The following is a 72,089-nucleotide window of genomic DNA, read 5'->3' on the forward strand; positions in this document are numbered from 1 at the left end:
TAAAAGCCTCATATTCACTAGTCAGCATGTCTATCCTACTATCTTTTACATCCCTAGTGCCTTTATATGTGACTTCTAATTTATCCTAAATTTCTTTGGCAGTAGCACATGCCATTACTCTATTAAACTCATTTACATCAAGACCACAATACAAATTATTCATAGCAGTGGCATTCAAACTAACAGCTTTCATATCATCATTATTATATTCTTCCTCGGTTTTAGGAGCTCTAGTTCTACCCTCAGTTTTCATAGGAACATAATTTCTCTTAGAGACAATCCTCTACACCTTCTAATATATATTTTGAAGGTAGATGTTTGACTCACTCGAAAAATGAGCAGCTCGAAAGCTATCCCAAGTATAGGAGTTCTGTCGTGTAATATTAAGCCCAAGGACTAGATCGTCTCCTCAGGGAATGCGTTTAATCTCAGATTTTACGTTCTTCCAATTGAAATTAAAAAGGTACTGAACTCAGTTCAGATTCGGGTTTTTCAAGAGTTGTTCAATTTTACGTTTGCCAAATTAAATGACACGTAATTTAAAAACCCTAAAACTAACATGCACTAAATAAAAGGTACTTAAGGAAACATTGGGACACGCACTAATTAAAAATAGAAACTACAAATAAGGAATTAAAACACACTAAAATATAAACTCTAATCTACCTAAGGAAACATTAAAGCACGTGTCAATTAAAGAAGGAAACTTTGAATATAAATTTAAAACACGCAAAGGAAACTTAACTAGATATGAATACACACAAAAAAAAAATGAACCTTTAACAAGAAGAACCTTGAATTAAAACTAAATTATTAATGAATTAAACGAAAACAAGACACGATAAAAACACAGACTTTAATAAAAACCGACCCTAAACTAAATCAAGTTTCGAAAAATAAAAATTAAATCTTGAAAAGATGACTATTCTAGTTTCGTTAAAAACAAAACACTTCCTTTTTTTTCTTTTCGTATTTTTTTTTTATTTTTTTATTTTTTAAGAAACAAAATCAAAATCTAAAGTAAGCGAAGATAAATAAAACAGGACTAATTTAAATGCCTTAGATCTAATACTAACTTTAATTAAGAACAATAAGAGTAAACAAAAAATTACACTTCACTAAAAAAATTAAGTCCCTTAACAAATACTCAAATCCCAAGTCTCAAATAAACTTAAACAAATAAAAAAAACACATCATTCATTGCAACTTAAAAAAAAACAGCAAAGAAAAGAAAAGATGAGAGTGAGAGAGAGATAGCTCTGAGGATGGAGAACTCTGCTGTGCCGTGGACTGGTGGAGAATGCTGCAGAGCTGGTGTTGGCTCCTGTAGGGACCTTGAGGGCTGCTGTGCGGTGGAGTTGCTGGCTGTGCAGAGGGCTGAGGAGGAGGCTTGCTGTGTGGGTGTGTCATGGGTTGCAGCAGAGGGGCTGCTGGTGTGCTGGCCGAAGGGAGTTGCAAAGGGAAGATGGAGAATAGAAAATACAGAGAGCTGTAAGAGAGAAAGAAAAAACAGGGGAAGAGAATGAGAGTTTGAGGGAGAGAAAGTAAAGGGAAGAGAAGAGAGCAAGATGAAAAAAAAAACAAAGCCAACTAAAGAAGAAGAAGAAGAAGAAGAAGAAGAAGAAGAGGAAGATTAGAGGAGAGCTTGGTGCTCAGGGCACAGCTGGGAAAGAGGAGAAGAGAAGAATAAATAGAGATTGGGGAAAAAGGCCCTAGACCCGGATAGGAGACCCGACCCATTTAGAGGACCCGAATTATTATATTTTTTTGTTCTCTGTTCATTGCAAATTCTGCTCTTCTGGAGCCTGTATCTCACAAAACTAAAAACACAAAAGTTGTAGATAATCCTTTCCTCTTTTTCCAAAAATTTGAATCGTCTCGATCAGAGCTCAGACGGAAAAGTTATGTACAAAATACGAACAGGTGTCGGTTTTGATTCCTGGGAATTTTCCTGCGACAAAAAATTACCAAAACTTCATAAATAGTGCAATAAAGTTCAAGAATGATGATTTTGGCATTTTATTAAAATATTGGACAATTTTAGATATTTAATTAAAAATATAAACCGTAAAGCTCGGGTTAAATGTCCAATTACGCAGTTTCGGCGCGTAATCAATGTTCATACTCTATTTCTAGAAAGTGTAATTAACACCACTGAAAATCGGAGATCGTGTGGAACAGGGTCCCTCAGGGAAAGGGGTCACGGTGCTATGAGTCATCCTATATCTTTTGTAAAATAATTATTAAGTCTATGTTACGTGGCTCTAATACCAATAGTTAACTTTACCATAATCCCAAGAGGGGGGGTGAATTGATATTTTTAAATTTTATCCCCTGAGTCAATCCACTAACAGTTGTATTACGCAAGCCAAAGATCAATCTAGTGCAAATAAAATAAATCAATATAACTATATAGCAGAAATTAAACTGCACAATTAATTTATCTAAGCATGCACAATAAAACAGTAAATAAAGATGACACCTAGAAATGTTATCGAGGTTTGGAAAACTGCCTACGTCCCTGCCTTAGCTAACATGCACAAGGATTACCACTATAAGCTCACTTAACGGGTGGAGCGGCACCTAAACAATTAGGTCAATTAGCACAGGGTTGACCTCAACCTTTACATACAATCCTAATCGGGCTGGATTACCGCCCCCTCAAGCCATGCCTGGAATATTTGCATACAACCAATATGCTTCTCAACTAAGTAGATTATGTACCAATGTAATCAATGCACTACCAAATGATATGATAAGATAAGCTCAATGTAGTCTTAGTGTCTACTCTCAAAGATTTATGCAAATATTGTAATCAATACGTGAGAGTGTAAGTAATAGGATCTTTGTGTCAAAATACAACACAAGAGATATTCAAAAATGGTTTGTAAAAAATTATTTAATCTTTGTGTCAAGATGATGATATCAATCAAAAGGTATAGCAACAAGTATCTTCAGCACTCGAGCAAATATCTCAAAATGTATTTCTCAAAAATAAGCATACGAGATATTTTGAAAATGATTTGTAGAATATTTTTTGCAACCAAAACACAATGTGAACTCCTTGAGTATTGCAGTGACATTGCAAAACCCAAAAGCTCAATGAAGTATTTCTAAGGAAGACTTATTAACAAAGTCTCCTAGAAGCACTTGAAGTTTTGCTCTCTAATAAAATAAATAACAATAAGAGATAGCTTAAGCCTAATGAGAAGAACACTTAAGCACACTTACAAAGTGATTTTAGCAATAAAAGTGTGTAAGAATGAGTGTAGGATGCTTGAAAATGAGAGTAGGAATTTTTGAGTTTTTGAGGATTTTTGCTAACTAAGCTTGCTAATCATTGACTAATTTTTGCAAATGAAGGAGTATATACAGAAATCCCCAAGATTATAACCGTTCAGGACATATTGGTCATTTTAGAAAATTTTTAAGTGAGGTTAATAAAATTTAGCCATGTTTTAACCTCGATAATTTTTGCCAACCCAAGAGCACCGATCGACCGTACTTAAGGTTCGGTTGATCGAGTGTCTAGGTTCGGTTGACTGGGAGTATTTTGAATTAGAAAGATGGTCGACCGTACTTGAGGGGTTCAAAGGCATTTTCCAAATCCACACGGTTCAGTCGACTGGATAGTTGGAAATTCCCACATGGGGGTTCAGTCGACCAGGGCGATGCCTATATGTTTCTGGTCGGTTGACCAAGCAGTCAACTTGTTGACCCAGGGAAGTTTGGTCAACTAGGGCTTGCCTATATGTTTCTGGTCGATCAACCAAGTAGTCAACTTGTTGATCCGATGGGGGTTCGGTCAACCGAAGATCTCAGTGTAACTGAGCTTGGTCGACCAAATATGCCATCCATGGGCATTTCGGTCCTTTTCTATTTAAAATGATGTCCCTATTCATATAATGATTAACTTAATTTTAATAGGGCACTCTTTTATGCATGCATGGGTGACCTAAGGTTAGTCTAGGTCTTTTTGAGTTTATCTATCGAATCATGCATGTAATGCGTTGATTATTACAGACCATTTCCTATTTACTATTATAGACCCAAATAAAAAATGAATTGAAATACAACATAATATAGTTTTAAGGGTCTTCAAGCTCTACTTCATGTGCCATCAATTTGATTTGCTAATTATATACCTGTATATAAACTAGATAGCCATCAAATACTTGAGTATTTGTCATTATCAAAATCGGGTGTGACCTATGAGGTCAACATCAATGATATACTTGTGCAACAAGGAATGGCTAAGGCTCTACTTGATGTTAAACCAGAAGGAATAGATGAGGCAACATGGGGAGAATTGAAAGCAAAGGCCACTTCTACAATACGCTTGTGTTTGGCCAAGGAAGTTCTTTATCGTGCAATGGAGGATTGTCCAGCGGCTGTATGGTGAAAGTTAGAAAGCTGGTACATGTCCAAATCACTCAACAATAAAATTTTTCTTATGCAACGTCTTTATTGGCTTAAGATATTTGAAGGATCAAACTTAGATCAACATATCAATGCTTTTAATCAAATCATAAGTGATTTGATGAGAGTTGATATTAAGTTTCATGACGATGATAAGGCATTGATGTTGCTAAACTCTTTACCATCGACTCGTACCTATGAAAATCTAGTTATCACCCTTACGTGGGGGGTGGGGGGGAAGAGACTCTTGATCTAGAAGAGGTTGTTGACCTTATTGGTCACACCCAATTTTGATAATGACAAATACTTAGATATTTGATGGTTTTCAAGTGTATATGCAGGCTCAAATGAATATCCCAAAAAATGACACTTGAAGCAACTAGAAGACCTTGAAGACCTTTTAATTTGTAATTGTAAATTCAATATTTGTAATATGGGTCTGTAATAGTAACTTAGGATGTGGTATGTATTTATCTTACCTACACATCATGCATATTGGCTATATGGTAAGCTCAAAATGACCATAGGGGTTGAATGACCTTAGGGCACCCTTCGGTCAACCGACGCTGGATTTTTGGGACTATCTCAAAACGACCCTTAAAAAGACCCTAGTAAGACCTTAGGTCCCAACACTCACACACACATAATATAATATAAAGGAGTGTTAAATATGTGCTTAAATTGAAAAATATTAGGGATTTTGAGAGAGCTCGGGCGACCGAACCCTTGGAGTACAAAACTCCTCGGGCGCTTGAATGTTGAGAAGTCAACATGTTGACCAAGCTCTCGGGTGACCAAACTATAATACACATATCTTCCTCGGGCACCCGAACCCTTTGAAAGGGACATTCCACCAACTTGGGTGACCAAGCCATTTAGTTCAAAAATTGCCCCGAGCGACCGAACGCATGGTTTTGGGCCACCGAACAATAGACCGAGCACCCGAACCTACGAAGAAATGCTACTGACTTTGATTCGGGCTGCCAAACCAAGACACGGGTGACCAAACTCATTTAAATTACTTTTATTACTATGTCTGTTCGGGCAATCGAACCTCGGTTCAGCCACCCGAACCTTGGCGAGTTAAAATTGGTTTAATCGTAGCTAAACAGGGTTATTTCGAGCTAATTGCATTTTAATCATTTGAGATTTTTTTAATTATTCCCATCATATCCCAAACGGTTATAATTTTACCCCTGTCTATAAATATGACTTCATTTGCATGATTAAGGTAAGATTAGCAATAGATTCGCCAAAATATCCTCTCTTTTGAAAATACATCTTTTGGCCAAATACTCTCAAATATCCATTCCTTTGATATATTCTAAGATTGTGAGAGTTCTTTTTGTGTGATTGTGATTACTAAATCTTGCTAAATACTCCCACTTTTTTGTGTGATAGAGATATTCTTTTTGGGGAGTTTAGCTTAGGTTTATCCCACGGATTTTCATATTATAAATCTTGTGTGGGGATAAACTAAGGAAGCTTAGGGTATTTGCATCTTTGTTGCAAGTATCCAATAGCTTTATTTTTTGTGTGCAAAAATTATTTCAAATAAGAAAATATTTTCAAACTAGTTTTGTGCATATTACATTGAAGAAAACTTTCTTAAACTAATTTGATTATCTGATTTGTATACTTGGAATATTGATGTGCTATTGAAACACCTTGTTTAGATTACAAGATATTGCTTGTGTTGAACACCGTTGAGCATTTTACTGATTATATTGTGATCGGGTATTGATTGCACAAAACTAACATCACTGAGCTTACACTATATCCATGTTATTGATGTGTATGTGAACATGCATATTTGGGTACATATATGCTTTACGTGAAAGCACTATTTTTGTACCATTTATTTGAGCGAATACTATTGTATTTCCAGGCGTGGCCTGAGGGGGGTGGTAATCCAACCTGGTAAGGATTGTGTAGGTTGAGGTCAACCCTGTGTTAATTGACCTGGTTGTAAAGGTTGAGGTCAGCCCTGTGCTAATTGACCTGGTTTGTGTAGGTGTCGTTCTACCCATTTAAGTAAGCAAGTATAGTGGTAATCCTTGTGCTTGTTAGCCAAGACGGGGACATAGGCAATTGGCCGAACCTCTATAACATTTCTGCATGTCACCTTTACTTTACTGTTCTCTAGTGCATATATGTTTGATTAAATTGCTTTATTTACTTTCCAGTATACATTTTCATTACTTGCACTAGATTAACCATAGGGTTGTGAATATACTGGTATTAGAATATTTACCTATATATTAAATTTTAAAAATACCAATTCACCCCCCCCCTTGGGATGACGACTAAGCTAACAGAGGTAATAAGTGATTTACTGAATTTTCTTCAAAGGTTAAAAATTTGTGATGAATGAGAAAGACTTATGGGGAAAGGTAACAATGATCGTGGCAAAGGAAAGTTCAATAGTGGGTCAAGTTAGAAATCCTACACTCAATCCAACAAGAAAAAGAAATCCGATGTTATAAATGCTGTAAAAAAGGGCATGTGAAATCGGAGTGTCTGAATTTGAAGAAGGGAAATGCTGAAATGCATAAGGGGATTTCGAAATTAGGGAATGTGGTTCAAGAAGGAGGTTTAGTTTGTAGCGATGGTGATGTTATTTCAGTTTCATCGGGGTCGGATAACTTACGGACTCTTGGATACTTGACTCGGCTTGTTCTTACTATATGACTCAAAACAAGGAGTGATTCAGCACTTACAAGTAAGGGAATTCAAGTTCAGTTCTTATGGGTAATGATGTTTCTTATAAGATCATTGAGGTAAGAAGTGTTATGATAAAATGTTTGATGGTGTTGTGAGAACCTTGAGCAATGTAAGATATATACCGGAATTGAGGAAGAGTTTGATATCACTTGGCACTTTAGATTGTAATGGTTTCAATTACAAGTCTAAAGGTGGAGTTATGAAAGTTTGGAAAGGAAATCTGATGGTGATGAAAGGAAGAAAGTTAGATGGGAATATCTACATATTGCAGGGAACTACTATTATCGGTGGAGCTATAGTCGTAGATGCTGAATCCGATGAGACCATCTTCTGGCATATGCATCTTGGGTTGTTGACTTTGGTGTATTCCCAAGAAGGGGGTGAATTGGGTATTTAAAAGTTTATCTCCTAGGTTAAACCAGATTAGCAGTATTATGCAACCAAGGGTTTGTCTATTCAATTATAAACCCAATCATTCACAATAAAACATATACGTGCAGTGAATAAATTGTGAAAATGTAAAGTACACGCATGATATGTTATCGGGTTCGGCAAACTATGCCTACATCCCCACCTCTAGCTCGCAAGCCTGAGGATTCCATTAATGCTCACTTAACGGGTGGAGCGGCACCGTTTACAACCAAGTCAATTAATGGGGTTGACCTCAACCTACAACCGCACCTTACCAGGATGGTGCACCTAACTTTCCTAACCGGGTTGAAGCCAATTCGGGATTATTCCATAGGGCTAGTCACCCTCTTCAGGCCCACGCCTGGAATATAACAAATGTATGAAAATTTATGTACACAGAAATGCTTCTTACACAAGAGAATATGTACCACTAAGCAAAATCACAAATTAATGCACACCAAACATGTAAGAACAATAAGCTCAGTGGTGTATATGTGCAATCTACACTCAATACAATGATAATCTCAAGTATGCACAAGAGTGTTCAAACAAGCTAATCTTTGAAAGCAAAGTATATCAAATCTCAATATCATATTAGTGTTTCAAAAAATGCTAGCAATAATATTCAAACGAACTCAAAAATATTTTCTCAAATTGTATCAAGCACAAGAGTTGTTTGAAATCAAACTTTGTAAAATATTTTACACACAAAAGTTATTACTTAACGAATCTTGCAATGACAATGTTAAGATCCTCAAGCAAATGAGTTTTCCCAACACTAGATTTATCAAGTTAAATCTGTGGGAAGAACCCTAGGCAAACTCTCAATAAAAAAATCAAACAATACATATTTCAATGAGTATAGGGCTATTTAGAATGAAGCATTAATAATCTAAATACTCTCTCTAAGCTTGGATGATCAAAGAAAATGAAGTAGGAGAGTATTTGAGAGTATTTGAGATATATAGGCTTTGGAAATTTTCAGAGGATTTTTCATTAATCACTTTGTTAATTTCTCACTAATCCTAGCAAATGAATCCTTATATATAGAAATGGTAAAAATTATAACCGTTGGGGACATGTAAGGAATTATTAAATTTTTTCTAAAATGGTTTAGTAAAAATAACCCTTTTTAGCTGTCTTAAATGTGGTAAAAATATAAAACAACCCAAGTGTTTCGGGGGGTTGAACCACGGCTTGATCGCCTGAATAGAGACGATGAAAAAAGTCAGTTTTGGATGTTCGATCGCCTGAGCATGGGTTCAATTTGCCGAACCAAGACGATTCCAACACTATCTGAGACTCAGGTGCCCGGTCCAGAGTTCGATTTACCAAACTCATGTGTTCGGTCATTCGAGGCTATTTTGAACGTATAAGTTCGGGCTGCTGAGTTGTTAGGAAAGGTCAGATCAGCGGTTCGGTCGACGGTGGATGATATGTGAATTTTATTTTGATTTGTCAAACTCAAATCAACATGTTGACTGGTCCACGGTTCGAGTGTTCGAGGTGTTTTGAACACCAAGAGTTCGGTCGCCCGAATCCTCACAACTTTTGCCTATAAGTCCAGTTTTTCTCCAATTAAATCCCCTGATAATATAAGTGATTATGGGGATTATTTTATATGTATGTGCAAGGACCTAAGGGCTTTCTAAGGTCTTTGATCTTATTAAGACTTACATGCATGCAATGCGGATTATTACAAACCTTTGCCCTATGTTACTATTACAGACCCGAATAAGGTAATAATATAAAGTACAATAAAGAGAAAGCTTCTGGGTCTTTAGACTTTGAATCTTTGTGTGCCATCAGTTGATATGCCAATTATATACCCGTACACAAACTCGAAAACCATCAAATACCAAGAGTGTTTGTCATTATCAAAACTGGGTATGACCTATAAGGTTAACATTGGCATATGGGGGAATATGGTATGAAGGAATTACACAATAGGAAACTTTTGAAAGGTTTGAAATCATGTCAGCTTGATTTTTGCAAAATTTGTGTACTTGGAAAACAAAACAAGGCAAAATTCAAGTCAGTTGTTCACAAGACGAAACGTATTCTTAATTATGTGCATTCTAATGTTTGGGGCCCAGTTAGAGTTGCATCAAAGGTTGGACATGTGTATTATATATGTTTTATTGATGATTACTCACGGAAAGTTTGGGTATAATTCATGCGACACAAGTCTAATATGTTTGCCAGGTTTAAGATTTGGAAGGTTGAAGTGGAAAACTAGACAAAGAGGAGAATCAAATATTTAAGGTCAGATAATGGGACCAAGTACGTTGATTCTCAAGTTTATGGAGTTTTGTGCACAACAGAGTATTAAAAGACACTTTACCGTTCGTCGAACACCTCAACAAAATGGTATGGCTGAAAGGATGAATCGGACTCTAGCTGAAAGAGCTTAGTGTCTCAGGCTTAATGCATGGCTACCGAAAAACTTCTGGGCTAAGACAATTAGTATGACTTGCTATTTGATAAACCAATCACCAAGGGTGTCACTATAGGGTAAAGTGGTAGAAGAGGTATGGACGAGAAATGCAGTAGCCTACTCCAAATTGAAAGTATTTGGGTGTCCAACCTATGTTCACATGTCTAGTGAGAAGAGGTTTAATATTGACCCGAAATCACGTCGTTGCATCTTTTTGGGATATCCAGAGTGTGTGAAGGGGTACAAGCTGTGGGACCCATTGGCAAACAAGGTGGTGATTAGTAGGGATGTAGTCTTTGATGAGAAGGCTATGGCAAAGCGTACTCAAGATTGTGATGAATAGAAATAGGAGCCAGAAAGTTAAGGACAGTAAGGAACATGTTGTGCAGGTGGAGTTGGATGCTCATGGCAATGACAATGATCATGGTCCTATGGTTATAGGGAGGTTTAGCTAGGGAAAGCAGCAAGTCGATCATCTTCCAATAGGGAGATCCAGACATACTATCAAACCTCCACCAACGTATGGATTTGAAGAGTTAGTGTCTTATGATTTTCTTACTAGATGCAACCATCCAACTACATTTCAAGAGGCAGTGCCTGACGAGGAGAAAGGTAGGTAGATGGGTGCAATGATGGAAAAGACGGAATCGCTACACAAGAATCAAACTTGGGATTTGGTGGTGCTTCTAGATGGGAAGAGACCAATAGGTTGCAAATGGGGTATATAAGAAGAATGAGGCAATTTCAGAAAATGAATGAGAGAAATTCAAGGCACAGTTGGTGGAAAATGATAGTCATAGAAGAATGGAATAGATTATGATGAAATCTTTTCACCTGTGGTCCAACATACTTCTATTAGGATTGTGTTGGGGTTGGTAGCCCACTATGATGTTCATTTTGAACAAATGGATGTGAAGACAGTGTTTTTTCATGGTGACTTAAAGGAAAAGATCTATATGGTACAATCGGAAGGATTCAGTGAACCAGGGAAAGAAAATTTAGTTTGCAAGTTGAAGAAATCTCTTTATGGGCTGAAACAGTCTCCAAGGCAATGGTATAAAAAATTTGATTCCTACATGATCAAGATTGGTTACAAAAGGTGTGAGTATTACTGTTGCATATATGTGAACAAACTTGATGATGGTTCTCTTATTTTTTTATTATTGTACGATGATGAGATGTTGATAGCTGCAAAAGATTTAACTAAGGTAAATCAGTTAAAGGAACTATTGCATGAGGAGTTTGACATGAAGGATTTTGGTTTAGCCAAGAAAATACTTGGGATGGAGATTTCCCGAGACAGAACTATAGGGAGGTTATGGCTGTTTCAAGGCAGTTATGTATAGAAGCTGTTAGAGAGGTTTAACATGGAAAATGTGATACCAGTGTGTACACCTATAGCGATTCATTTTAAGTTGTCAACTGAAAATTGCCCTAGTATGGATGAGGATATCTGCGATATGTCAAAGGTCCCCTATGCTAGCACTGTGGGGAGTTTAATGTTTGTCATGGTGTGTATTAGGTCATATTTGGCACATGCTATGAGTGTCGTAAGTAAGTTTCTCTTAATCTTAGAAGACGGCATTGGGAAGCTGTCAAATGGATATTCAGATACTTACGGGGTACATCAGTATATGGCATCATGTTCGGCAACCAAAATGGTTGTCCTTTAGTTATACGATATGTTAATGCTTACTATGCAAGAGATATGGATAATAGAAGGTCTACAACGGGTTATATTTTCACCCTTGTAGGAGGACCTATATGTTGGAGATCCATGGTTCAATCTCTGGTAGCATTGTTCATGACTGAGGTGGAATATATGGTAGTTGTCAAAGCTGCAAAGGAAGCCTTATGGCTTACCAGTTTAGTTAAAGAGCTGGGATTACAGCAAGATGGAGTGGTGCTGCATTTTGATAATCAGAGTGTTATTTACTTGGTGAAGAATCAGGTGTACTATGCTAGAACTAAACATATTAATGTGAGGTTCCATAGGGTTCAAGAGGTGATTACTTCAGGTGAACTCATATTAGAGATGGTTCACAATTTTGAAAATGCAGCGGATATGTTGACGAAATCGATTACTTATGAAAAGTTCAAGCATTGTTTGGACTTATTTCATGTCTCAAATTGATAGAAGGGAGACAAACCCAACCGAGCGTTTTCAAATTCAAGGTGAAGTAGTTAAACATGTTTTTCAGGATTCTCCTAATGGGGCGTATAATTGTCAATGTGGAGATTGTTGTTTAAGGTATGACTCTTATACTTGGAGTTTTATAAACAAAGGAAGGAAGGGGGACACAACATGGACTCATCGACGAGTGACATGTGCTTGTCGACGAGTAGATCCCGAAAGCAAGGAAAACTCGGAGTTTTCTAGATACCGAGAGCAAATTTAAACGATCGTCAACAAATGACTAGACTAGTCGTCGAGTGTCCTTCTTTTTCTCGTAGACGAATCCCTTGTTCTCGTCAATGAGTGTTTCTGGGCTACAATCAGATTTTGAATTTTGAATTTTGAATTTGAACGTTGGGTTGGTTAGGTAATTGGAGGGAAACCTCCGAGAGACTATTATATATGTCATTCTGGATGTGTATTGAAGCGTGTGTGATCATTTGTGAAGTGTATTATGTACTTTGATATTTCCTTAGTGAAATTCTTGTGTCATTGCTTCCGTAGATGTAGGCCTTGCTAAACTAGTAAATCTTGTTGTTGTGCTTGTTATTTCTTATTTACTAGTTGAGATTGATTTGCTTGATGCGTTTTTATTCCACTATGCATCATATATCCAATCATTATTGCAACACCCTTGCTAAGGGAGGAAACCATTCTAGCTGATAGGTGCCTTCAACTTTTAAAATTCAAATGTAATCTTCGAGATGCTCTCGCCCATCTTATAGTTGATTATGGTAGTCCTAACTAGGGAGAAGAAAGAGGAAATGTGGGTTTAGGCATGCTTCTTGAAGGTGATGTTGGTGTGGTGCGAAGTAATAGCATAGTGGCATTGTGAGTTAGAGAGAGAGAGAGAGAGAGAGAGAGAGAGAGAGAGAGAGAGAGAGAGTAGGAATGAGCTTACATTAGCTCGTGAGTTCCAAGATTACAAAGTCCGCATACCTGTATTTTAGATATCAAATATGTGACAAATTGATCTTTGTTCGAGATATAAAAAAAATGAAATTCATTTTCAATGTGTTTAGAGGCATGAAAAGGGAATTTATTTTTAACATGTTTAAAGTTTTATAAAAAAAAAAATACACATAGAGATATGGAGAAGATTCCCTCCATAATTTCCCACTAATTTGTCTATTTGGAGAAACATTGCAATGAGAAAACTGGTCCGCCACATAATTTTTGCTGGTGTAGACTTCCTTACTCCATCAAAAGCTGGTTAGTAAATATGATTATGTCCTTATTTTTTCAAATTATGCAGTAGACCCGACCTTTTTCTCCTACAATTTCTACTCGTCTCTTTCATTCATTCTTTTTCATCTATTCGTCTGTTCCTGGAAAGATTTCTCTCTTCAAACTACAATAGAGGGGAAGAACTGTAACTCTGATTTTGTTCATCTTCCAAAACCAAGGACGCATAGAGTAGGGAGTTCCAGGTATCCGGCAATCCGGGGAGACACCAGTGGCTGCAATCCGCATACGACTCCGGCTGCATTTGCTGCCGCTTTGTCAACAGCTTCCCCTGTTTCGTCGTGTACACCTTCGGGTGCGCGTCTCGCCGATATTTAGACAGCCTCGTCACGTTCAAGTATCTCACCCGCGTACTCGTCGCCTCAATCGCCCTCTCCACGATTTTCGTGGTCACCGACCCCGGAACCGACGGCACCCGGGACTCGTCAGTGATGGGTTGGGTCTCTCTGAAACACCAATCCTTCCCCATGTGCTCCGGCGAGAAGCTCCTGAAGAACACAGTGGTTTTGTTGGGATCCACATTGTGATTAATCCAATTGGACCAGGTGTTCATGGCCGTCTCGAAAGCCGATTCCATCTCCATCTCTGCCACCGCTCCCCTGAGCTCAAAAAAGTCCCACCTGCAAAATTTTCAATCCTCCCTCGGTCAACTTTCTTTTTCCCTTTCCGGGTGTAAATTTCTTTAGTAAAATTTCATGTACTCACGCTTTGGACTTGCCGGTGTGCGTCCACCAGTGGCCGCTGTTGAACACCATAACGGAGGCACCTCGCCACCGACGGGCGGAGGCTGGAAGCTTGTCGAGCCTCAGAGCTCTGTTCCCATGTGCTTGGGAATCGTCTAACTGCACCAGAAACGGGCTCCAATGGAACTCCACAGAACAGTCATAGTCCTATTAATTAATTAACTACAAAAAATTAACCTTCTTTCTATGGCGTTAATGGCTCGATAACTGCCTTTCTGCTGTGGAAATTACGAATGGCGTTAATCCTCCTACCTTAGCTTTGAAGACCTTGTAATCGCCACTTTGCAGATCGACGAAAGCTCGAGAGGGAGGAATGGCAGAATAAAGGAGGCAAGCCAGAGACTCCCACTGGTTTCTGTTGAGGGAGTCCCCAACCAGTACCACTCTCTTCCCTCTCAGTCTCTCCAACATGTCCGTGCCATTAAACCTTCGCAACAAACAATTAGCCTTGTCAATTTTTTTCCAAGGCTGAAAAGCAGTCATATATGTATATATGAGAGCAGAGCATTAGTTACCTTGGAATTTCACACTCTCTGGCTACCCAACCCCATTTCTCATAGTCAGAGTCAGGGCGCCCATTCCTCTGGAAGCTCACTTGATCACTGAGAAATGGACACTGGAAGCCATGGTACAGAGGATTGGCCTCTGGGTCATGCACCCATTTCCCATCGAAGATGTTACATTGCTTCTTCTCATCTTTCTGGCTTCTGGTTTCGCCAGTTTCAGAAAAGTTTTCCTCTTCTCCCTGGCTTCTGGGTTTGCCATTTTCCGAAAAGTTCAATGATTTGGATGCGAACTCTGCGGAGATGGTTACGTTCTCCTCCTCTGTGATTTGGGTTGTGGGTCTGCCATTTTCGGTGAGCTTTAATTGCGGGGAAGGCTGGTCATCTGAGGAAGCAGCGAATATGGTTAAGTTCTGGAAAGAGGAGAGGGTTATGCCGTCATGGCTCTGCATCTGCTTGAGACCCGCCAGCATAATGAGGCAACCCATGAAGCTTGCAATTGCACAGAGATTCCATCTCTCGTTGATGGTGGAGCTGGTCTCCATGTCTGTATGGGTTTCTTGCGTGATGCTGTGGTGTAGTTGTGTCTTTGTTAAAGAGGAGAAAAAGAAGGTTGGGGGTCGTGAAGAAGTTGGTTTGCAAAGCTTGAATTTTGATGATTTTACAGAAAAGGAGGGTTGCAGTGAAGTATGGAGATGAAGAAGAAAAATGTAGAAGCCATTGAGAGGTGCAGAAAAGTTGCGTGAATTATCCTTCTCCTTTCTTATTATTCTCATTGTACTCGGCAGAGTATATATACACGAAACTGAACATCAGAAAAACTAAACAACAGAAAAAAAAACTAATTACAAATAATAAGTTAAATGGAGCACGTGAAGAACAATGCAGCAACTAACAACTGCAGTAGCTAATTAATAACAAACAGAATATATTTTGACACGCCACCTCAAGATGGAGTATAGATATTATGAATACCCATCTTGGATAAAAAGTTGCTGAAAGGTTGAGAGCCTAGTGCCTTTGTAAAAATATCAGTCAATTGGCAAGTTGTCTTGACATGATTGGTTTTGATAACACCTCGCTGAATAAGTTGTCGGATAAAATGGCAATCCACTTCGATGTGTTTGGTTCTCTCATGATATACTGGATTAGCAGTGATGTGGATGGCTGCTTTGTTGTCACAAAACAAAGAAACAACTTGTGAATGAGGAATGTCAAGTTCACGAAAGAGTTGTAGCATCCAAACAATTTCAGAACATACAGTACCCATAGCTTTATATTCTGACTCTGCAGAAGAACAAGATACTACTGTCTGTTTCTTAGATTTCCAAGTCACAAGGGAATCACCTATTAAAACACAAATCCCTATTACTGATCGTCTAGTGTCAACACAACCGGCCCAATCAGAATATGAAAAAACTTGTAGATTTGGTGAAGAAGAGCTGGAGTAGAACAACCCTTGTGATGGTGCACCTTTAATATACCTTAAAACCCATAAGGCAACATCAAGATGAGGTTTCCTTGGTTCAGTCAAAAATTGACTGAGAACTTGTACTGAATAGGAAATATCAGGTCTTGTAACAGTGAGGTAAAGTAATCTACCAATTAATCTTCTATAATGAGTAATATCAATCAATAAATCACCTTCATATCGAGAGAGTTTTAAATGAGGACCCATTGGAAAATTTGTTGGTTTAGCTGCCAACATACCAGCATCTTCTAGCAAATCTAATGCATATTTTCGTTGACACAATGAAATTCTTTGTTTTGCTCGAGAAATTTCTAGGCCAAGGAAATATTTGAGAGAACCTAAATCCTTCAATCTGAATTGAGCATTTAAAAATGATGCGAATTCTGGAATATTTGATGCAGCATTAGCAGCAAGCATAATATCATCCATATAAACCAATAGAGCGATGAAAAAAGAGCTGGTTTTCTTGATGAACAGAGATTGGTCTGCTTCAGATTGAATAAAACCATCAGAAATCAGAGTAGTAGAAAGTTTGGAGAACCATTGCCTTAATGCTTGTTTTAGACCATAAAGAGATTTATTTAAACTCAAAACTTGTGACTTTAAGGAAGTATGATAGCCTGGAGGAAGAGTCATGTATACTTCTTCAAGGTCCCCATGTAAAAAAGCATTATTTACATATAGCTGATGCAAATACCAATTATTAATTGCTGCAAGAGCTTACAGTGCTCATCTTGACAACAGGTGAAAAAGTTTCATGATAGTCAATTCCTTTACATTGCGTATAACCCTTTGCAACCAAATGAGTTTTATAACGCTCAATGCTACCATCAGCTCTATGTTTTACTTTATAAACCCACTTACATCCAATGGATGTCTTACCTGCTGGTAGATTAGTGAGAGCCCATGTCTTATTTTCCTCAAGAGCCTTAATTTCAACATCCATAGCATCACACCAATGTGCAAACTTAGAAGCTTCTTGAAAACTATGAGGTTCATGGTGTATGGATAATGCTAGTGTGAAACATTTATGAGATGAAGATAGACGATGATAAGATATTACTGATGACAAGGGATACAATGTACCTGATGAACAAGAGTCATTCTTGGAGTGGTCTACAGCATAACAATGAAAATCTTTTAAATAACTTGCTTGTGTTCTATTTCTAGTAGATCTTCTTGCTCACAAGGTCCTATATATAACAATGTGAAGAAGTAAAATACAACTGTAAATTTGAGTTGGAAGTTAACTTGCTGACTAAAAGAAGATTGAAATTAAATGCAGGGACACACAACACATCAGTTAAGCATAAATCATTTGAAAGCTTAACTGTACCAATATGGGTGGATTCAACTTTTTGTCCATTTGGCAATTGAACTTTAGATGTAATACGAGAACAAGAATGAAATATTGATGCCGAATGTATGATATGATCAGTAGCACCCATATCAATGATCCAAGGATTGGTTTTAGTAGATTGAAACACAGAAAAAATACTAGGAAAAGATCTACTTGACATGGAAAGAGTTGTGCTGTTGTTTACAGCAAAGGCAGATGATAAAGATGTTGAATTAGAATTCTTGAGGAGACTCAAAAGCTGCTCACATTGTTCTGGAGTAAAAGGGCAAGAATTTGTTACGCTTACTGAATCTTTATCTGCAACAACTTGATTAGAAGACGTGGTGTAACCAAGAGGATTACTGAATCTTGATGCTGACTTATTTTTGGTAAATTTGTAGCCAAGAGGATAACCATGTAGTTTATAACATTTTTCTGCTGTGTGATTCTCATAACCACAATGATAACATGGCCCTTTTTGCTTGTTATATTTGTAATGTCTTTGCTGATGTGCATTTGGGGAATAATTTTTACTCATCATTGTTGCAGATTCAATAGAAGGCACATGCTCTATAGCTGCTCTTTGTCGTTCTTCCTGAACAATCAGTGCATATACTTTGCTGATTGAAGGCAAAGGATCACTCAACAATATTTGTCCACGAATTTGTGAATATGTGTCATTTAACCCCATAAGAAATTGTAGCACATAATCCTCATGAGATGACTTTCCCTAGGCACATCCTCGACCACAAACACATTTATTAGTGGCTATGTAATTGGACAATTCATCCCTCAAACCTTTGAGCCTAGTAAAATATGCTGTTACAGTTAAGTTTTCTTGCATCAGATTGGAGATGTCCTTCTTTAATTGATAGAGACGTGATCCATTTGATTGTTGAAAATGAACAGCAAGATCATCCCAAAAATCTTTCGCAGATTCATGATACAAAACACTTGATGCTATGTCTCTAGAAACAGCATTTAAGAGCCAAGAAAGGATCATTGTATTGCATTTTGACTAGGCTGCAAACAGACAATCTTCATCCTTTGGCTTTGCTATTGTGTCATTTATGAAACTAGATTTGTTTTTCGCTGATAAAGCTAAAATTATGGCATGCCTCCAACTTAGATAATCATCAAGTCCAGTCAATTGCTGAGATACTAGAAGTGAACTAGGACATTCACCATGATGGATGAAATATGGATTAGATGGATCAATTTCATAGGATGAAACAGGAGAAGTCATGATGAAAAAAAAAAACAAGAAGAAAATGAAATGTTGAATGTATCTTTCTTCAAAGAAAAAATAGTGTGCAATCAAGATTGGCTTTGATACCATTTTACAGAAAACAGAGGGTTGCAGTGAAGTATGGAGATGAAGAAGAAAAAAGTAGAAGCCATTGAGAGGTCTAGAAAAGCTGCGTGAATTATCGTTATCCTTTCTTATTATTCTCATTGTACTCAGCAAAGTATATATACATGAAATTGAACCATCAGAAAAACTAAACAACAGAAAAAAAAAACTAAATACAAACAATAAGCCGTTAAATGCAACACGTGAAGAACAACTGCAGCAACTAATTAATAACAAACAGAATATATTTTGATAGCTTCTTTAAATTCGTTCACTCCACCTCACACACGCTGGCTCTACTGTTTTTTTATCTTCCGTCTTAAAAATAACTAGAGATCCTTCGGATTTATGAAGTTAGTGACAAAAATTTTGTTGGCCATTGACTTAATGAAGTTAATCTAATTAATATATATATATATACACACACACATGCATTATTAAAATATAGGATAAAAGACGCTCACATCCTTCAAGGTTTGGAAAACAGACACATGTCACGAGATTTGGAAAAAAAAAACGCAAACCCCTCCTCAAAAGACTTTTTTTTTTTTTTTAACAAAACATAAGGAGAGATGTGTATCTTTCTAAAAAACCTCATGGGAGGTTCCCTAAATTTTTGAAATTTCAGGAGAGGTCTCCAAGATTTTTGAAACATCAAGGAAAATCCCCTTCATTTTGCTTACGGAAAAAGATATTAATCTCTTCTTAGGTTTGACAAAAAGAGGACCACCCATCAAGTTTCAAAAATACACAAACCTCTTCCAAGGTTTTAAAAATGCCACAAACTTCTCCCAAGGTTTATAAAAAAGACATATACTTCATTTAAAAGAACTTTTCTTTTCACAAAATATTAAGAGATGTTTATGTCCTTTTAAAAAACCTTAAAGGAGGTCTTTGAAATTTTTGAAACCTCAAGGAAGGTGTTGTTTATTGTATGACTCTTATACTTTATGGGTTTATAAATAAAGGGAGGAAAAGCATATGGACGTGTTCTTGGTGCAGAGCAGCAAAAGGAACTCGTCAACGAGTGCCCTGTCCTCGTCGACGAGTAGATCCTAAGAGTAAGAAAAAACTCAGAGTTTCTGAGATACCAAGAGCAGATTTAAAGGATCATCGACAAGTGACTAGACTAGTCGACAAGTGTCCTTTTTCATCTCGTTGACGAATCCCCTTTTCTTGTTGACGATTGTTTCTGAGCTGCGAGCAATTTTTTGAATTTTGAATTTGAACGTTGGGGTGGTTGGGTAATTAGAGGGAAATCTTTGAAGGACTCTTATGTATGTCATTCTGGGCATGTATTGACAATGTGTGTGATTATTTGTGAAGTGTATTGTGTACTTTTTTATTTCCTTATTGAATTCTTGTGTCATTACTTCCATGGATGTAGGCTTTGCCGAACTACATAAATCTTGTTGTTGTGCTTGTTGTTTCTTATTTTCCTGGTTGAGTTTAATTTGCTTCTTGCATTTTTATTTCGCTGTGTATCCTATATACGATCCTTATTTTCAACAAATTCTTCTGCAAGATTTTACATTATCAAATTTGACGGAACTGGAAATTTTGGTTTATGGTAGAGGAGAGTCAAGGATATTCTTGTGCAACAAGGAATGGCTCAGGCTTTACTTGACGTTCAACCAGAAGAAATGGATGAGGCAACATGGGGAGATTTGAAAACAAAGGCCACTTTTACAATACGCTTGTGTTTGGCCGATGAAGTTCTCTATCATGTGATGGAGGAGGATTCTCCAGCGGCTATATGGTGAAAGTTAGAAAGTCGGTACATGTCCAAATCACTCAATAATAAACTTTTTCTTAAGCAGCGTCTTTATTGGCTTAAAATGATTGAAGGATCAAACTTAGATCAACATATTAATGCCTTTAATCAAATCATAAGTGATTTGAGGAGAGTTGATGTTAAGTTTGATGAAGATGATAAGGCGTTGATGTTACTAAACTCCTTGCCATCGACTCATACCTATGAACATCTAGTTACCACCCTTACGTGGGGGGAAAAGAGACTCTTGATCTAAAAGAGATAACAAGTTCTTTAGTGAATTTTCATCAAAGGCAAAAATTATGTGATGAAGGAGAAGGACTTGTGGTGAAATGTAACATTGAGCGTGGCAAAGGAAACTTCAACAGTGGGTAAAGTTAGATATCTCACACTCAATCTAAGAAGAAAAAGGAAATCCAGTGTTATAAATGCGGTAAAAAGGGGCATGTGAAACCAAAGTGTCAAAATTGAAAGAAGAGAAATGATACAAAGCATGAGGGGATTTGGAAATTATTGAATGTGGTTCAATAAAGAGGTTTAGTTTGCAGTGATGGTGATGTTCTTTCAGTTTCATCGTGGTCGGATAATCTTACGGACTCTTGGATACTTGACTCGACTTGTTCTTACCATATGACTCAAAACAAGGAGTGATTTAACACTAACAAGTAAGGGAATTGAGGTTCAGTTCTAATGGCTAATGATGTTTCTTATAAGATCATTGACATAAAAAGTGTTATGATAAAAATGTTTGATGGTGTTGTGAGAACCTTGAGCAATGTAAGACATATACCGGAATTGACGAAGAGTTTGATATCACTTGGCACTTTAGATTGTAATGGTTTCAATTACAAGTCCGAAGGTGGAGTTATGAAAGTTTGGAAAGGAAATCTGATGGTGATGAAAGGATGAAAGTTAGATGGGAATATTTACACATTGCGGGGAACTACTATTATCGGTGGAGCTGTAGTCGTAGATGCTGAATCCAATGAGACCATCTTCTGGCATATGCATCTTGGGTTGTTGACTTTGGTGTATTCCCAAGAAGGAGGTGAATTGGGTATTTAAAAGTTTATCTCCTAGGTTAAACCAGATTAGCAGTATTATGCAACATAGGGTTTGTCTATTCAATTATAAACCCAATCATTCACAATAAAATATATACGTGCAGTAAATAAATTGTGAAAATGTAAAGTACACGTACGATACGTTATCGGGGTTTGGCCAACTATGCCTACTTCCCCACCTCTAGCTCGCAAGCCTGAGGATTCCATTAATGCTCACTTAACGGGTGGAGCAGCACCGTTTACAATGAAGTCAATTAATGGGGTTGACCTCAACCTACAACCGCACCTTACCAAGATGGTGCACCTAACTTTCCTAACCGGGCTGAAGCCAATTCGAGACTATTTCACAGGGCTAGTCTCCCTCTTCAGGCCCACGCCTCGAATATAACAAATGTATGAAAATTTATGTACACAGAAATGCTTCTTACACAAGAGAATATGTACCACTAAGCAAAATCACAAATTAATGCACACCAAAAATGTAAGAATGATAAGTTCAGTGGTGTATATGTGCAATCTACACTCAATACAATGATAATTTCAAGTATGCACAAGAGTGCTCAAACAAGCTAATCTTCGAAAGCAAAGTATATCAAATCTCAATATCATATTAGTATTTCAAAGATGCTAACAATAATATTCAAATGAACTCAAAAAAATTGTCTCAAATTGTATCAAGCACAAGAGTTGTTTGAAATCAAACTTTGTAAAATATTTTACACACAAAAGTTATTACTTAACGAATCTTGCAATGACAATATAAAGATCCTCAAGGAAATGAGTTTTCCCAATGCTAGATTTATCAAGTTAAATTTGTGGGAAGAACCCTAGGCAAACTCTTAATACAAAAATCAAACAATACAAATTTCAAGTAGGAGAGTGTTTGGGAGTATTTGAGATATATAGGCTTTGAAAATTTTTAGAGGATTTTTCACTAATCACTTTGTTAATTTCTCACTAATCCTTGCAAATGAACCCTTATATATAGAAATGGTAAAAATTATAACCGTTGGGGACATGTAAGGAATTATTAAATTTGTTTTAAAACAGTTTAGTAAAAATAACCCTTTTTAACTGTCTTAAATGTAGCAAAAATATAAAACAACCCGAGAGTTTCGGGGGGTTGAACCACGGTTCGATCGCCCGAACAAAGACGATGAAAAAAGTCAGTTTTGGACGTTCGATCGCCTGAGCAAGGGTTCAGTTTTCTGAACCAAGGCGATTCCCACACTGTCCGAGATTCAGGTGCCCAGTCTAGAGTTCAATTTACCAAACTCATGTGTTCGGTCGCCCAAGGCTATTTTGAACGTATAAGTTCGAGCTGCCAAGTTATTGGGAAAGGTCAGATTAGCGGTTCGGTCGACTGTGGACAATACATGTATTTTATTTTGATTTGTCGAACTCAGGTCAACATGTTGACCGGTCCACGGTTCGGGCATCCAAGGTGTTTTGAACACCAAGGGTTCGGTCGCTTGAATTCTCACAACTTTTGCCTTTAAGTCATGTTTTTCTCCAATTAAATCCCCTGATAATATAAGTGATTATGGGGATTATTTTATATGTATGTGCAAGGACCTAAGGGCTTTCTAAGGTCTTTGATCTTATTAAGACTTACATGCATGCAATGCGGATTATTACAAACCTTTGCCCTATGTTACTATTACAGACCCGAATAAGGCAATAATATAAAGTACATAAAGAGAAAGCTTCTGGGTCTTTAGACTTTGAATCTTCATGTGCCATAAGTTGATCTACTAATTATATACCTACACACAAACTCGAAAGCCATCAAATACTAAGAGTATTTGTCATTATCAAAACTAGGTATGACCTATAAGGTCAGCATGGGCCTATGGGGGAATATGGTATGAAGGAATTACACAAGAGGAAACTTTTGAAAGGTTTGAAATCAAGTCAGCTTGATTTTTGCAAAATTTGTGTACTTGGAAAACAAAAAAGGGAAAAATTCAAGTCAGCTGTTCACAAGACGAAACGTAATCTTAATTATGTGCATTCCAATGTTTGGGGTCCAGTTAGAGTTGCATCAAAGGTTGGACATGTGTATTATATGAGTTTTATTTATGATTACTCACGGAAAGTTTGGGTATAATTCATGCGACACAAGTCTAATATGTTTGCCAGGTTTAAGATTTGGAAGGTTGAAGTGGAAAACTAGACAAAGAGGAGAATCAAATATTTAAGGTCAGATAATAGGACCAAGTACGTTGATTCTCGAGTTTATGGAGTTTTGTCCGCAGAAGAGTATTAAAAGTCACTTTACCGTTTGTCGAACACCTCAACAAAATGGTGTGGCTAAAAGGATGAATCAGACTCTGGCTGAAAGAGCTCAGTGTCTTAGGCTTAATACAGGGCTACCGAAAAACTTCTTGCCTAAGATAGTTAGTATGATTTGCTATTCGATAAACCAATCACCAAGGGTGTCACTATAGGGTAAAGTGGCAGAAGAGGTATGGACGAGAAATGTAGCAGCCTACTCCGAATTGAAAGTATTTGGGTGTCCAGCCTATGTTCACATATCTAGTGAGAAGAGGTCTAATATTGACCCAAAATCACGTCGTTGCATCTTTTTGGGATATCCAGAGGGTGTGAAGGGGTACAAGTTGTGGGACCCATTGGCAAACAAGGTGGTGATTACTAGGGATGTAGTCTTTGATGAGAAGGCTATGGCAAAGCGTACTCAAGATTGTGATGAATAGAAATAGAGCTAGAAAGTTAGGGGCAGTAAGGAACATGTAGTGTAAGTGGAGTTGGAAGCTCAAGGCAACGACAACGATCATGGTCTTATGGTTACGGGGAGGTTTAGCTCGTGAAAGCAGCAAGTCGATCATCTTCCAATAGGGAGATCCAGACGTACTATCAAACCTCCACCAAGGTATGGATTTGAAGAATCAGTATCTTATGATTTTCTTACAAGATGCAACGATCCAACTATATTTGAAGAGGCAGTGCCTAACTAGGAGAAAGGTATGTGGATGGGTGCAATGATTGAAGAAACGAAATCGCTACACAAGAATCAAACTTGGGATTTGGTGGTGCTTCTAGATGGGAAGAGACCAATAGGTTGCAAATGGGGTATATAAGAAGAATGAGGAAATTCCAGAAAATGAATGAGAGAAATTCAAGGCACGGTTGGAGGAAAAGGATACTCATAGAAGAATGGAATAGATTATGATGAAATCTTTTCACCTGTGGTTCGACATACTTCTATTAGGATTGTTTTGGGGTTGGTAGCCCATTATGATGTTCATTTTGAACAAATGGATGTGAAGACAGCGTTTCTTCATGGTGACTTAGAGGAAAAGATCTATATGGTACAGTCGGAAGGATTCAGTAAACCAAGGAAAGAAAACTTAGTTTGCAAGTTGAAGAAAACTCTTTATGGGCTGAAACGGTCTCCAAGGCAATGGTATAAAAGATTTGATTCCTACATGATCAAGATTGGTTACAAAAGGTGTGAGTATTACTGTTGCGTATATGTGAACAAACTTGATGATGGTTCTCTTATTTTCTTATTATTGTATGATGATGAGATGTTGATAGCTGCAAAAGATTTAACTAAGGTAAATCAGTTAAAGGAACTATTGCATAAAAAGTTTAACATGAAGTATCTTGCTTTAGCCAAGAAAATACTTGGGATGGAGATTTGCTGAGACAGAACTATAGGGAGGTTATGGTTATTTCAAGGTGGTTATGTACAGAAGGTGTTGGAGAGGTTTAGCATGGAAAATGTGATATCGGTGTGTACACCTATAGCGATTCATTTCAAGATGTCAACTGCAGATTGCCCAAGTACGGATGAGGATATCTGGGATATGTCAAAGGTCCCCTATGCTAGCACTGTGGGGAGTTTAATGTTTGTCATGGTGTGTATGAGGCCATATTTGGCACATGCTATGAGCGTCGTTAGAAAGTTTCCCTCTAATCTTAGAAGACGGCATTGGGAAGCTGTCAAATGGATATTCAGATACTTACAGTGTACATCAGTATATGGCATCATGTTCGGAAACCAAAATGGCTGTCCTTTAGTTATAGGGTATGTTAATGCTTACTATGCAAGAGGTATGGATAACAGAAGGTCTATAACGGGTTATATTTTTACCCTTGTAGGAGGACCTATATGTTGGAGATCCATGGTTCAATCTCTGGTAGCGTTATTCACGGCTGAGGCGAAATATATGGCAGTTGTCGAAACTGCAAAGGAAGCCTTATGGCTTACCAGTTTGGTCAAAGAGCTGGGATCACAGCAAGATGGAGTGGTGCTGCATTGTGATAATCAGAGTGTCATTTATTTGATGAAGAATCAGGTGTACTATGCTAGAACTAAACATATTAATGTGAGGTTCCACAGGGTTCGAGAGTTGATTACTTCAGGTGAACTCGTATTAAAGAAGGTTCACAATTCTAAAAATGCAACGGATATGTTGACGAAATCGATTACTTATGAAAAGTTCAAGCATTGTTTGGACTTACTTCATGTCTCAATTGATAGAAGGGAGACAAACCCAACCGTGCGTTTTCAAATTCAAGGTGAAGTAGTTAAACATGTTTTTCAGGATTCTCCTAATGGGGCGTATAATTGTCAATGTGGAGATTGTTGTTTAAGGTATGACTCTTATACTTGGAGTTTTATAAACAAAGGAAGGAAGGGGGACACAGCATGGACTCATCGACGAGTGACATGTGCTTGTCGACGAGTAGATCCCGAAAGCAAGGAAAACTCGGAGTTTTCTAGATACCGAGAGCAAATTTAAACGATCGTCAACAAATGACTAGACTAGTCGTCGAGTGTCCTTCTTTTTCTCGTAGACGAATCCCTTGTTCTCGTCAATGAGTGTTTCTGGGCTACAATCAGATTTTGAATTTTGAATTTTGAATTTGAACGTTGGGTTGGTTAGGTAATTGGAGGGAAACCTCCGAGAGACTATTATATATGTCATTCTGGATGTGTATTGAAGCGTGTGTGATCATTTGTGAAGTGTATTATGTACTTTGATATTTCCTTAGTGAAATTCTTGTGTCATTGCTTCCGTAGATGTAGGCCTTGCTAAACTAGTAAATCTTGTTGTTGTGCTTGTTATTTCTTATTTACTGGTTGGGATTGATTTGCTTGATGCGTTTTTATTCCACTATGCATCATATATCCAATCATTATTGCAACACCCTTGCTAAGGGAGGAAACCATTCTAGCCGATAGGTGCCTTCAACTTTTAAAATTCAAATGTACTCTTCGAGATGCTCTGGTCCATCTTATAGTTGATGATGGTAGTCCTAACTAAGGAGAAGAAAGAGAAAATGTGGGTTTAGGCATGCTTCTTGAAGGTGATGTTGCGAAGTAATAGCATAGTGGCATTGCGAGTTAGAGAGAGAGAGAGAGAGAGAGAGAGAGAGAGAGAGAGAGAGAGAGAGTAGGAATGAGCTTACATTAGCTTGTGAGTCCCAAGATTACAAAGTGGGAAACCTCTTCTTCCATATGTCCGCATACCTGTATTTTAGATATCAAATATGTGACAAATTGATCTTTTTTAGAGATATAAAAAAAATGAAATTCATTTTCAATGTGTTTAGAGGCATGAAAAGAGAATTCATTTTTAACATGTTTAAAATTTAAAAAAAAAAAATACACATAGAGATATGGAGAAGATTCCCTCCATAATTTCCCACTAATTTGTCTATTTGGAGAAACATTGAAATGAGAAAACTGGTCCGCCACATAATCTTTGCTGGTGTAGACTTCCTTACTCCATCAAAAGCTGGTTAGTAAATATTATTATGTCCTTATTTTTTGAAATTATGCAGTAGACCCGACCTATTTCTCCTACAATTTCTACTCGTCTCTTTCATTCATTCTTTTTCATCTATTCATCTGTTCCTGGAAAGATTTCTCTCTTCAAAGTACAATAGAGGGGAAGAACTGGAACTCTGATTTTGTTCATCTTCCAAAACCAAGGACGCATAGAGTAGGGAGTTCCAGGTATCCGGCAATCCGGGGAGACACCAGTGGCTGCAATCCGCATACGACTCCGGTTGCATTTGCTGCTGCTTTATCAACAGCTTCCCCTGTTTCGTCGTGTACACCTTCGGGTGCGCGTCTCGCCGATATTTAGACAGCCTCGTCACGTTCAAGTACCTCACCCGCGTCCTCGTCGCCTCAATCGCCCTCTCCACGATTTTCGTGATCACCGACCCCGGAACCGACGGCACCCGGGACTCGTCGGTGATGGGTTGGGTCTCTCTGAAACACCAATCCTTCCCCTTGTGCTCCGGCGAGAAGCTCCTGAAGAACACAGTGGTTTTGTTGGGATCCACATTGTGATTAATCCAATTGGACCAGGTGTTCATGGCCGTCTCGAAAGCCGATTCCATCTCCATCTCTGCCACCGCTCCCCTGAGCTCAAAAAAGTCCCACCTGCAAAATTTTCAATCCTCCCTCGGTCAACTTTCTTTTTCCCTTTCCGGGTGTAAATTTCTTTAGTAAAATTTCATGAACTCACGCTTTGAGCTTGCCGGTGTGCGTCCACCAGTGGCCGCTGTTGAACACCATAACGGAGGCACCTCGCCACCGACGGGCGGAGGCTGGAAGCTTGTCGAGCCTCAGAGCTCTGTTCCCATGTGCTTGGGAATCGTCTAACTGCACCAGAAACGGGCTCCAATGGAACTCCACAGAACAGTCATAGTCCTATTAATTAATTAACTACAAAAAATTAACCTTCTTTCTATGGCGTTAATGGCTCGATAACTGCCTTTCTGCTGTGGAAATTACGAATGGCGTTAATCCTCCTACCTTAGCTTTGAAGACCTTGTAATCGCCACTTTGCAGATCGACGAAAGCTCGAGAGGGAGGAATGGCAGAATAAAGGAGGCAAGCCAGAGACTCCCACTGGTTTCTGTTGAGGGAGTCCCCAACCAGTACCACCCTCTTCCCTCTCAGTCTCTCCAACATGTCCGTGCCATTAAACCTTCGCAACAAACAATTAGCCTTGTCAATTTTTTTCCAAGGCTGAAAAGCAGTCATATATGTATATATGAGAGCAGAGCATTAGTTACCTTGGAATTTCACACTCTCTGGCTACCCAACCCCATTTCTCATAGTCAGAGTCAGGGCGCCCATTCCTCTGGCAGCTCACTTGATCACTGAGAAATGGACACTGGAAGCCATGGTACAGAGGATTGGCCTCTGGGTCATGCACCCATTTCCCATCGAAGATGTTACATTGCTTCTTCTCATCTTTCTGGCTTCTGGTTTCGCCAGTTTCAGAAAAGTTTTCCTCTTCTCCCTGGCTTCTGGGTTTGCCATTTTCCGAAAAGTTCAATGATTTGGATGCGAACTCTGCGGAGATGGTTACGTTCTCCTCCTCTGTGATTTGGGTTGTGGGTCTGCCATTTTCGGTGAGCTTTAATTGCGGGGTAGGCTGGTCGTCTGAGGAAGCAGAGAATATGGTTAAGTTCTGGAAAGAGGAGAGGGTTATGCCGTCATGGCTCTGCATCTGCTTAAGACCCGCCAGCGTAATGAGACAGCCCATGAAACTTGCAATTGCACAGAGCTTCCATCTCTCGTTGATGGTGGAGCTGGTCTCCATGTCTGTATGGGTTTCTTGCGTGATGCTGTGGTGTTGTTGTGTCTTTGTTAAAGAGGAGAAAAAGAAGGTTGGGGGTCGTGAAGAAGTTGGTTTGCAAAGCTTGAATTTTGATGGCTTCTTTAAATTCGTTCACTCCACCTCACGCACGCTGGCTCTACTGTTTTTTTATCTTCCGTCTTAAAAATAACTAGAGATCCTTCGGATTTATGAAGTTAATGACAAAAATTCTGTTGGCCGTTGACTTAATAAAGTTAATCTAATTAATATATATATATATATATATATATATATATATACACACACATACATTATTAAAATATAAGATAAAAGACGCTCATATCATTTGAAAAACAGACACATGTAATGAGATTTGAAAAAAAAAATGCAAACATCTCCTCAAAAGTCTTTTTTTTTTTTTTAAACAAAATATAAGGAGAGATTTGTATCTTTTTAACAAACCTCATGGAAGGTTCCTTAAATTTTTGAAATTTAAGGAAAGGTCTCTGAGATTTTTGAAACATCAAAGAAAATTCCCTTCAATCGCTTACGGAAAAAGATATTAACTTCTTTTTGGGTTTGACAAAAAGACAAGGACCACCCATCAAGTTTCAAAAATACCACAAACCTCTTCTGAGGTTTTAAAAATGCCCCAAACTTCTCCCAAGGTTTATAAAAAAGACACATACTTCATTTAAAAGAACTTTTCTTTTCACAAAATATTAAAAGATGTTTATGTTCTTTTGACAAATCTCAAAGGAGGTCTTTGAAATTTTTGAAACCTCAATGAAGGTATTGTTTATGGTATGACTCTTATACTTTATGGCTTTATAAATAAAGGGAGGAAAAACATATGGATGTGTTCTTGGTATAGAGCAGCAGAAGAAACTCGTCGACGAGTGCCCTGTCCTCGTCAACGAGTAGATCCTGAGAGCAAGAAAAAACTCAGAGTTTCTGAGATACCGAGGGCAAATTTAAAGGATCGTCAATGAGTGACCAGACTAGTCGACAAGTGTCCTTCTTCGTCTCGTCGATGTATCCCCTTTTCTTGTTGATAACTGTTTCTGAGTTACGAGCAATTTTTTGAATTTTGAGTTTGAACGTTGGGGTGGTTGGGTAATTAGAGGGAAACCTTTGAAGGATATATGTCATTCTGGGCATGTATTGACAATGTGTGTGATCATTTGTGAAGTGTATTGTGTACTTTTTTATTTCCTTATTGAATTCTTGTGTCATTACTTTCGTGGATGTACGCTTTGCCGAACTACATAAATCTTGTTGTTGTGCTTGTTGTTTCTTATTTTCCTGGTTGAGTTTAATTTGCTTGTTGCGTTTTTATTTCGCTGTGTATCCTATATACGATCCTTATTTTCAACAAATTCTTCTGCAAGATTTTACATTATCAAATTCGATGGAACTGGAAATTTTGGTTTGTAGTAGAGGAGAGTCAAGGATATTCTTGTGCAACAAGGAATGGCTCCGGCTTTACTTGACGTTCAACCAGAAGGAATGGATGAGGCAACATGGGGAGATTTGAAAGCAAATGCCGCTTTTACAAGACGCTTGTGTTTGGCTGACGAAATTCTCTATTGTGTGATGGAGGAGGATTCTCCAGCGGCTATATGGTGAAAGTTAGAAAGTCGGTACATGTGCAAATCACTCAATAATAAACTTTTTCTTAAGCAGCGTCTTTATTGGCTTAAGATGATTGAAGGATCAAACTTAGTTCAACATATTAATGCCTTTAATCAAATCATAAGTGATTTGATGAGAGTTGATGTTAAGTTTGATGAAGATGATAAGGCGTTGATGTTGCTAAACTCCTTGCCATCAACTCATACCTATGAAAATCTAGTTACCACCCTTACGTGGGGGAAAAGAGACTCTTGATCTAGAAGAGGTTACAAGTGCTTTACTGAATTTTCATCAAAGGCTAAAAATATATGATGAAGGAGAAGGACTTGTGGTGAAAGGTAATAATGAGCGTGGCAAAGGAAACTTCAAAAGTGGGTAAAGTTAGATATCTCGCACTCAATCCAAGAAGAAAAACGAAATCTAGTGTTATAAATGCGGTAAAAAGGGGCATGTGAAACCAGAGTGTCCGAATTGAAAGAAGAGAAATGTTGAAAAGCATGAGGGGATTTCGAAATCGGTGAATGTGGTTCAAGAAGGAGGTTTAGTTTGCAGTGATGGTGATGTTCTTTCAGTTTCATCAGGGTCAGACAATCTTACAGACTCTTGGATACTTGACTTGGCTTGTTCTTACCATATGACTCAAAAAAAGGAGTGGTTCAACACTTACAGGTTAGGGAATTCAAGTTCAGTTCTTATGGGTAATGATATTTCTTGTAAGATCATTGGCATAAGAAGTGTTAAGATAAAAATGTTTGATAGTGCTCTGAGAACCTTGGGCAATGTAAGATATATATTGGAGTTGAGGAAGAGTTTGATATCACTTGACACTTTGGATTGTAATGGTTTCAATTACAAGTCTAAAGGTGGAGTTAAGAAAGCTTGGAAAGGAAATATGACGGTGATGAAAGGGTAAAAGCTAGATGGGAATATCTACACATTGTGGGGAATTACTATTGTAGGTGGAGCTGCAACCGTAGATGTTGAAACTGTTGAGACCGTCTTGTGGCATATGTGTCTTGGGCATATAGGGGAACATGGTATGAAAGAATTACACAAGAGGAAACTCTTGAAAGGTCTAAAATCATTTCAGGTAGAACTTTTCAATATTTGTGTGCTTGGAAAACAAAATAGGGCAAAATTTAAATTAGCTATACACAAGATGAAAGATATTCTTGATTATGTGCATTCGATGTTTGAGGCACGGTTAGAGTTGCATTAAGGGATGGACTTGTGTATTATGTGATTTTTATTGATGATTACTCACGGAAAGTCTGGGTATACTTCATGTGGCATAAGTCTGATATGTTTGCAAGGTTCAAGATTTGGATGGCTAAAGTTGAAAATCAGATGAGGAGGAGAATTAAATGCTTGAGGTCGGATAATGGGACCAAGTACACTGATTCTTGGTTTATGGAGTTTTGTGAACAGTAGGGCTTTAAGAGACTTTAAATTATGTTTCTAAAAGGTTGAACTGGAATCTAGTTAAAAGAGCTCAGTGTCTCAAGATTAATGCAGGGCTATCGAAGAACTTCTGGGCCGAGGTAGTTAGTATGACTTGTTTTCTGATAAACCAATCACCAAGGGCATCACTAGAGGGTAAAGTGGCATAAGAGGTATGGACAAGAAGTGTAGTAGACTACTCCAAATTGAAAGTATTCGGGTGTCCAGTCTATATTCACATCTCTAGTAAGGAGAGGTCTAAGCTTGACCCAAAGTCTCATCATTGCATTCTTTTGGGATATCCGAAAGGTGTAAAGGGGTACAAGCTATGAGACCCAGTGGAAAACAAGGTGGTGATTAGCAAAGATGTAGTCTTTGATGAGAAAACTATGGTGAAGCGTACTTATAATAGTGATGAATAGAAACAAGAGCCAGAAAACTGGGGCAATGATAAACATTTTATGCAGGTGGAATTGGAAGCTCAGGGCAATGGAAATGACCATGGTCCTATGGTTGTAGGGAGCCTTAGCTCAGGAAACTAGTAAGTTGATGATCTTCCTATATGGAGACCTAGATGCACTATCAGAGCTCCGCCAAGGTAAGGGTTTGAAAAGTTAGTGTCTTATGCTTTTCTTACCAGTTGCAACAATCCAACTACATTTCAAAAGGCAATACATAGGAAGGAGAAAGGTAGGTGGATAGGAGCAATGATAAAGGAGATGGTATCACTACATAAAAATCAAACTTGGGATTTGGTCGAGCTTCCAGATGGGAAGAGAACGATAGGTTGCAAATGGATATATGGGAAGAAGGAAGTAATTTCAGAAAAGGAAGGAGAAAAATTCAAGACAAGATTGGTGGAAAAAGGATACTCATAGAAGAAGGGAATAGATTATAATGAGATCTTTTCACCTGTGGTTCGACATACTTCTATCAAGATTGTGTTGGGGGTGGTAGCCCATTATGATCTTCATTTGGAAAAAATGGATGTGAAGATGATGTTTCTTCACAGTGACTTAAAGGAACAAATTTACATGGTACAGTCGGATGGATTCAATAAACTAGGGAAAGAAAACTTAGTTTGTAAGTTGAAGAATTCTTTTTACGGGTTGAAACAGTCTCCAAGGCAATGGTATAAAATATTTGATTCTTATATGATCAAGATTGGCTACAAAAGGTGTGAGTATGACTGTTGCATATATGTAAACAAACTTGATAATGGTTCTCTTATTTTCTTGTTATTGTATGTTGATGACATGTTGATAGACGCAAAAGATTTAACCAAGGTGAATCGGTTAAAGGAACTATTGCATAAGGAGTTTGACATGAAGGATCTTGGTTTAGCTAAGAAAATACATGGGATAGATATTTTTCGGGACATAACTACAGGGAGGTTATGGTTATCTCAGGGCGGTTGTGCACAGAAGGTGTTGGAGAGGTTTAGCATGGCTGATGCAAAAATGGTGTCTACATCTTTAGTGAGTCATTTTAAGTTGTCTACTGAAGATTGCCCAACTTTGGATGAGGAAATCCGGGACATGTCAAAGGTCCCTGACACTAGTGTAGTGAGGAGTTTAATGTACGCCATGGTGTGTACGAGGTCAGATTTGGCACATGCTGTGAGTGTGGTGAGTAAGTTTCTCTCTAATCTAGGAAGACAGCATTGAGAACTCGTGAAATGGATATCCAGATACTTACGGGGTACATTGGGATATGGTATTATGTTCGGCAAGCAACAAGGTTGTCCTTCAGTTATGGGGTTTGTTTATGCTGACTATGTAGAAGATATAAATGACAAAAGGTCTACAATGGGTTATGTCTTTACCCTTATAGGAGGACATATATGTTGGAGATCCATGGTTCAATCTCTAGTAGCATTGTCCACGATCGAGGTAGAATATATGGCAATTGCCGAAGTTGCAAAGGAAGCCTTGTTGACTTTTTGGTCAAATCCTTATTTTGATTATGACAAAACACAATATCTCATCTGTGTGCTTTGAGTATTTGAGCAGGTTTACTTTTCCAAGAACGTATGACATATGAGAAATGGTAGCTGAGAAGCACTCAAACGAGAATATCATTCGGTGCAATTCATGGAATTGCTCAGGAGGAGAGCATAAAGCTCTTGTCTATTTCAAGTTGTATTTTTATATTTCATTTTATCTTTTGGGTCTATAATAATAATGCAGGGTCTGTAATAATTAATGCATCTGCATGCATGGTAGGATTGTAAGCTCAGTAATGCAGTAGACATACCGTAGGTTTATCAAAATACCCTAGACAAGACTGGTCGACCGATGCTAGGTTTTTAGGCTAAAGTTAAGAAGCCTAGACCTTAGAAAGTCCCTACGTCCACGCACAAACACTTTATGGAAAATTCCCTTAAACTTACAAATTATATCTGTGAAAATAGGGGTAAAATTATACTCTCAATCAGAACCTAGGCTTAAGTGTGTAAGGGTTTCGGGTGACTGAACTTGTGCGTTGAAAATGTCTTAGTCGACCGAATGTAGAAAAGTCAAAAGTGTTGACCTAACTTCGGGCGACTAAACTAAGAATTTTGGCAGATCGAACTTAAGTCCAGGCGATCGAACCTCGGACACTTTGGAAAATCGCCTTGGCCAGTAGACTGAACTTATTTTCAGGCACTCGAACATGGAAAATTCACTTTTTCTTATGTGTCTATTTGGGCAACCGAACCTATGGCTCGGTCAACCAAAACTCTTGGGTTGGCCTAATTTTTACCACCGTTAATTAGGGTAAAAAAGAGTTAATTTATTGAACACATTTAAAATAAACTTAATAATTCCCTTGGTGTCCCCAATGGTTATTTTTCTAGGCATGTCTATAAATATGGACTCATTTGCAAGATTAACATGAGATTAGAGATTTGATTAGCTAAAATATCCTCTGAAATTTTGAGAGCTCTATCTTCCCATACTAAGCCAAATACTCTTCCATTGATCATTCTATTGCAAAATCCTTTTGAGTGAGAGTATCTTGAGATCTCCTACACTACTTAAACTCTTTTTGTCGTGTTGATTGTTGATTTTTTAAAGGAGAGTGTCGCAACATTCCCAAGCAGAACGAAGTGAACAAAAAGAGAATTTAAATTTTCATGAAAAATGGTATAATGGAGTTGCCACTAACCTTTTAGTGTGGTTAGAACACTTGATTACTACCCAATTAAGGGTATAATCGTCTGCATTACCAGAGATGGGTTCAGGAGTATGGTTACGTGAGGGGAAGGTATTCGCACCCTCTATGCGCTCGTTCTTTGAATGGTACCAAATTATTCAAAAAGTATCCCAAAATTAAATTAATAAGCCTTTAAAATTACTCCCCTTTTAAAATTATAAAATAAATAATTGAAGAAAAATAACATACAGGTATTCCCTCAGAACCGGGGCATATCATGCTTCGAAAAGCTTAATGCCCTTCTTCACAATCATCAGGTTTAGAAAATCGAGAAAATAGGTTTTTACAAAAAATAACTTTAGGTATTTTGAAATTTATAGGATTTTTTTTAGTAAGGAAAATTGACATTTTTGAAACCTTGGGAGGTTTTGGGGTCATTCGGGGTAAAAATGATTTCTTGGACCTTGAAAATGTTTTTTGTGATTTTTCTTAAAGTGTGAAAACAGTTTTGTGACTTTTATGATTTTTCAGTATTTTTCCCGAACTTCAAAATAACACAAATAAAATTAAGACAAAACTCATAGAAGTCAAAATTTGAAAATATTTTTGGAATTTTTCCTAGGAAACTTTTGTGATTTTTTTTGGCATTTTATGATTTTTTATGGGTTTTTTGAATTGTTAGGCGTTTAAAGGAAATAAAAAAAAAAACATACTAAATAAAACAGTAAATCGGTTCCATACTGACTCAAGGGTTCAAACAATTCGCAGAGAGATAAACGGGGTTTAGGTTCAAGGTTGAACCTAACTTTGGGTTTGAGTCCTCGATTCACAACTTCATACCCCGTTTATTACACTTCAAAATGTAACCCAAGAAGGGAAAATCCATTAGTTTTACCTCTCGTGTAAAGACCCAAAGAATAATGGTAATTAAATAATAAAGAGGGAGAGAAATGGAAACAATAATAGAAGGAGGCAGTCGACTTCGTCGACGAATGCGACGACATCGTACTTTAGGAAAATACCCCAATAAATTTATTAGGGCCTCATCGATGAATACAAGGGATTCGTCGACAAGGGTACAATAGGACCTCGTCGACGAGGGCGAGTTTCGTCGACGAGAAAATACTGAGAGAAGAATTTAGGCTACTCTAAATTTTGTCGACGAAGGGTAAGGTTTGTCAACGAAATTAATTAAGGACTCATCGACGAGATGACATGGCTCGTTGATGAATCCCGCAGTATAAATAGCCCTAAAATGATTTTAATTGCAGAAATTCGGCCGCTCTCTTTTCTCTCTCTCTCTTCTACGGCCTCTCCCTTTTCGCTCTTCGATTCTGGCCCTGTTAGTCGCCGGATCGACGATTTGAGGCCACCACGACGTTCTTAGCAGAGTTCTTTTCAAGTCTGCTAGAGCGGATCGTTGGGGAAATGAAGTTGGAATTCATCCCAAATCCAGGGCAAGGTCTTTTATTCAGTTTTTGGCCTTCTGGCAGTTGTAGGAAATGATGTAAGCCAAGAAATATTGATATTCTGTTCTAGAAAATGTGGTTTTCAAGGTGTTGAGTGGAGAACCCTACGGGTGCTGGACCCGTTATAGTAGGGGATTTTTAGCAGGAAACAAGTAAGGGAAATATGCTATGCTAGGGTTTTAAGAATATTAACAGAGTTTTCATAGAAACATATATACCAGTTATTATGCAATTTTTACAGAACGAATATTTTAATGTTGTGTGGCCTGAGTAGATATTTACCTGATGTAAAATTTATACTGTACTTCAGCATATCATGTTATATGGCATGTACATACAGTTATTCACAGATGATTAACAGACAAATTTATATAGATTTTATTCAATTCAGTATATCATAGTTTTTACAGAATGTTATGTTTTCCTGAATACCATAACACACAATTTATAAAGACAGATTATACAGCTATAGCATTGAGATGCTACAGTTACTCAGATTTTACAGTATTTACAGTACATAATTATAGCATTATGGTTACTTTGGAAACATAATGAAAATAGCAAAGGTATATATATAGATGTACTTATATAGTATCAGATCCCTGTGGAGACATTACAGACAGATACAGTTTACAGAGCACAGTACCGTTGCTATATACAGATAGAGTGTAACCACATATCTTAGATAGTGTGTGGGTACCGTCTAACCGTGCTCGAAGAGGATGCAGCTCCCCAGTACGCTGGGTTGAGGGGGCCAGTTAGACGAGGTAGCAGCCAGTTCCACGCTTAGGAGTGGATGCAGTTTGGCCGGACTGAGGTAGTGTAGAGTATGATGACTTACTTGGAGGGCCGACCAGGTTAAGTCCCGCTTACGGGCCGCACAACCCTGTCATGAGGGGTCAAATCATGACATACAGAGTCCCAGGGAAAGGACATAGTTATATATATATATATATTTATTTATATAGATTTATAGTTTTTATTGTATGTAGTATGTTATAGCAGTATAAATGATAGAAAGCTCAGATGATACAAATGTTTTAAGCTTTTATACATGTGTTTTATAGATTTGTCAGATTATGCAGTTTTAAATATTATTATTATTATAATTTTATGACTCGGTTGCCACACACTAGTAATAGCATATTTCCACTTACTGAGCATCGACTCACCCCATTACTTTAACATTTTTCAGGTGAGCTAGTTAGGCGAGGAGATCAGGCTCACGGATAGAGATCACTTAGTCACCCTAGTTATAGGGTAAGTTTTGTGTAGGGTTTTGTATTTTTGGGTAGTTGACACTGGAGAGAGAGATGTATTAAGTAACTATGGTTAAAAATACTAAATTCTAGTATTGTATATATATGTATGTGTGATTTATGTTTTCCACTGCATAGGGGTGCCCATTACATGCAGGTATTTGAGTAATTTATTATTATAAAAAAAAATTAAATGGTGAAAATTTTGAGGATGTTACATCTCGTTTTCCTCTCCTCCGATCTTCTTTTCCTGTTGGTAAGTCTACAGGGGTTAGTCTACAACGTCTTCCCGAGGGTGGTTCTTAAGCTCTGACTCAAGGCACTACAGAGTGCCTTCTTCAGATGGGATGACCCGACACTGGTAGGAAACGAGATCGGTCAACTGCTTGATCTTCTAAGAGAATGAAACATAACCTCACTCAATAGCAGAATTCATTATTTAAAATCTTCTCCTTACCACTTAGAAAAAATAGCTTCACAAACTTACAATAGAAAACTTCAATATTCGAAATCTTCTCCTTACCACTCAGAAAAATTAGTTTCACAAACTTACAATAAAAAACTTCAATATTCGAAATCTTCTCCTTACCACTAAAAAAAACTCCTCCTTTGTGCTTAGAATGAGAAGGCTATTTATAGACTTAGCTTGGGGGCAAGCATGGGAAAGAAGACATAGGGGAGTCATTATGGGGGGAACAAAGCATGGGGTGAATAATGATGAAGGGAATATAGCATGAGATGAATGATAAAGAGAGGAACAAAGCATGTGGTGAATCATGATGGGGGGAACAAAGTATGGGGTGAAGAATGATGAAGAGAATATAGCATGGGATGAATGATAAAAAGAGGAAACAAAGCATGTGGTGAATGATGATGAGGGGAACAAAGTATGGGGTGAAGAATGATGAAAGGAATATAGCATGGGATGAATGATAAAAGGAGGAAACAAGGCATGTGCTAAGTAACGATGGGGGAACAAAGCATGGGATGAAGAATGATGAAGGGAATATAACATGGGATGAATAATAAGGAGAGGAACAAAGCATGTGGCGAGTGATGGTGGGGGGAACAAAGTATGCTTGCATTTGTCAAATTAGATAAATAATAATAATAATAATAATAATAATAATAATAATAATAATAATAACAATAAAATAATAATATGGAGATCCTAGAAGCTGTGTGGAGCCCAACGGAGATGTGTGGGCCCACACGCCTTGTGAGGCCAATGGAGATGTGTGGAGCCCACAAGCCATATGGGGTCCACGAGCCGTTTGAGGGTTATAGGAACCCGAGTTAGCATGCACCCGATATAGGGATCCAAGCTAGCGTACCAAAGGGGGTAACGTGTACCAGATGTAGGAATCCGAGCTAGCGTACCAAAGGAGGTAACGTGCATCAGATGTAAGAAACCGAGCTAGCGTACCAAAGGAGGTAACGTGCATCGGATGTAAGAATCCTGTTGGCCTTAAAAGGCTTAAAATCTTGTTATCTTGTTTTGATGCTAACAAACAAGTGGAATTTAACATATTTGTGTGAGTAATGTTATTTCAGGACTCATATATGAAAAAGTAAGGTGAAAGTGCTCACAAGGATCAATGAAGCTTAAATGAGTCAAAGCATGGATTTAAAGATGATATATGAAACCTTGAAGAATATGAGGACATGAATGAGTTGTTGAAAGCCAAGGCATATTAAAGTCCAAAGAGCCAAAGAAAGGCAAAGTGAGAAAGCTCAAAGAATATGGAAGTTTAAAAAAAAGATGGACTCAATCCAAGGACAAAACATGAAGACTCAAGAACTTAGATTGTTAATATCTTAGAAGTCTCATGTAAGTGATGTTTAAAATATCGTTTGAAATATTTTGAAGCTCTTAGGTTAACTTCTTAGACCTAGATACTTTTTAAAATATCTGGAAAATATTTTTATAAGGTCAAAAATTATTTTAAAAAGGTTAGAATCATTTTTGGAATGAAAAGCACCAAAAAGAGTTTTTCCAAATGCTGTCAGTTTTTATACATTCGTATTGAGGTGAATTTTGCTCTATCAAAAACTCTTTATTTTAAACAATGTTCAACATGAAAGTTATAAGATTTTATATTAGCTTTCGTTTGATACCAAGAAAACCTAAGTTGGAGTTATACAGAAAAGGTTATGGCCAAAATACTGAAGTAGGGTTGAAGCTATCAGCCAACCGAACACTGTTCACGGCAGAACTTCAGGCGCCTAAACAGCAGACAGAATAACATTAGGTGACTGACTCTGTGAGTTAAGGCGCCTGAACATCTACTGAATTTGAGAATCATAGTTTTATAAAACTTCAGGCTACTGACCCCGATACTTCAGGCAACTGAACACTGTTCAACGAGCAAATTTTTTAAAATCTAATATTTTAAAATATAGTTGTTTGGGCTCCAAATTTTCTAACAACTTCGGAAACTCTCTAAGAAAACTTTAGCAACATGGAAACAAGTTTGAAAGCCTATAAATACATGGTTTTTCAAATCAAAATAAATCCAAGAATTGAAAAATCTGTTTGTGAAGCTGAAAGCATTTTTGTTCTTACAAGTTCTCTTGCTCACTCATTGAAAAATTCTTTTACTGAGATATTCTGAAGTGCTAATCCTTCGTCCTCTGAATTCCTACTGTTAATCCTCATCTAAGAAGGATATTGGTGAATTCTACACTTGAGCTTCATTCTATTTCCTATTGATATTTTACATTGAAGTATATAGTGCTGAAATTGTACTAACTTGCTCTTTGAGAGAGTATACTTGTATGAAGATTTTATCTCGTGTTTCTTGTAGTTCATTGACATTCCAAGATGTTTGGATAGTTGGCTAAGCAAGGGGATATTGCTTAGAGAGGCGGGCTTTAGCCTATGTAAGGAGTGACCGAACGAGGGAATATCGTTTGGAGAAGGCGGGCTCTAGCCTTAACCAAAGAGTGTTGTAAAGGTTTGTTCCACCCGTCAATGGAACAGGTTTAGTGAATCCTTTGGTGGTTTTGCCAAAGGTGAGGACGTAGGCTGTGTTGAAGCCGAACCTCGTAAAAATTTCCATCTCACTCTCTCTTTCCCTATTCTTTATTTTCAGTGCATATTTAAATTGTGTGGATGGTTTAAATTTGAAAATCATATAAACTACGTATATTTGGAAATCAAGTAAACTTTATGTTTGATTTTGATTTGGGTTGCGGAAACCGAAAGGGAGTACGTTGGTTGAACCATTCTTTGCAGAAACCATACGGGAGTACGTTACTTGGTTAAACACCTAAAGATAGATTAACAGAAAGTTTATTTGAATTCTAAGTATTTGGGAAGAGTATGAATGTGTTGTTGAAAAAACATATTGAAGAAGCAAATCTATATCAGTGAAGTATAAATTATAATTCAACTACAGGGCTTACAATTTCATATCCAAGGCTAACAACAAAAGATATATTATGATTGAATGATATAAAGCTTGAGATTGATTGGATAGTGTTTGTATTCCAAGAGTGCTAAATCTTGAATGATTTCATCAATCTAATATTGTTGCAGTGAACTTATATTTGATAAATAAATTGTGGCTGTGTTGGTTTGGAGATTGTGATTTATTGTTTGAATGTTTTATTAGCTGTGTGGTTGATTAAAGAGATTAAGTTGTTATGTGATTGGTGAAATTAAACAAACAAGTTAAAGAATTGGTTAAGTGTTTAAAGAAGTTAATGATTCTTAAAAGAAGTTAAAAGAAAGTTTTAAAAGCCAATTCATCCCCCCTCTTGGGAAGCTATTCCTAATTTCAAATCTGAACTAGCATACCAAAGGAGGTAACGTGCATCGGATGTAGGAATTCGAACTAGCGTACCAGGAGATGTGGGGTTCACAAACCATGTGAGGCCCATAAGCCATGTGGGGTTCACGAGCTGTGTGAGGGTTATAGGAACCCGAGTTAGCATGCACAAGTATGTTAGGTTGTGGGACCTACAAAAATGTGTGGGGTCCACAAGTAGCGTGGGGCCTACAAAGATGTGTGGGGTCCACAAGCAAAGTGGGCTACAAAGATGTGTGGGGTCCACAAGTAGAGTGGGACCTACAAAGATGTGTGGGGTCCACAAGTAGTGTGGGACTTAGAAAGATGTGTGGGGTCCACTAGCTGCATGGGACCTACAAAGATGTGTGCGGTCCACAAGCAGTGTGGGACCTACAAAGATGTGTAGGGTCCACAAGCAGTGTGGGACCTACAAAATGTGTGGGGTCCGCAGTGTGGGAGCTACAACGATGTGTGGGATCCACAAGCAGTGTGGGAGCTACAAAGATATGTGGGGTCCGCAAGCAGTGTGGGAGGGTTTGACATGAGGTCTCCTCGGAAAGGCATGGTTAAAATTGGGGTGTCTACAAAGAGTTAAGCCAAAAATTTTTCCCATAGATTTAGTTCATAAATTTATTGGGTGGGGAAAATCTTGCTAGCTTGTGAGTCTTTGCATTTTGATTGCAAGACTCTTAAGCTTGTCTTGTATTGTGAAGCAAATATTTTTTGAAAAGCTTGTTTTACAAATATCTTTTATGCTTAATATTTTCAAAAATCATTTTTAAGATATTTGATCATTCTATTGGAAATCTTTGAAACCCTACTTATAATTGATATATATCTATATACTGTTTCAAAGATAGTTTGATAATACACTTTCACACTTTGATTGCACATTAACAATATCTTGAGATTAGGTTCGCATATCTTCATTGAGCTTATAGATCTATCATTTGGAAGTGCATTAGTTATTGTTTGTGTGTATTGGTACATAATCTTCTTGTATTAGAAGCAACTTTATTTGTACGCAAAAAATTGAGCCGATTGATTGTATCCCAGGCGTGGGCCTGAAGAAGGTATACTTTGCCTTGTTAAGGAGTGGATGGTATAGGTTGGGGTTAGCCCTATGAATTTGACCTAGGGCCTTCTCTACCCTGTAAGGAGAACTTATAAAGGTTGAGGTCAGCCCTAGTAATTTGACCTGGTTGTAAACGATGTTACTCCACCCGTTAAGTGAGTAATAGTGGTAATCCTCAGGTTTGCCAACTGAGGCGGGGACGTAGACAGTATTAGTCGAATCCTGATAACATTTCTTGTGCCTGCTTTTAATTTCCATAATTTAAATTTCTGCACTTGAATGTTTGTGATTTATTATTTTGAATGATTGGGTTTATAATTGCATAGACAGACCATAGGTTGCATAATACTATTGATTTGGATAAACTTAGGAGGAGAAATATGTCATTTTGGACGTGTATTAACAGTGTGTGTGATCATTTGGGAAGTGTATTGTGTACTTTGTTATTTCCTTAGTGAAATTATTGTCATTGCTTCTATGGATGTAGATTTTGTCACCACGTAAATCTTGTTGTTGTGCTTGTTTCTTATTTTCTGGTTGAGTTTAATTTGCTTATTGCATTTTTATTTCGCTGTGTATCCTATATCTGATCCTTATTTACAATAGAAGGTCATTATCTTTTTACCATATCTCAGGGGAGATTAGTATCTTTTGCCCTAAAGTATATTAGCTTACTAGATGTTCTATGTTTGATGTTGTGCCCTTATGAAAGTGACTTATTTTTAAACCTATGCTTGAGTCTAATCCACTTGCATTTTATTGATATGTGAAATAACTTCTACTATTATGACTAAAACAATGACCTATAAGGTATGAAGTTCAAATCTCAAAAGCATACTCAAGGATGCCCTTAATTTGATTCAATGAAAGAAATTGGACCATGAGGTACGCATACTCATGATTTAATTCAAAGATATTGAGATATCAACTACAATATATGCAAGAAAAGACGAGAAAAAATTGTCTACATCCCTCTTATGAGATACTTTGAAATTGATCCTTTTTATGGATGTGCATGGTGTTTTCTTTATTAGGCCTTAATCTCATGTTTTAATTACTTTTGAATCAAGAAAATATATAATATATATTTGCATGTGCATGTGTAGACTTAATATTTTTATTATTATTTAAATATATGTTTATGCACTATACATATATATATATATATATATATATATATATAGGCAGCTTTTATAGTATATTAATTCTAATGTTTTTATTGTTATTTGACTCGACCTGCCTAAATGCTCAAATTTAATTTAATATAAAGGTGTGCAAGTCCAATTCAACTTGCCTAGACAATAACTGTCTAACACAAAAATGTAAGCGTGCTTATATTTACACCTACACGCATAAACAATCTTACAGATATGCTTACACACATATGGTGAAAATTATAAGCAGTTTACCATCAAATGTAAAGAAAAGAAAAATCTCACATTTTACTTAAGAGTAAGTTTTTAAACATAACGACTAACTAATGATAGGGGATTTCTATTATTAAATAAAGTAAAAACGTCTTTAAATATTTTTAAAAGCGTATAGTATTATGGATTGTGAATGAATCTTGCACTGACAAACATGCGTTTGAACTTAGTAGAAAAAAGAATGTATAAATATTGTAATGTTTACTAATCATTACACTACAGTAATATAATTAGAGCTTTTAAGAATAATTTTTAAAATATGAAATCAATAATATCTATGTTGCATTTATGCAAGTGTTTAGACGTTATAAGAATATTTTCATGTTTAATTTACATTTTAAAAGGGAATTAAAAATTATTCATACTATAATACATTGATTTCATCAAGAAAACAAAAATATATGGTCTCATCAAAAGAAAAAGCTAAGTAGAAGATAGTAAAATTTATGGTGAACAATTTATAATAATTTTTAATAATCCGAGAGGTTTGCCCCAGGTACATGAAAATGTTAAAGGAGTTTTAACTTTTTGAATTTTATAAGCACCTATTTAGTTGTCTAAAATAGCTTTCATTTTTCACTTCATTTTTTTTTAAAAAATTACAAAATATTGGAATTGGTGTGATCCCAAGAAGGGGGATGAATTGAACATTTAAAATTTTTTGACTAAATTAAAAAATAAAACTATGAGTGTGAACATATACGTGCAACATATCTCATTTAAAAGAATATGTGCATGCAAATAATTAGAACTATGAATAAACAAACATACACATGCTGAATTTAAAGTGCATAAGTTAAATCAGATAAAGAGAGAGCGACACACAATATTTGTTATCGAGATTTGGCCAAATCAGCCTACGTCCCCGCCTTGGGCATACTTCCCAAGGATTACACTAACCCTGCTCATTTAAACTGGTGGAGCAGAAGCCGTTTACATCCTCTCCTTACGGGGCGAGAAAAACTCCAGTTCAATTTTCGGGCTGAACCGAACCGGTCTCACTTACAGGGCTGAGATTCCCTAGTTCATAATTTGAGCTGAACTGAACTGGTCTCATTTACAGGGCTAAGACTCCTAAGTTCAATTCCGGGCTAAACCCAACCATTACAATTAAAAATATTTTGTACAAGATAATGCTTTTAAAAATACAAGCATTGATGTACACATTAAGCTCATAAAAATACACACTCCAATGATATAAAATAATGCTCAGGGAGTAAGGGTGCTTTCAAAATAATTTTTGTAATCTTTGAATATAATATGTATGGTGAGCACCTCAAAGATTTAAACTCTAAACCAAATATTTCTCCGAAAAATACTTTCAAAAAGACATAAGAGAACCTAGGGTTTGAATGTAAACAAAATTCCTAAATAATACTCGCTTGTAAAAATGATTTTTAAGAGTAAATGAAAGAGAGTGTTTGGAGAGTATGAAAATTTTGATCCCAAAATGAATTTTCAAGTAAAAGAATATATGGGGGAACTTTGATTAGGAAAAAGATTTGAGAGAAAAGTTAAGCTAATCAAAGTTACTAATCTTGGCTTATGAAGGGGTATATATAGTGTCTGGGAATCTTTTGACAATTGGGGACACACTGGGTATTGTTAGAAAAGTTTAATTAAATTTTAAACCCATTTTAGCATTTAAAAATACCGAACACGAGAGTTTCGGTTGACTGAGCTATAGGTTCGGTCGCCTGAATACTCACAAAACAAAAAGTGCATTTTAAACATTCGAGTGCTTGAAAATATGTTAGGTTGGTTGAACAAGGTGATTTTCCAAATTGCTCGATGTTTGATCGCCTGTTCCTAAGTTCAGCCTATCGAACTGGCCATTTTGGTCGCCCAAGGTCAAAATGATCGTGGAGCTTGGGCACCCGAATTGTTGGAAAAAGTCAAGGTTAAGTATTCGGTCGATCAAGAACGTTACGTTCATTTCGATTTGGTCGCCCGAAGTCAAGTCAACATTCTGACTTTTCAATTGTTCGATCGACTGAGGCATTTTTAACGTGCTTGGTTTGGTCGCCCAAATTCCTTTCAATTTTCAAGCTAGGTTATATTTTACCCTTATTATTTTCCTTAAGTGAAGTGCAGGGTCCTAGGGTCTCTCTAAGGTCTAGGCAATTTAATTTACCCTAAAAACTTGGCATCGGTTGACCGAAGGTGGACCAAAGTCATCCCTAAGGTCTGTACATGGTTCTATCTAAGCATTCAAAACATATCATGCATGATGCATGCATTTATTACAAACTAAAAAATAAAAACCTAAATGCATATACAAATAAAATCAAAGTGTCTTCTTCTTGATCTTATTTACTCTTTAATCTTCATGGAAAACCCCTAATCATATGAGTTTTATGCGCATTTGGCTTCCATTCTTAGTCCCCTTATGTGTGTGTTGAATTATAACATGTTCAATCATTAGATACACACGTAAGTAACTTACGGTTTGTCATTAACCAAACCAGGGATCGGACTCAAAAAGCCAACAATCTTCCCCTTTTTGATGATGATAAACGCACCAGAGCAAAATGAGGTTTAGCCTAAAAAGGCTCCCCCTAAGAATATGCATAAAGTAAAAATAAACATAATAGTTGAAGCATATTAAGAAAGAAGACATTACATAATGTATGCATTTAGTTTTAACATTAAAGCACATGCTCATATTTGCTCCTATAATATTTGCCTCTAAAAACTTCCCCCTTTTTGGTCAGTAACATTTTGCTTGTAAAATTCTCCCCCTTTTGGCATCAACAATAAGGGCTAAGTTAAGTACAAAATATTTTAAGTATTTGAAACAGACTTAGCAAAGAGTACTCCCCCCCCCCCCCCTTTTTTTTTTGAAAAATACTCTCCTTTTTGTTTTTTGCATTCATTTTTCATAAAATAATAATTAGTCATTTAATATTAAAAAAAAAACAGGATAAACATGGCTAGACTAGAGGTATCCTCAAACCATTGCAATTAAGACAATACAACATAAGAATTGCAAAGGATTGGAATGTAAAAGCATGCGGCAAATGAAAAAAAGTAGGTTTGAGCATAAATATTGTCTAACTAGTTCACATGCAATTCATGAATAATCCATGAACCAGTTGTTCAACACCATTAAAAGAAATTTCATGACAAATAATTTTAAAACAAGATAGCACAAGTCTTGAAGCATAAAACACACAAGCAAGATATAGATATATTCTATATAAGTTAAATTCTTGCTTTTATAAATGTATATATATAAATATATGTATGTATAAAAATATATCCCTTTAAAATTTTCATAAATACTGGGGGCTTATGCTTGTTGAAAAAGAAACTTTAATTCAAACTCAAGCAAGCATCATTTTCCTAGTTAAGCATTTAAGCACAACACACAGTATGACTAGAAAAATAAACACAACCATATAAATCTAGAGAAATTAAGTAAATTTTAAGCAAGGATCATATGGCAAATCCAACAAACTTGTGGCAAAACAATAATTTTCAAATTAAGGTTTTCAATAACATCACTACATTAAATCATGTGCCACAAGATGAATTCAAAATAGATCTAAGCCAGAAGTTTGGGTGAGCATCAAGATAGAGATTTAAAGAAAAGATGCTCCCTCTATCAATTTGAATTCGTGCTTAGATACTATGGATAACACATGCACCAGAAAATACAAACATTAAGTTATGTGCAGTGTTCGTGCATACCAGGAACAATCCATATAAAAAATGATTCAATAAAGACAAGATATGATGTTTAGGGTACCAAAAGAAATTGGGACTTAAAAAGTAGAAACAATGAAAGTATGAGTCCATGGGGCAGGTGTTATTAATCCTTTTCACAAGGATGGGGCTTAAACTCCTCGTATAGTCTCAAGCACACATTAGTTCATTAATGGTCAAGGATGAATTTCAATTAAGCACACTTAAGACAAGATCATCCTTCATATCAACACTCAACATGCAAGAGATTTTAGACGTTAAGCTCATGTTCATTTTCCCTAAAAGTGGAGCTTAAACTCCCTTTGTACATTTGCATGCATGCATACTCGCAATAAAGTTCAAGGATGATAATCATTTAAAAACATTCATCAAAAGTTCATCCTTTCAAAATATTTCAGCATGTAGCAAATATTGAACATTCAACACACAACATGACATATTGCATTTCAATTTAAGTACACAATAGCCAATCAAGGCTATACTCAAGGGTAATGCAATAGGGGATCAAAGAGGATGACACAACTCAAAACACAATGAGTGTGCATGAAATAAAAAACTTTCCCCATGTCATGCAATTGTCCAAATTTATGGACCATCATCAAAATATGGTATGTTCAATTAAAAGGATGATGTTTTACCATTTGGGTCCACAGTAAAAGTGCATAATCCAAAGAATTGGACCAAATGGTGTCCATGAACTAGTCCCTCCTAGGACGACAAAATGTGTACATGTTTTTGATTTACATAATGGTTTGCATCTGACATGTACTTACTTATAGTTATTTTGCATGCATTTTTGACAAAGGGTGAGAATAATAATTTCATTATGATTCACTCATCCTTTCAAAATTTTTTGGGCATGCATTAAACTATCTATCCTAATACATGGTTTCATTTATGGGAAAAATTCTATCGAAATTTCGGTAGCATTTCGTTTGTAAATTGAACATTTTCCCATTTTTCCATGTACCAACAACATGATAGATTCAAGCAAGAAATATAAAATAATCTGCATCATTCATATACCATTCAGTTAAAGGCATGTGAGAACCTATATCCACTACCAGCATGCAATTCACGTCACTGTATCTACCATGCAAGAGGCATTCAATACAGACATGCATTCAGTAGTTCAAACCACAATTCATAAAAAATAAACTATCCATCAAACGATATATTCACTCTTACAAGCAATGGACAGTGGCATTCAACACAAATAAATTATCCATTCATCAGAGAATATAATTATTTAGCACAAATGAATATTTGCATTTAGCTCAATAACAGACTATATCAAAAATATAATTCATCCATCAAATGTAATTAACAAGGATGGATTGTGAGCATTTAGAGCAATCACTACAGATAACTATCCATCAAAGAATTTAACCATCTCACAATATATGGATAGTGATTAGCAGTTCAAAAATAAATTCTTTGCTCCCCCTCAGTTATGCAGCCATATAATTTTAATTCAATCAATAATATTTGGCTAACTAAGATTTTCTATTATAGGGATGAGCTTATGAGTTCCTTGAATTTAATTTATCATTTCAAATAGATTTATCATTTAAGCTCAATGATGAGTTTAGGATTATAAAATGTATATAATATAAATTTCCTAGACCCCTAAATTTGTGTGATGGACAAATCATACTATATTTAAGATTTTTAAATTTAGGTATATATAGCATAAAAAATCTTATAACAATTAAAACATTTTTTCCATTTGAATAAGATTTATTTAAACATGCTTATGAGGTTTAATTCAAAAGTTGATAATGATATAAGCATGCACTAGCCAAAATTATCATATATTAACCAATCATAATTATATGTATATATATTAAGCTTAGATTGGATAAGATCATTAAAACTCACATGTGGGCTAGATTTTCTTAGGGTTCTTAGTATAACAATAGTGTATATTAAGGTATAGAATTTTAAGCATTATACACTGTTTAAGCATTTAAGGCATTCTAACCCTATTTACAATAATTTCTAAAATCTTATGAGTATTTAAAAAAAAAAATATTCCTATTTAGCTTCTCATAAGATAGCATGCAATCATAGAAATATTATATGATTCACAATAATAATCTAACACAAAATGTATTGAGTGAACCATAACATGAACTGACTAATAAATTAGAAGGAGGAAAGATATACCTTTGTGTTTTACTCCTCCATAATAGTTTATGCTTAGAGTGGTGTCTTTTTCTCTCTCAATTTTTCAAAATCCTTATGATTCCCAAAATCCTTAGCACATAGAAAGATATAAACTTGTAAAAGCATTAGTGACTAAGGCACAGAAAAAATATGCATGGCACACAGATGATATGCATTAAAACACATGTCATGCAAATTTAATTCATTTTCAAATTTTGAGAAATTATGCATTTTTAAAATCATTTTTCAGTGGGATATGATAACTTTGACAAATACTATCCAAATCATCCAATCAATTGATTTTACAAAATTATTTTCAAATTTCAAACTGTAAAATCTACACAATAAAACCAGGGGAGGATTTACAAAAACTTGACCCTCAAAACAAGGATACACCGAAATATGAGTCGTTGCAATCTTTATGCAAATAGCGGTTAACCTTATTGCAACCGGGCTTTGATACCAATTATTAGAATTAGTATGATCCCAAAAGGGGGGTGAATTAGACATTTTAAATATTTTGGCTAAATTAAATAATAAAACTATGAGTGTGAACATACACGTACAGCATATCTCATTTAAATGAATGTGTGCATGCAAATAATTATAACTATGAATAAACAGGCATATACATGCTGAATTTAAAGTGCATAAATTAAATGAGATAAGGAGAGAGCAACACACGATATTTGTTATTGAGGTTCGATCAAACCGGCCTATGTCCCTACCTTGGGCATACCCCCCAAGGATTACACTATCCCTGCTCACTTAAACTAGTGGAGCAGAAGCCATTTACATCCTCTCCTTATGGGGTGAGGAAAACTCCAGTTCAATTTCCGAGCTGAATCGAACTAGTCTCACTTACGGGACTAAGATTCCCCAGTTCAATTTTTAAGCTGAACCAAATTGGTCTCATTTATGGGGCTAAGACTCCCTAGTTCAATTTCAAGCTGAATCCAACCGTTATAATTAAAAAATATTTTGTACAAGATAATGCTTTTGAAAATACAAGCATGGATGTACACATTAAGCTAAAAAAAAAAAGTACACTCCAATGATATGAAATAATGCTCAGGGAGTAAGGGTGTTTTCAAAATAAATTTTGTAATCTTTGAATATAATATGTATGATGAGCACCTCAAAGATTTAAACCCTAAACTAAATGTTTCTCTGAATAATATTTTCAATAAGACATAGGAGAACCTAGGGTTTGAATGTAAATAAAATGCCTAAAAAATACTCTCTTGTAAAAATGATTTTCAAGAGTAAATGAAAGAAAGTGTTTAGAGAGTATGAAAATTTTGACCCCAAAATGATTTTTGAGTAAAAGAATATGTGGGGGAACTTTGATTAGGAAAAAGATTTAAGAGAAAAGTTAAGCTAATAAAAGTGACTAATCTTGGCTTATGAAGGGGTATATATAGAGTCTCGAACTTTTTTGACCGTTAGGGACACGTTAGGTATTATTAAAAAATTTTAATTAAATTTTAAACCCATTTTAGCATTTAAAAATACCCCAACCTGAGATTTTCGGTCGACCGAGCTATAGGTTCAATCGCCCGAACACTCACAAAACAAAAAAGCGCATTTTAAACATTCGGGTGCCTGAAAATATGTTCTGTTGGCTGAACAAGGCGATTTTCCAAACTGCTCGATGTTTGGTCGCTTGTTCTTAAGTTTGGTCTATCGAACTAGCCATTTTGGTCACCCGAGGTCAAAATGACTGTGGATTTTGGGCACCCGAGTTGTTGGAAAAAGTTAGGGTCAAGTATTTGGTCGATCGAGAACTTTACATTCACTTCGGTTCGGTCGCCCGAAATCAGGTCAACATTTTAACTTTTTAACTGTTCATTCAATCGAAGCATTTTTAACATGCCTGGTTCGGTTGCCCGAATCCCTTTCAATTTTCAACCTAGGTTATATTTTACCTATATTATTTTCCTTGAGTAAAGTGCATGGTCCTAAGGTCTCTCTAAGTTCTAGGCAATTTAATTTACCCTAAATGTCATGCCTCGAACGCGGAAATGGGACCTAGGGTTGAAAATGAAATCTAACCTGTCCTTGTATCCAATAAAACATCCAAAGATACAGAACAAAGGATGAGGGTCTGACACCGTGGGGTTCCTAGGCACCCTAAACACATCCAAACACAACATAATATATGCAGTGGAAAAGTTCATTCTATATACATACAATACCATACCAGAGTCTATACAAGAGCAGAACAGGCTCTATCATACAACGTACAACTGGGTGCCCAACACATCCCAAAATGACAGCCCATCAAAATATAGTCCTAGTATTTACCCAAGCGCTAACCGCAGTACACTGTTCACTACGCTCCCTGCACCAGGACGTTAGTTTCGGTTACTCAAAGGACCTGTAAAAATGTACGTACAGTAGGGGTGAGACACCTCTTAGTAAGAAAGAACACAGGTTATATCAGTGTGTGGCATTTGAGTGTTATCATGATGCAACATACACACAGTTAAATGCAGTCAAGTACTAATTTGCACAGTGCACACACACACACACACACATGATCAGCAATCCCGGTGTCGTCACATCCATCGGCCCTAAGCCGGCTCCCAACATACTGCGTTGGCCCGTAGCACACCCGCGTAACACGGCACCACCGACACATGGCTAGTCCCTAACTACCATGGCATCGTACCAGCGCTAACTGGTGGATCCACACCCTTCGGTCTGTTATGCCGAAATAGGCTCACGCCCTCAGATATAGAGCTGGACCTCTGCCAACCTATGGCCAACGATTTCATACGCCATCAGATTTAGAGTCGGATACTCTCAGTACCTAGAACAATTCGGAACCGTGTTCCTACTAGCATTTCAGCCAATCACACACACATGCATGCTCATATAACCAAACAAACCACACCCATTTGATCTAAAATAATGGTTTTCCAAACATATACAGTTTAAAACAAGTCAAGGCATGACCATCCCCATAACAAAGTATAAATCAACATATACGCTCGGTTTTCAACAAAACTAGGGATGCAGCGCCCCCTTTTTCCCAAAACTGTAATCATGAAAAACCCATAGTTTTCCCCATTAGATCCCCCCAAATAAGTAGCCAAAACATACATAGGACTGTGAACCACAGTTCCACCGAGTCTAATTTCAAAAATAACTGATAGAAATACAATTCCCCATACCTGTTCCCCGAATAGAAAATCCCAAACTCTAAGGTCCATAAATAGTGAACCGAGTTCCAAAACCTACAACCAACAGTACATAATATACTCACAACAGTGTTCTCTACAAAACTACTGGATCAGAATTGAAAATCGAGCCTTACCTCGATTTTAAACCGAAACCCAAAAATCTCCGAAATGGGATTTCGATCCGTAGAACTTGTAAAGAATCCTTCCACAATCTTTGTGGTAACTTCAGGTTAACGATTCTCACGAAGAACGGTGAAGAAATCTAGAGAGATAGAGAGTAGGGAGAATTCTAGAGAGAGAGAGAGAGAGAGAACATATTTGAGTTTTCTTAGCTTGGAAGTAATGAAACCCCTATTTATAGCCCTTTGACTTGGGCGTCTTCGTCGACAAAATGGCATCCTCGTCGATGAATCTGCCATTGCCTTTGTCGATGAAGCGGTGGCCTCGTCGATGAGCCTGAGATCCCCAGTTTCCTGAAATCTCTCGGCTTCTCCTCGTTGACAAGCCTCTGAACTTCGTCGAAGAGAAATACAAGGCCTTCGTCAACGAACTCTGGCTTCGTCGACGAAGCCTGTTTAAATTCTAATTTTTATCCCTCTCTTATTTATTTAAACCCACATATCACGATTCGAGTTCTTACAACCTCCCCTCCCTACAAAAATTTTGTTCTCGAAATTTGCCATTTCTCATTTACAAACTCAGTCGTATAATCAAACACATATACACAACTCTAGAAAGAAACTGGCGACCACTACAGCGTAACCCCATCATACACATACACATACATACCCTCTCTTATGGCGGAGGAATACTGTGGTTCATATACAACCATCTCAGGAGTTCACAATACACACACTCTTGATGACTAACCACCTATCCCAACCCAAAGTAGGATAACATACACGTGCTCAAAACAAATGTGGATACTTCCGGTGTATTTCCATTTCCAGTTACCAAGAAGCTTCCTCAACCTCGTGGTTTTGCCATAATACCTTCACTAACAGTATCTCTTTGGTACAAAGCTTCTGAACTTTATGGTTTAGAACCTGAACATGTGTCTCCTCATATGCTAAAGTATCCCCAATTTCCAACTCATCATAGCTGATAACATGTGATGGGTCCTGCATGTACTTTCTCAACATGGATACGTGAAACACATCATGGACCCTCGAGAGTGCTGGGGGTAGTGCAATCTTGTAGGCTACCAGACCCACTCGCTCTAGAACCTCGAATGGTCCTATATACCTCGAGCTCAACTTGCCCTTCCTCCCAAATCTCATCACCCCTTTCATCAGAGCGATACGTAGAAACACTTTACCCCCCACCTCGAACTCTAAATCATGGCGGCAAACATCTGCGTAACTCTTCTGCTGACTTTGAGCTGATTTAATCCTCTCCCGGATCAAACCCACCTCCTCAGACGCCTGCTGCATGAGTTTAGGTCCTAACACCTGACATTCACCAACCTCATCCCAACACAAACGAGATCGAAACCTCTGACCATACAAAGCCTTGAATGGTGCCATCCCAATACTAGTCTGGAAGCTTTTATTATAAGCGAACTCCACTAGTGGCATAAACTATAACCAGCTACCACAGAAGTCTAACACGCAAGCCCACAACATATCTTCCAACATCTGTATCGTCCTCTCTGACTATCCATCGGTTTGGGGGTGGAACGCTATACTGAAAGTAAGCTTCGTCCCCAGTGCCTCCTGCAAGCTCGTCTAGAATCGAGACATAAACCTCAGATCATGGTCTGACACAATGGACATCGATACCTTATGCATTCTCACAACGTTATGCACATATATATCTGCTAACCTACTCAAAGGATAGCCAACCTTCATCGATATGAAATGATCAGATTTCATCAATCTATCCACGATCACCCAAATAGCATTCTGCCCGTGAAGTACTGGCGGCAATCCGATTACAAAATCCATGGAAATATGCTCCCATTTCCACACCGGAATAGGCAAAGGCTGCAACGGCCCCGCCGGCCTCTGATGTTCAGCTTTTACCTGCTGACATGTTAGACACTGCTTCACGAATTGAGCAATCTGCCTCTTCATACTAGACCACTAGAAAGTCTCGCGCAAGTCCCGATACATCTTCGTACTACTAGGATGTACCATAAACAAAGAACAATGCGCTTCTTCCAGAATCGTATTTTTGATCTCATCGTCGTTTGGAACACATAACCTGGTCCCAAACCTCAGCACACCTCCCTCAGAGATGTTAAACTCTATAGCTAGCCACTACCGTACCTTTTCCACAAATTTCTGCCAACTCTGCATCACTAGCCTGTGTGGCTTTTATATGCTCAAACAAGATCGGTTGGATCGCCAAGCTAGCAATGAAAGCCTGATGATCACCAGACACCAACTCTATACCTGAACTCTCTAGATTCTGTCCGATGTGACACTGAGTTACAACCGCAGATACAGCCACAGGTCTTAACTTCTAGGTCAATGCATCAGCCACCACATTAGCTTTCCTAGGGTGATAACTGATTGTGCAATCGTAGTCCTTAATCAATTCAAGCCACCTCCTCTACCTCATATTCAACTCCTTCTGCATGAAAAAGTACCTGAGGCTCTTGTGGTCAGTAAAGATCTCACACCGCACACCATATAGATAGTGTCGCCAGATCTTTAGTGCATATACAACAACAGCTAATTCCAAATCATGCGTAGGGTAATTCTTCTCATACTCTTTCAATTACTGAGAAGTATACGCTACCACTTTACCCTGTTGCATAAGCACACATCCCAAACCTTTTAGAGACGCGTCGTTATAAATAAAAAATCCACCATCCCCCGAAGGAATGGTCAAAATTGGAGCAGTAACCAACTGGTGCTTCAACTCCTGAAAGTACTGTTCACAATCACTGGTCCACTCAAATTGCACTCCCTTCCTGATCAATCGAGTCAGAGGCCCAGACCTTTTAGAGAACCCCTCCACGAACCGACGATAATAACTCGCCAGTCCTAGAAAACTCTGAACCTCCTATACATTCTTCGGCCTCATCCAGTCAACCACAACTTCAATCTTGCTAGGATCAACTGATATACCATCACCAGTAACAACATGGCCTAAGAAAACAATCTGACCCAACCATAATTCACACTTCTTCAATTTAGCATACAACTTCTTCTCCCGCAGAATCTGTAATACTAACCTCAAATGATCCTCATTCTCTTTTGAACTCCTCGAGTATACCAGAATATCGTCGATTAATACCACCACGAACCAATCTAGGTACTCATGGAAAACCCTGTTCATCAAACCCATGAACACTGCCGGAGCGTTGGTCAACTCAAATGGCATGACCAAGAACTTGTAGTGGCCATATCTGGTTCGAAAAGCTGTCTTTGCTACATCCTTAGCTTTAACCCTCACCTGATCATATCCTGACCGCAAGTCAATATTCAAAAAGACCCGTGTCCCCTGCAACTGGTTAAAGAGATCATCTATACGAGGTAAAGGATAGCGATTTTTCACAGTTACCTTATTAATTCATGGTAATCAATGCACATCTACATTGATCCGTCCTTCTTCTTCAAAAACAATACTGGAGCTCTCCAGTGCGAAACACTAGGTTGAATGAATCCCTTATCTAGTATTTCCTGCAATTGTTCCTTCAACTCTCGAGTTTTACTGGAGCTATCCTGTACAGAGCTTTAAAAATCAGTGCCTTGCCAGGAAGAAACTCTTTTGTAAACTCCACCTCACGATCTGAAGGTAAACCAAGTAAATCATCTAGAAACACATCTGGGAACTCGCTGAATACCCGAATATCCTCGAGTCTCAACTCATCCCGTGGCAATTCCTCCACACAAGCTAGGTACCCCTGACATCCGTCTAAGAGTAACCTCCTTAGCTGTAATGCTGATTGAATCTGTGGTGCCGAACACACACACACGATCCCATGAATTCATACTCCTGCTCCCTAGGAGGTCTGAAAACTACCACCTTCACAGCATAACTGGAGCACAACCAATCCATCCCCATAATAATATCAAACCCTAACATGTCGTATACAACAAGATTCACCGGTAGCAGCTTTCCTTGAATTACCACTGCGCAGTCTACCAACATCTTCCCACAGAAAGATACACTCCCAGATGGTGTTGTAATAGATAACACGTCGTTCATGACTTGGGTCTCAACCCCACATCGTCCAACAAAATTCACAGATATAAAAGAATGGGTTGCACTCGAATAAAACAAAACAAAAGCCTTATTTGAAAGCAATGATAAGGTACCTGTCACCACATTCCTTGCATGCTCAGCATCCGCTGGAGTAAGAGAGTATACTTTGGCCGGAGCTGTATTCGTCTGAATGGTTCCCTGAGGTATCTGATTGCTCCCTCGGTTCACACTGGATGCAGGCACATCTCACTTTGGTGCATGAAAATCATGAAACATATGAACTGGTTGGCCATAGTTGTAATAGTCACCCCCAAATGACCGACACTCACCCTCATGCCATCTGTGGCATCTAGCACAACGTCCACTAGTATGGCTCATCTAAGAATCCTGGCGCTCAGTATTCTGACGGTAGCCCGAGCCCTTGTTCCTCTTCTTCCACGATCCCTAACGAGATCCTGTCTGAGAACGAGAAGGTACTGTCCTCTTCCTCGATTCCTAATCCACCTCATCCTTTCGAATACTGATCTCAATCACCGTGGCTTTATCCACTAACACCAAGAACTCGCGGATCTGAAGCATACCCACAAATCTGCGAATATCCTTCCTCAGGTCCTTCTCGAACTTCCTAGTCTTCTCATATTCACTCGATATCAAACATGGCGCAAAGCGGGATAACTCTATGTACCGAGCCGCATACCTCTGCACCGTCATACTCCCTCGAGTCAGAGCAGAAAACTCATCCTCCTTCGCATCACGTACAGAAGCCAGGAAGTATCTATCAAAGAACACCTCCTTGAACCGGCACCACGTCATCTCCTCAGGACCGGCCCTCTGCTTCTCCAACAAACTCACCGCAGTCCACCATCGACTCACCTCGCCAGATAGCTAGAAGGTAGCATAAAGGACTCGCTGCCTATCAATGCAGTGCAGGACTTCTAAGATCCTCTCAGTCTTCTCCACCCAATCCTCTGCTATCATTGGGTCAGGTCCTCTAGAGAACATCAGAGGATGTATGCGTGTGAACCTCTCAATGGTGCACCCCACAGCAATAGGAGAGCACTTGCGTCTCCTCATACTCTGCCTGATCTCCCATAACACCTGCCTCGTCAAACCTCGAGGCACAGAAGGAGGCTCATCACTCGCAGTCTCCTTGGAGCCACTTCTCAGGTCATTATCCTTGGGCTCCATTCTGCAGTACAATAGGAATCTATCAGTATCCCTGCAATACGTATAGTTAACACAATGATCTACACTAATTGTGTTAACTACTCCCTACCAGGTCTAGGTCTATTCTATCACACTGACACGAAAGTCATCAATGATCTGCCTTGCTTTTACTGGAATCGTCATCCTAGGAAAAACACATGGAATACCATTGAAAAATCCCGGTCTAGCAACCGAACAGCCCTCAACCAAATTTTCCCATATCAAACATCCTCTACTCTGGTATGTACTCATAACTAAGACTAACCAAGTCTACAAGACCTAGTAACCTGGTTAGCTCTGATACCAAGTTGTCACACCTCGAACTCGGAAATGGGACCCAGGGGTGAAAATGAAATCTAACCTATCCATATATCCAATAAAACATCTAAAGATACATAACAAAGGATGAGGGTTTGACCCCGTGGGGTTCCCAGACACCCTAAACACATCCAAACACAACAAAATATATGTAGTGGAAAATGTCATTCTATATACATACAATACCATAGAAGAGTCTATACAAGAGTAGAACATGCTCTATTATACAACGTACAATTGGGTGCCCAACATATCCCAAAATGGCAGCCCATCAAAATACAGTCCTAGCATTTACCCAAGCGCTAACCGCAGTACACCGTCCACTACGCTCCCTACACCAGGATGCTAGTTTCGGTTACTTAAAGGACCTGTAAAAATGTACACATAGTAGGGGTGAGACACCTCTCAGTAAGGAAGAACACAGGTTATATCTGTGTGTGGCATTTGAGTGTTATCATGATGTAACATACACGTAGTTAAATATAGTCAAGTACTAATTTACACAGTGCATACACGCACACATACACATGATCAGCAATCCTGATGTCGTCACACCCATCGGCTCGAAGCCGGCCCATGACATACGAAGTTGGCCAATAGCCAACCTGCGTAACATGACGCCACCGGCACATGGCTAGTCCCTGACTCCCATGGCATCGTACCGATGCTAACTGGTGGATCCACACCCTTTGCCCTGATCTGCTTGAATAGGCTCACGCCCTTGGATATAGAACTGGACCTCTACCAACCTATGGCCAACGATTTCATATGCCCTCGAATTTAGAGTTGGACACTCTCAGTACCTGGAACAATTCGGAACCGTGTTCCTACTAGCATTTCAACCAATCACACACACATGCATACTCATATAACCAAACAAACCACACCCATTTGGTAATCTAAAGTCTTGGTTTTCCAAACATATACAATTTAAAACAAGTCAAGGCACGACCATCCCCATAACACAGTATAAATCAACATATATGCTCAGTTTTCAACAAAACCACGGATATAGCCCATCGCCCCCTTTTTCCTAAAATTGTAATCATGAAAAACCCGTAGTTTTCCCTATTAGATCCCCCCAAATGAGTAGCTAAAACATACATAGGACCATGAACCACAATTCCACCGAGTCCGGTTTCAAAAATAACCGATATAAACACAATTCCCCTTGCCTATTCCCCGAATAGAAAATCTTGAACTTTAAGGTCCCTAAACAGCGAATCGAGTTCCAAAACCTACAACCGATAGTACAGAATATACTCACAGCAGTGTTCTTTATAAAACTACTATATCAGAATTGAAAACCGAACCTCACCTCGATTTTAAGTAAAAACCTGAAAATCTCTGAAACGGGATTCCAATCTGTAGAACTTGTAGAGAATCCTTCCATGATCCTCGTGGTAACTTCATATTAACAATTCTCACGATGAATAGCGAAGAAATCTAGAGAGATAGAGAGTAGGGAGAGTTCTAGAGAGAGAGAGAAGATATTTGAGTTTTCTTAGCTTGGAAGTAATGAATCCCTTGTTCATAGCCCTTTGACTCAGGCATCTTCATCGATGAAATGGCATCCTCATTGACGAATTTGCCATTGCCTTCATCGATGAAGTGGTGGCCTCGTCGATGAGCTTGAGATCCCGAGTTTCCTGAAATCTCTCGACTTCTCCTCGTCGATGAGCCTCTAAACTTCGTCGACGAGAGATACAAGGCCTTCGTCGACAAACTCTAGCTTCGTTGATGAGGCCTTTTCAAATTCTAATTTTTATCCCTCTCTTATTTATTTAAACCCATATATCGTAGTTCGGGTTCTTACCCTAAAAACCTGGCGTCGGTCGACCTTCGGTCTATTTACGGTTCTGTATGAGCATTCAAAACATATCATGTAGGATGCATGCATTTATTAAAAACCAAAATATAAAAACCTAAATGCATATACAAATAAAATCAAATGTCTTCTTCTTGATCTTTTTTGCTCTTTAATCTTCATGGAAAACCCCTGATCATATGAGCTTTATGCGTCTTTGTCTTCCATTCTCAGTCCCCTTATGTGTGTGTTGAATTATAACCTATTCAATTACTAGATACACACATAAGTAACTTGCGATTTGTCATTATCAAAACCAGGGATCAGACTCAAAAAGCCAACACAAAACAATAGCTAATTTTTTACAACATTTATTATGAAATAAATAAACAACAATAAAAAGTTTTGACACTATTTTCTTGTGAAAATAGCTTTATTTTTCATTTATATTTTTTTACATAGTTACAAAAATATCACATTATTTTTAAATTTTTCAATTTTTTTTTTTAAAAAAGAATCCATTGTAGACAATGTCGTCTCGAACGTCCGAAACGCCTCCCTCAGCCCCCTCCTCCTCTTCTCTTTGCCACTAGCCTCCACCAGCCTTACCAAGTCTGCCTCCTCCAAGAACCCAATGCTGTCGTAGTCTAGGTGTCTAAACACACGCTTGTACAGCTGACGGAATGATGCAACTTCAGCCCCTACCAAAGCCGCCATAAACCCTAGCCGCCTTCAAACCTAACCGTCTTGATCCCTAACTGTCAACCCCAATCTGATCACCTCTCCCTCGCTTGGACTCATCTTCGTTGTCAACCCTCACCTACCACCATTGATTTTTCCTGACCTTCACCATTAGCCACCCTCCGTCGCCATTGTTGGAGGAGACATCGTCAGTCCTCTCCACCGTCAACCCAGCCTGGTTGTCCCTCCCTAACTTGGCCTCACTGCTGCCCTCACCGCCATAGTCAGAGGGCGATGTTTTTGTTCAAAGTTTAAAGTGTTATTGCTACTTTCCTGGGTTGCCCATGGCGGCGCCAATTCCACCAGTGACACCCTCATTAATGGGAACCTTTGAACCTAGAGACACCAATCAAAAAACGTATTCTAAGAGGGTAACAAACACGGTGGTGCCTACGTTCAAAATGCCAATGTGTTATCCTGTGGATATTTATGAAGAGAAGGGCTTCAATTTTACAGAGATGGAGATGACAAAGGTGGCTAAGGAATTCTTGTTTGCTTAGGTCTTAAAAATTACACGCTCTAGACCCTCCATAGATGTCATCAGAATTACAATGGTTAAAACTTGGGGGTTATTGGAAATTCTAATGGTTAGTTTCATGGACAGTCACCCTGTTGTTGTGCAATTGAGATATGAGAGGGACTTTGTCTATGCATGGGCCCATGAAGGAAGAGTAATACATGGGTGTTCGTTTCGATTGTTTCCCTGGACAAAAGACTTTGATATGGAAAAGGTGTCTCTTTTGGCACCCCATTTGATATTCCTACCTAGCTTGCCGATCCATAGGTATCGCCAGGATTGTCTTCAAATCCTAGCATCCAAATTTGGTCAATTTTTAGGAGTTGATAATGCAACATTGAATAGGACTGGAATGTTCGGTGCACGGATATGTGTAGAGATTGACCTTAAAGAGGAACCGGTATAGGGATTCTCCATTGTCATTTCAAATAATAAAGTGATTTGGCAGGAGGTATGGTATAAGAAGCATGGTTTCTATAGTTGCAAATGTTGCCATCAAGGACATACATAGGTAGTTTGCAGAGCTGGAGAAAATAAGGGCAGAAGGGATAAAGAAATTACTTGTGTGCCAAAGAAAATGTGGAGAGAAAAGGAGAAACAAGAAGTTAAAGTATACATAGGCCTCCTGATGCTCGATAATGTAGAGACGAAGGCTGTGGAGTCTCATGTGAAGGAACTAGAACAATCAGGGGGTGTGGAAAAGTCACCGGTGATAATTGAAGTGTGGGAGGAAGGTGAAGTGAAGAAGGATAGTACCGTTAACATAGAGAATGTTATACAGAAAAAATATGGCAATACTGAGTAAGCGGGATCAAGGCACGAGAGTTTTGTTCCTAATGCACAAGATAAAAGCATAATTGAGACATAGGTAAAGGAAGCTACTTTGGTGAATGAGGAGAATTACGTGGATTTAGAGGAGGACCAAGCCTTAATTTGTGCACGTTTGGAGGAGGAGATGATAAGAGTGGATGAGAACCTAGTGGGGCAAGGTGGTGCAGGGGGGGGGGGGGAAGTGGAGGCAGTATCTGAAGTTAGAATTAGAGTGTGTTCAAGCCCCAAAGTTAGATGGGACATCTTTGCCAACTTATGCATCAGACCATGATATCGGTAGACCTATACAACCATTAAGTAAGCACAAACATTATGTTTTTGATTCAGATTTACAGGTTTCTTTGACAACATTGCAGGACCAGCTAGGACAAGGTGTGCATCATTCTCGTCGGGTTCTTAACCGCCCCTCAAAATTTAATCTATGATTGACGCAATGCTAGTGTGGAATGTAAGAGCTTTGGGAAGATTGAGGAGGAGGTTGAAAGATTTAGTTAGACGTCATCGAGTTGTTATTGTAGCTATTGGGAGTGTCTTAAACTCACCAAAGAGCATTCATCTAGTAGCAACTTCTTACTTTTAGGATTTTTTAACAGAAACAAGAACTCATAAAGTGGCTGACTTATCAACCATTCTAGAGAAGGTTATTACTGAAGAATAAAATGCATTTCTTTATCAATATCCTTCAGAGGAAGAGGTAAAAACTTCACTTTTTTCAATTTCTAAAAACAGTAGCCTAGGTCCTGAGGGTTTCGTCTTAGCTTTTTATATTTTATGTTAACATATGGTTAAAGAAGACTTATTAGAGGCTGCTAAGGATTTCTTTAATAGCTCTAATCTACTAAGGTTTTATTCTTCTTCGTATATAGTGTTTATTTCAAAGGTGCAGGATCCAAAAAATTTTGATAAGTTCCGCCCCATTAGCCTTTGTTCTATTGCTTACAAGATTTTTTCTAAGATTATTGTACAACGCATGATTGGTTTGCTTGCCCGAATAATATCGCCAACGCAAGGGGCGTTCATTCTAGGTCGAAGTATATTTGAAAATATTACTCTTACTTAGAAGATGGTGCACTCATTGAACAAAAATAATGTAAGTGGTAATATTATGGTGAAAATTGCTATGGCAAAGGCATATGACTAGGTCGATTGGGAATTTTTTGCTTCAAGTGTTAGAGGGATTTGGTTTCTCTTCAAATTTTTGTAAGTTGGTGGCTGAATGTATTTGGGCTCCTTGGTTTTCCATTATGATGAATGACTCTTACAAAGGATTCTTCAAACCTATTTATTGTCATGGAGGAGGTTTTATCTCAATTGCTGTAGAAAAACTTTGAGGAGGGGCGTATTGGCTGTATTCTCACCCTTTGGGGGCTCCTTTGATTTCGCATGTGTTGGCCTAAAAAGGCTTACGAATCTTATTTTGATGATAACAAATCAAGGGAATTTAACATGTTTTGGTTAAAGTGACGATGTTTTAGAAATTAAGCATTAGAGTTCAAGATAAAGAGTGCATCGATAGCCTACATTCCAAACAAGTAATAAAAAGAAAGCTCAAATAGATCAAGTTTGTCAAATCTTATGAAAGCTTAAAGACTTCTGAAGATCAAAGTCAAGATGGACTCAAAGCAAGATATACATGAAGACTTTACATTTTAGAGAGTTTAAGTCTTAAGGAAAGTCTTATGTAAGTACTTCAATTTAAAATCAATACGGATACTTTGAAGCTCTTTAGCAATGATTACAGACTTAGAGACCTATTTTTAAAACCTTGGGAAACAGATTTTTCAAATTTCAAATCATAGATTCTAAGATTAAAAGCTAAAAGAGTTTTTGGAAACAAAATCTTAAAAACAGTTAAAATGCATACTTAGGTGACTAACTTGGTTTCATTAGGCGACTGACAAAATATATGGTTTTTAAGAAAGGCAAATGGAATTGTGACAGGCACCTCACAAAACATTCTTAGGGGACTGACAGTAGTCAGGCGACTAAAAGAACATTGTCAAGCGACCGACAGAGTATTGACTTTTGAAATACGCTGAATTTTTAATGTGACAAACAACTTACGCTTGTACTTTTTGAAATAAAGCAACATTAAAAAGTCTTCAAAAATTTTGTAAATACTTTGTAAATACTCCAAGTAAACTTGGGTAACAAGGAATTACTTTTAGAACTTTATAAATACATGGAGTACCAGAGGATTTTGATAACAACAACTACAAGAAATCAAGCAATCAAAGTCTCTAATTCTCAAAGCTTTCTTGTTCACTCACTTTTGCTAAATTTATACTGATCCTGTTGATACAACCACTCAAGTATTGTGTTCTTACCAAGCTTCTTTCAATCTAAAATAAGAACCCGGTGATTAATTTCTTGAGCTTCAAATTCATTCTTTATTGATATTTAAATTTGAAGTATATTAGTGTTCTAACTTGTACTAATCAGCTTTATTGTGAGAGTGTCTTTGTACATAGGAACTTGTTCTTGTTTCTTGTTATTTTTTATAGTTCAAGTTGTTGAATCGTTGTACCGAGCATGGGGTATCACTTGAAGAGGAGGGCTCTATCCTATTAAAGAAGTGTTGTAAAAGTTTGCTCCACCCATAAAGGAGTGGTTTAGTGGAATCCTTAAGTGTGTTGCCTAAGGCGAGGACGTAGGTGGGTAGAGCCAAACCTCGTAAAAACTCAGTGTCATTCTCTTCCCTACTCTCTTTAAATTTTAGCACTTATAAACTATGTGGTTGTGTATGTAATTTTCTGGATATTAATTTGTCTTTTGGAATTGTGGAAACCATAAGGGAGTACGATGATTGATCAATATTGACTCACTCGAAAAATGAGCAGCTCGAAAGCTATCCCAAGTATAGGAGTTCTATCGTGTAATATTAAGCCCAAGGGCTAGATCGTCTCCTCAGGGAATGCGTTTAATCTCAGATTTTACGTTCGTCCAATCGAAAACAAAAATGCACTGAACTCGGTTCAGATTCAGGGTTTTTCAAGATTGTTCAAATTTACTTTTGATGAATTAAATGACACGTAATTTAAAACTCTAAACTAACATGCACTAAATAAAAGAAAACAAGAATAGGAACCCTACGTCTACTTAAAGAAACATTAGGACACGCGTTAATAAAAACTGGAAACCTAAAACATGGAACTAAAACATGCAAGAATGGAAACTCTAATCTACCTAAGGAAACATCGAAACACGCACTAATTAAAAATGGTAACATCAATCATGGAATTAAAGCACATAATGGAAACTCAATCACACACACACACATTAAAAATCGAAACTTTAACAAAAATCAAGAACTCGAACCAAAATAAAAAAACACAAACAAAAACCTAAATTTAAATGCTATCGAAACACAATAAAAATGCAAACTTTGATAAATCTGACCCTAATTAAGATGAGCTTCAAAAAGAACCAAAAATTAAAAACATTCGCAATTCAAAATTTCAAATAACCCAATAAAAAATTAATACTTAACAATTATCCAACTAACACAATATTCAAATTCAAAACTTTAAATAATCTTCAAAAGATAACATTTAACACTTATTCAACTAATCAAAAATTATATAAAAAGAAAGAAAAGATGAGAGAAAGAGAAAAAGAAAAGCCATGAAAGCTTTAGGCCGTGGCAGCAGGGTGCTGTGCTATGGACTGTGCAGCAGCTCGTGGAGGCTCACGGGTGGTTTGTTGATTCACGTACAGCAGAGAGGCTGGAGGTTAGGTAAGAGAAAGCAAAGAAATTGGAGAGAAGAGAAGAAGGAGAGCAGGGAAGAATAAGAGAGAAGAGACAAAGAGCAAAGCAGAATTGAAAAGAACAAATAAAACAAACTAAAGAAGAAGAAGAAAAAGAAGAGGAAGGAGAAGAGGAGAATGGGGAGCCATGGGGGCTGCCTATGCAGGAAGAGAAAAAGAAGGGTTAAATAGGATAAGGGGGGAAAGCCCTAGACCCAAATAGGAAACCCGAATTGCTATATTTTTTCATTTTTTTCATCCTCTGTTCATCGCAAATCGGACTCTTTTTTTTGAGCTTGTATCTCACAAAACTCAAAACATGAAAGTTGTAGATGATCCTTTCCTCTTTCTCCAGAAATTTGAATCGTCTCAATTGGAGCTCGGATGGAAAAGTTATGTATAAAATACGAACAGGTGTCGGTTTTGATTCCTGGGAATTTTCCTGCGACAAAAAATTACCAAAACTTCATAAATAGTGTAATAAAGTTCAAGAATGATGATTTTGGCATTTTATTAAAATATTGGACAATTTTGGACATTTAATTAAAAATATAAATCGTAAAGCCCGGGTTAAACGCCCAATTACGCAGTTTTGACGCGTAATCACACGCCCCAACTAACGTTTTGCTAGTCTCTAGCAAATGACGTGAATGAATCTTAGGGTGGTGTCTAGAACTATATACTCCGGTGATCATGAAATCAATGCACATGAGACATAATTATACCACTTCACATACAAGAACATAACTGAATTTCATACAAGCTCGTTCATATTCAATGCACACGACTCCAAAGCACGTCACTCATGCAAGTTTCATCGCTTATATGTGATTTGAGAGTAGTGTACTCACATAAAGTTAATCAGTGGCACATTCAGAGTTAATGCAAGCATATAAGTTCGAGTATAAACAGGTAAACTCTCGAGGTGTGTGTGATGTGTATGACTCAGCACACCTAGGACGCCAGTGGACACCTACAGAACGGTCGCTTTGACTCGGCCTAACTGGTATACCCCTAAGAACACTCAAAGAAAATGGGTTCACTCATCATATGTGAGGAGGAGTGTCGCGATCAAATATCCCACATATTAAAAGGAACAACGCTAAGTATATGGAGTGGACTAGTCAGGAAAGGATCTAGCCTATCTATGAGGTGTCGGGTCCTTCACCCTAACATCTTCTCACCTACTCGCCATATCCAACTGAAACCACCCTAGATCAACTCATTCACAAACTTGTCGTGAATACATCTGAGGCATTAATCGGTTGAAGAATCTTCATACGTGGAAAATATGTGTCGTCCTTGACTTTTTGTGATATGTATTTGGGCCGGCATTGACATTTCATTTCATGCGCATATGTATTGCTTATTCTTTTTTTCTGCTCATTCTTCATTTTTTGTCTTTTCTTGATCAATAAGGACATTATAACACTTCTTTTGTAATCTTCATACCATCAATGGGAATTGAGCTCGAATAGGGGTCCATGAATTAATTTTATCTCTAGGGGTGGCTCAGCCTTCACATTTTGAGTAGGCTACAAGACCTAGGTTTCTATCTCCCCACTAGGTGTCACCTCTAGGCTAGCAAATCAAAAATAAAGACTAGTGTACAAGGAATCATCCAGAAAAAGAGAATTGAGTTCTATGAACTCTGATTTGATATTAACGCTCAAAAGGACGATAAATAGCTCAAGAATATCTCACAAAGGTGTCATAGTCGCCACGGGTGCTCTCTCAGTGCTCACAAGAAACCCTAAGTGCAATGAATCACGTGAATGTGCTTATTCAGTCTCGTGAGATGCATGTAGATACAGGAAATTATATAGCCAAATTAACACGAATGTACTACCAATCGATTCTTCATGGAGTCATAGAATCATATAAAGATAAACTATGCATAATTGACTCAAGTGTGTCATTCTGAAGTTATATGCAAGTATGTGAAAGGTATACACAGTGTTAAGCATGGCATAGTGCAGTGCAATTCCTCAGTGCTCCTCCTTTCTTTCTCTCTCTTTTTGATTTTTTTGATTTTTTTGAGATTTTTTTTTTAAAACCCAGTACGTGTACGTGCACAGTGTCACATGCGAATGCTCATCCCCCCCAACTAAAGTAGAACATTGTACTCAATGTGAAAGCATAGGGGAAATAGAAAATACTGTGCACGGGAAAAGTAAGGCGTACCTGAGTGGCGAAATAATGGAAAACAAAGATCGAACTACGAGAAAATAGACCTGAAAACTAACTAGAAATAAAATAAGATAAACTAAAAGGAAAATAAGGGAAAGAAAAACATCACATTTGTCTTGGCGGAGGCTCTGGAGGAATTTTGTCTGGTGGCCGCAGGTCTATAAATTGCACCGGTGGTTCTCCAAATTTGAGCCGCCACAGTGGATCAGTCTTCATACCAGCACGAAAATCAACCTCAAATGAATTAATGCGTGTCAAAATACCAAACAATTTGTGTGCAAGTCGACCCTCGTGTGTGGATAGGAAAGGGTCTTTATTCAACATTGTGTCCAGGAAATGTGCTTCTTTACGAACTAACGGTTGAGAGAAAGTGATCGGAATAATTACCTGCAGTTCTTCAGAAGCATTAACATTAAAGGTTTTACCTAGTTTTTTGAAAATTATATGCTCACCAGACTGGTCACCCTCTTTATCGGGTGTACATATCATCATACCACTGCAAGAGTCTGCCTCCACATTAGGCTCATTAACATCTGATTCAGGTGGAAGTGACGGTTTCACAATTTCTGAGTTCGGAGTATGAGGTACCACAGGTTGGTACTCCATATGAGTGTCAGTATCCTCATCAACTAACTGTTCCACTTTTGGGTTCGCTTCCTCTGATGTTTCTTTGAATTCATCTATTTCAGCCGTAACTTCTGGTGCTGGGACAACTATTTGTCCGACGATGAGCATTTCAGATTGGGGGTCATCTTTCTTGCTACTGAAGGTGATGGGGGCCTCTGCTGTCTCAAGAGAAACATCATGTATTTGTTGTTGCGGTTGCTGGTACTCTTGAGAACTAGGCTGAGGTTCTGCGAGTGTTTCCTCGTTTTCTAAGATGTCCAACTGTGTGCTTATCGCATTAATGGTGTCCCGCAATTCATTATTATCATCGACTTGAGTTTGCATGAACTGCTGGAGCATGCTCGCCATCTGAGTTATGCTATCCTCCAGAAATTCTGACGGCGTACAGCTCGGAGAGATCTGTGGTGGCTGGTATTGAGGCAGAGGAATATCCAGGTAGTTTGGTGGTTCATATGCATCACCACCACTAATTGTGCTGATAGGATGTGCAGTCATGGGTGCCTGAGTGTATCGTGTGTTGCACTGTGGGACATTGTCAGCTAAGTAATCAAAGAATGATAATACCTGATCTGGATCCTCGCTGACGGGCTCTCCATTAGACATAGTCTGGACAAAACACTTGCAATCAGGGGTAAGAGCAGTATAAAAACAATCAGCTAACCTCCATGAGTCGAACCCGTGATGTGGACAAGTGCTTAGTAAATCCTTGAATCGCTCCCAGCAAGCCCGAAATGTCTCGTCATCTTGCTGCACAAAATTAAGAATCTGTTCCTGCAAAAATTGAGTTTTCTGTAAGGAACAAAACGCATGCAGAAATTCACGCTCCATATCAGTCCAATTAATGATAGAGTGCGGTCTCAAGGAATGAAACCAAATCAGTGCCCTATCCTGCAAAGTAGCAAGAAATAAATTCAGTCTAGTAGATTCGTCAGCTCTAGCATGAGAGAAAAACATGTTGCAGGTTAACTCAAATTCTGCTAGGTGCTGATAAGGGCACTCTGATTCCGTCCCGTAGAACTCGGGTAGCAACGACGTCCTCCCGCGCTGCATCATGAAATTAAGCTCGTCATAAGGCAAAACAGTGGAAGAGGATGCAGTGGCATATTCAAGCTGCAAAAAATCCATTATCGTGCGCGGTGCAGGTGCAGCCATGTTTCAAAACTCAAAATTTTTTTTATTTTTGTTTTCTATATTTTTTTTTTCATAAAACTAACAAAGATGATGGGAAAAACGCAAATTTGAGACTAAGACCGACATTCCCCAGCAATGGCGCCAAAAACTTGACTCACTCGAAAAATGAGCAGCTCGAAAGCTATCCCAAGTATAGGAGTTCTATCGTGTAATATTAAGCCCAAGGGCTAGATCGTCTCCTCAGGGAATGCGTTTAATCTCAGATTTTACGTTTGTCCAATCGAAAACAAAAATGCACTGCACTCGGTTCAGATTCAGGGTTTTTCAAGATTGTTCAAATTCACTTTTGATGAATTAAATGACACGTAATTTAAAACTCTAAACTAACATGCACTAAATAAAAGAAAACAAGAATAGGAACCCTACGTCTACTTAAAGAAACATTAGGACACGCGTTAATAAAAACTGGAAACCTAAAACATGGAACTAAAACATGCAAGAATGGAAACTCTAATCTACCTAAGGAAACATCGAAACACGCACTAATTAAAAATGGTAACATCAATCATGGAATTAAAGCACATAATGGAAACTCAATCACACACACACACATTAAAAATCGAAACTTTAACAAAAATCAAGAACTCGAACCAAAATAAAAAAACACAAACAAAAACCTAAATTTAAATGCTATCGAAACACAATAAAAATGCAAACTTTGATAAATCTGACCCTAATTAAGCTGAGCTTCAAAAAGAACCAAAAATTAAAAACATTCACAATTCAAAATTTCAAATAACCCAATAAAAAATTAATACTTAACAATTATCCAACTAACACAATATTCAAATTCAAAACTTTAAATAATCTTCAAAAGATAACATTTAACACTTATTCAACTAACCAAAAATTATATAAAAAGAAAGAAAAGATGAGAGAAAGAGAAAAAGAAAAGCCATGAAAGCTTTAGGCCGTGGCAGCAGGGTGCTGTGCTATGGACTGTGCAGCAGCTCGTGGAGGCTCACGGGTGGTTTGTTGATTCACGTACAGCAGAGAGGCTGGAGGTTGGGTAAGAGAAAGCAAAGAAATTGGAGAGAAGAGAAGAAGGAGAGCAGGGAAGAATAAGAGAGAAGAGACAAAGAGCAAAGCAGAATTGAAAAGAACAAATAAAACAAACTAAAGAAGAAGAAGAAAAAGAAGAGGAAGGAGAAGAGGAGAATGGGGAGCCATGGGGGCTGCCTATGCAGGAAGAGAAAGAG

The 72,089-nt window shown here is 37.7% G+C and overlaps 2 protein-coding genes across 5 annotated transcripts; both read right to left on the minus strand.

The window, feature by feature from the left end:
* Window positions 1-13,186: 13,186 nt before the first annotated feature.
* On the minus strand, window positions 13,187-15,417 carry LOC131149683 (protein trichome birefringence-like 42). Of its 2 annotated transcripts, none has more exons than XM_058100350.1 (4): window positions 14,671-15,417; window positions 14,408-14,582; window positions 14,118-14,302; window positions 13,187-14,032 (listed from the first exon to the last, which is right to left on the minus strand). In XM_058100350.1, exons 1-4 carry the CDS (start codon window positions 15,201-15,203, stop codon window positions 13,519-13,521), a joined length of 1,407 nt encoding a protein of 468 aa, XP_057956333.1. In that variant the 5' UTR covers window positions 15,204-15,417; the 3' UTR covers window positions 13,187-13,518. The 2 variants fall into 2 exon arrangements, with proteins under 2 accessions (XP_057956333.1, XP_057956334.1); XM_058100351.1 differs by having other exon boundaries at window positions 14,118-14,254; window positions 14,671-15,415.
* An 11,830-nt stretch (window positions 15,418-27,247) lies between these two features.
* On the minus strand, window positions 27,248-29,408 carry LOC131149684 (protein trichome birefringence-like 28). Of its 3 annotated transcripts, none has more exons than XM_058100352.1 (4): window positions 28,726-29,408; window positions 28,463-28,637; window positions 28,173-28,357; window positions 27,248-28,087 (listed from the first exon to the last, which is right to left on the minus strand). In XM_058100352.1, exons 1-4 carry the CDS (start codon window positions 29,256-29,258, stop codon window positions 27,541-27,543), a joined length of 1,440 nt encoding a protein of 479 aa, XP_057956335.1. In that variant the 5' UTR covers window positions 29,259-29,408; the 3' UTR covers window positions 27,248-27,540. The 3 variants fall into 3 exon arrangements, with proteins under 3 accessions (XP_057956335.1, XP_057956337.1, XP_057956336.1); XM_058100354.1 differs by having other exon boundaries at window positions 28,173-28,309; window positions 28,726-29,368; XM_058100353.1 differs by having other exon boundaries at window positions 28,173-28,336; window positions 28,726-29,368.
* Window positions 29,409-72,089: the final 42,681 nt, after the last annotated feature.

The sequence above is a fragment of the Malania oleifera genome, chromosome 2 (genome assembly GCF_029873635.1).
Source record: "Malania oleifera isolate guangnan ecotype guangnan chromosome 2, ASM2987363v1, whole genome shotgun sequence".
In the NCBI taxonomy this organism is placed as follows: domain Eukaryota; kingdom Viridiplantae; phylum Streptophyta; class Magnoliopsida; order Santalales; family Ximeniaceae; genus Malania; species Malania oleifera.

What these genes read in the sequence shown, in the direction of transcription:
- LOC131149684 (XM_058100352.1), bottom strand. Translation starts at nt 29,258, where the DNA reads ATGGAGACCAGCTCCACCATCAACGAGAGATGGAAGCTCTGTGCAATT. An exon ending in AGAGAGTGTGAAATTCCAAG is followed by an intron (nt 28,638 to 28,725) that starts GTAACTAATGCT and finishes TTTGTTGCGAAG; the next exon opens with GTTTAATGGCACGGACATGT. An exon ending in ACAAGGTCTTCAAAGCTAAG is followed by an intron (nt 28,358 to 28,462) that starts GTAGGAGGATTA and finishes ATTAATTAATAG; the next exon opens with GACTATGACTGTTCTGTGGA.
- LOC131149683 (XM_058100350.1), bottom strand. Translation starts at nt 15,203, where the DNA reads ATGGAGACCAGCTCCACCATCAACGAGAGATGGAATCTCTGTGCAATT. An exon ending in ACAAGGTCTTCAAAGCTAAG is followed by an intron (nt 14,303 to 14,407) that starts GTAGGAGGATTA and finishes ATTAATTAATAG; the next exon opens with GACTATGACTGTTCTGTGGA. An exon ending in CACACCGGCAAGTCCAAAGC is followed by an intron (nt 14,033 to 14,117) that starts GTGAGTACATGA and finishes AAAATTTTGCAG; the next exon opens with GTGGGACTTTTTTGAGCTCA.